At 43.5% G+C, this 72,089-nt stretch overlaps 1 protein-coding gene across 2 annotated transcripts; it reads right to left on the bottom strand.

Annotated features, from left to right (window-relative positions):
* Nucleotides 1-37,800: 37,800 nt before the first annotated feature.
* LOC111157138 (paired like homeodomain 2) lies at nt 37,801-53,643 on the bottom strand. 2 transcript variants are annotated; one of them, XM_022518404.1, is made up of 4 exons: nt 53,598-53,643; nt 52,974-53,111; nt 41,544-41,749; nt 38,492-39,055 (listed from the first exon to the last, which is right to left on the bottom strand). In XM_022518404.1, exons 1-4 carry the CDS (start codon nt 53,641-53,643, stop codon nt 38,492-38,494), a joined length of 954 nt encoding a protein of 317 aa, XP_022374112.1. The 2 variants fall into 2 exon arrangements, with proteins under 2 accessions (XP_022374103.1, XP_022374112.1); XM_022518395.1 differs by lacking the exons at nt 52,974-53,111; nt 53,598-53,643 and adding an exon at nt 42,608-42,815 and having other exon boundaries at nt 37,801-39,055.
* Nucleotides 53,644-72,089: the final 18,446 nt, after the last annotated feature.

The raw sequence follows: 72,089 nt of genomic DNA, 5'->3' as shown, positions 1-72,089 counted from the left end.
AAGCAGCTCCAGACTCCATTATGTGGTGCTATTTTGCTCCCTGAAGGCATTCAGCACTGATGGGCAGGATGAACATGGCTGTGCCCAGCCCTCTAGCCCCAGAACTGAAAATTCCCATTCCACCCCCACACACTTTTCAGTAAGCCCTCCTAGAAGAGCAGTCAATCACTCCCCATTGTTTTTTGTCTCCCCATTGTTCTGTCAGAAACCTGTGGTCACCCTACCTGTGTCTGAGCTTTTTTATCACAGGTGAATGACTAAGTTTCAAAACTTCAAATTTTAGGTATTCTGGCAGCATGGAGCCATGCTGTTCCTCCCAGGGAGGGTCACACCATGCTTCTGCCCTTTGCTGGACCCATTCCAGGAAGGCAGCCATAGGACTGTGCAGTGGTTCGCAGTTCATGGCAACACAGGGCAGAAAGGCAGCACTTCCACACTCCTATGGCTAAGAACAGTGCAGCAGTTAGGCACCATCTTTTCTTCTTGCAACCGAGGGGATCCTCAGACCATGGCGTCCCACCTGGGAGTCTGTTCTTCTCCATTTGAGCACCTTTAAGCCAGGCACATCCTCCACTGTAGCTGACTTCTAAAAGTTCTGACTCCACAGCTCACAGTACTTTGCAGTAACCCCTGTAAGCAGGCTCCCTCCCCGCCACCTTATCCACAGCTATAGCTCCCCCAAATTCAAGTCTCCACACCTCCTACCTTCCAAAAGATGGTCATTTTTCTACTCATTGACCTCCAGTTTTTGTTCTCGCAGAACGCCAACTGATTTCTCAGGTGTTAAAAATAGTTTGATAATTATCTATCTGTATTCAAGGGAGGAAACAAGATTAGGGTACCCGAATCCTCTGCCTTCTTAACTCCACCCTCAGGAATGAAGTTCTGACACATGCTACAATATATATCTTGAAAAAATCATTTAATTGTGCACTTTAAATAGGTGAATTTTATGTATGTATTTATGTCTTAATAAAATGTTTTTAATCATGTAAAGATTGAAAAGAGAAAGAATATTCCCAAACATCCAAAATCAAAATAAAGAGATACTATTTTTTACCTATCAGATTAACCAAAATTGGAGACTGGTAAAATTTACTGTTGATAAGGGGGTGGAGAAATGGCTGGTAGTACTGTGGATAAGAATAGTCTTTTGAATGGGAATTTGCCAACACATTTTACAATTTTAAATATGCTTTTCCTTTGACCCAGCAATCCAATTTTTAGAGATTTATCCTATACATCCTGTACAAAGACATTCTTAGTACACAAGGATGAAAGGATTTTCACCGCTTAACTCCTGAAAATAAAAACATGCATGAAAGTGAAAACAGTCACTAAACTTGTTAAATAAATTATGATGTTTCCATACACTGGAATAAGACAACTGCATTCATATCCACCCATATGTTCTATCTTCTCTCCTATTGTGGGTGAGCTCCTAGCTAAAGCCAATGCACAAGGTTTCATCTTTATTCAACTTCACAAAGCATTGCACTAGTAAATCTCCTTCTCTCTCTCTCACATCATCAGTGTCTTCTTCTCTAGCAGGGTCTTTACATTAGCAAAGAAACATGTTATTATTTTCCCAAAAGTTAGAATACATATCTATTGACCCCATTTCTCTTCCCAGATCTCTCCTATATACAGTAAAATTTCTTTTTTATTTTTTATTTTTTAATTTTTTAAATTTATTTTTATTTTTATTTTTAAGGATTTTACTTATTTGACAGACAGAGATCACAAGCAGGCAGAGAGGCTGGCAGAGAGAGAAGGGGAAGCAGGCTTCCTGCTGAGCAGAGAGCCCGATGTGGGGCTCAATCCCAGGACCCTGGGATCATGACCTGAGCCGAAAGGCAGAGGCTTTAACCCACTAAGCCACCCAGGCGCCCCACAGTAAAATTTCTCTAAAGAGTTGTCTATGCTAGCCATTTTAGAGAATTTAGCAGAAACTGTTGAATTGTAAATGGTTATGCCATTAGACCTAGCAATTCTACTACTAGGGTCCCTTTTAGATAAATCCTTATACATGTTTACCTAGAGATACTATTTTATTTTTTCAACCAATATTATAGAACAGTAGTTATGTCCAAGGACAGTGCCAAAAATCGACAGTTTCTTTTATCAGAGAATAAAAGACAGAAACAAAAGAAAACAAATTTATCTAGGCTCATCTAAAATTTCTCCCTGTGCCCATTCTAGTGGTGCTTTCATCCCCACTATTCCATGGAAATAGCACTTGTTGAGGTCACCTTGCTAAATTCAAAAGTCAATTCTCAATTAAAACAATTCTACAGAAAGCAGAAATAATAGAGTCTAAGTATATAGCTAATTGATATCTGGTTTAATCTGAAGTTAAATTTTAGAATTTCTAGACAAATGAATTGGACCATATTCCTCAGATGATCTCAAGAAACAGCATTTTCTTTTTTTTTTTAAAGATTTTATTTATTTATTTATTTGACAGACAGAAATCACAAGTAGGCAGAGAGGCAGGCAGTGAGAGAGGAGGAAGCAGGCTCCCCGCTGAGCAGAGAGCCTGATGAGGGGCTCGATCCCAGGATCATGACCTGAGCCGAAGGCAGAGACTTTAACCCACTGAGCCACCCAGGCACCCCAGGAAACAGCATTTTCAACAGAGTTTTGATGTGTTATCAAAATAGTAATAAGTCCGAGTACATATTTTTTCTTTTGCTACTTTAATAGTCAGATGAACAGAGGGAGATGTTGACATATTCTTAAGAAACCTGAGAAGCAGCTGTCTGAATAGAAGTCTACTCCAAAAGTAGAACCATTGTGCAAAGGCAAGACTTTCCTAGGTAAATGATTTTGTACCTATCTACTCCATATATAGGCTGATTATTAAGGTCCCAAATTTACAGGATGCAGGATACAACACCAGTTTTTAAGCCTGTAAAAGATTTAAAGAAAATATTGGTAAGCTTCCTCCTCAGCGATCTCCTGTTAGGGAGGGAAAAAAAAAAAAAAAAACAACTCTAGATAAAGTTTCATAAAATCTATCATTTTAATCAATATATCTTTGCAATTAACACTTTAAGGTAAATTGCAGATGTATTATAACTGGAAAGATATATGTCAACATTATAATGAGATTATCCCTGAGTAGTATAACTGATTCCCATGTAAGGAGTTAAAGGTCTAGGTCTAAGGATCAATAAAATCTCAAATAAATGTACGTTCTTCCTAAAAGATGTATCCATAATATAATAATGAAGAATCTATGCTCTGATTTTTCAGGTAAGTCTAAATATGAAGTTTATCAGGAAGAAAACACCAAAAAATTGGACAAAATGCCTGGTAAACTAACAAATGCTTGACTGGTGATAAATAAAGAACTGTGTATTTTCCCGCCTTCCTTTTAAATATAAAGTGGTAGACTATACTCTGGATCCAGGTAGGATTAGTCAATGGTTGTACATAAAGTATCACAGTTTAAACTTTTAAATCAAATGTGCAATCATGAGAGTAGAACAGAGCAACAAGAAGTATATAGACTTAGAGCAATTGGCCTTGATTACAAAGCTGAGAAGAGTCTCATTGGTCAGCTGCTATCAGATCTTCTAGTTGTAGTCACCAAATTCATGCTTTATTTAACTATGCCCCAGTATCTACCCTAAATTCTAGTTCTGCCTGCCATACTTAGATTTTCTTACATGGATATTTTTATTTTCATATTTCATGTTGGTATTGGGGAAGGGAAGGTCTTTATTTCAAGACAAAAAGGAATAAGATACAAGGTGGATGCTTTGATTTCACATGATACCTCACAGATACAGCCATAGGTTTAGTTGTGCCTTGTTTTGTTAACTGCTCATCCTGTAACAGGAAATTACAAATACTACTCAAGGGTGTAGCTCTCCACATAGTAAACTCAAGAATTAAGTAATCTTTGGGTTATTTCGGAGATGTAGAGGAGGAAGACTTGAAGTTTCCCAAAATATTGATGCAAGGGCTCTAAGTGCCTAGGATTCTCTCGCAAGAAGCCTTCCTTGTCTTCCTTACCAAAAGTTAAGAGTGAATTTCTTTCCAATTCCTAATGAGTACTTCACCTTCCAACAGAGTTACCTTCCAACAGAGCAAAAATACTGGCTTTGCTCTGCCCATTACTCACTTCTCCCCTTATATTTAGGAGCAGGAACTGGACGTACATGGATCAATCCTCCCTTTCTTTCCTCTTCCAGGAGTCTACTTGTTTAGAAAGCATATATTCAGATCAATAAAACAAACTTAACAATAAAGGTTCCCTGTGAGGTAGGGAAAACAGATGTGAAATTACCCACGGTGCGGGGACAGAGTGGTGACTCTATCTAATTCTTTGGGTTCGTTACTATTACTGCACACCTCAGCTATGTCCCCCATTCAAGTCTTTATCATAATAACTCCATATTTATCTCCCAGTTGGCTGATAATCCAGCTAGGAGGAAGGAGGTGTACAGTTTATAGATGCACTGAAACTTGATGTCCCAGAGCTCCGCAAAGCTCTATTTGCTTACCCACATCAGTTTACTAGTATTATTTAGAGTTACTCCCAATTTTCCACTATCTGCCTCTGAAATTACATCTTTAAATGTAAAAGTGCAGCTTTCAACTGATATTTTAATAACAGAAGTTGGAACCAGTCAAAAGTTAGGTCAAGCTTCTCCACGGTATCGCTGCCTAGGCATCCATTTTGTTTGGCTAAGGGGACTGCAGGTACCTTAAACTGACACAAATCCCTGCAGCACATGCCCTAGATAACAGCTTGGAGAGTCACACACAAATATAAGTTCTCAATAGGACTTCCCCAACTGCCCTTGTGATCCAAAGTCCCCCCTTCCTCCCAATCTCTCCCCTGTGTTGTCTCTAGATGAGACATCCATGATGCTTACCAAAACCCTGCCCTTTTTGTTTGAATCAACCAGTTAGGCTTTAGCATAGGGAACCCAAAAGCACTCCCCCCATGGACACTAATGAAAACATGTTTCCCAGGTCTTCTGTTGAGCCACAACTCACCATCTAACACCCTGTGCTCCACTTAACAAGGTTAACTTAACAAAGTCATAACAGAACCACTAAAAAATTTTGAGTAGAGAAAAAATATCCTGAAAATAAAGAATTAGAAAAGCTAATTTGATTTTTCTTTATATAAGGTGGATAGAATTAGCAAGAGAATCAAGTACAATTTAGTAGGAAGTTTGAAATGACTAGAACATCAACAAACATTCTTAGCAAAAGCTATGATCTGTCTTCCCTTGGTCATCCACTAATTCACCCCTCAATCCACCACAATATGGTTTCTGCACTGGAAATCATTCTTGCTAAAGTTACCATCCGTGTATCAATTTCTAAGTCCATGGCCATTTTTTATTTCTTATCTAACCTGAGCAATCACTAACAAACAAAATAACAGACCACTCCTTCTATATTAGTTTGCTAAGGCTATCATAACAAAACAAACAAACAAAAACATGTTAAAACAAACTTCAAACTGGGTGGCTTAAACAACAGTAATTTATTGTTTCACAGTTCTGAGGGCTAGAAATCTGAAATCAAGGTGTCTGCAGGGTTGTTTACATCTGAGGGCTAGGGAGGAAGGCCCTGTTCTAAGCCTTTCCCCATGGCTACAAAGGTTATCTTCATGTTCACATGGTACTCTTCCTGTACGTGTGTCTCTGTGTCCAAATTTCGCTTTTTATAAGGGCACTAGTCATCTTGGATTAGGGCCCACCCTAATTATATCATTTTAACTTGTTAACCTCTGTAAAGACCCTACCTCCTGGGGTACCTGGGTGGCTCAGTTGGTTAAGCATCTGCCTTCAGCTCAGGTCATGATCTCATGGTTCTGGGATCAAGCCCTGCATGGGGGAGGGGGGTGTCCTGTGTGGGGGGGGGTCCCCGCTCAGCAGGGAGTCTGCTTGTCCCTCTGCTCTTCCCCCCACTTGTCCTCTGTCTCTTTGTCTCAAATAAATAAATAAATAAATAAAGATCTTAAAAAAAAAAAAGACACTACCTCCAAATATGGTTACATTCTGAGGCCCTAGGGGTTAGGACACTTACCTTTAATATCTTTCTTCTTGTCATTTTCTTTGCTTGGCTTTCTCAGAGCTCTCTCTTACACATTCCTGACACTCCTTCTCTCTTTCTAGTTTTTCATCTTCTAGCTACGCCTTATATATTAGTGTTTCCCAGCATTCTCTACTCCTTCCTCCTGCTTTTTATACCACATGTGACCCCCAGGGCTCCATCCTTGCGTGGCTTTTACTGTCATATACATAGGGATGTCTCCAACATCTATATCCGAAATCCAATCTCTTGCATTTGTCAAAACCCATGAAATTGTATAGCACAAAGAATAAACATTAACAAGTACTAATTAGAAAAGAAATCATTTATGAGGTCTTGGGATCCCAGATCAAGTACAGAATGTGACCAAAGCATTTGACTTATTACAAATTTATGTGCAACCTTACTGAATGGGTAGAAGGAAAGGGGTTGATCTCTGTAGCTGAAAATGAGTGAAGTCTGTAAGACTAAGGGGAGAAGAAGCTATATATGAGCACTGTGCTTTGTTGATAAAGTTGTTTCCCATAGGAGTTCTGGCTAACAATCCCAATACCACTATACACATACAGTATAAAGGAACAAGCAAATGGATGGCAGATGGTAGGGGCCAGGTTTTGCACTACTGGAATGGGAGTTACAGACATGCAAGGGAATATTCCATGTGGTGAAAGATTAGAGTTCAAAGCATCAGTATGAACTCATGTTTAGCTTAATTTAGACACAGATGGTTACAGATAGAGATATTTATAGATATGTGTATATAGAGAGGTCAGTATACACACATTCTTTCCTTGATCTGTCAGCTGCCAAAGACTAGAAGCAATGGCACCCCAGTAGCACTGAGCACATTAGCATCCATATCTTGGTTTCTAAGGTTTATTCTCTAATAAAAGAAACCAGGGCTCCTTGGAATAGCTGATTTTAGGACTAGGGCAAGAAATATACAGGATGAACCTGGAACATCTTACAGTGTCAGAAAACAAGGAAATGCTCAAAAACAAAACAAAAAACCTCATAATCACAGAGGAATGTCAGAGGAACACAGGAGCCAACTGGAAGAGCTCCCAATGACCAAAGATGACTAATTTGATAAATTAAGCCATAATGGATTATAACCAAAGTATAAAAGAAATATCCATGAGTCTACACTGATATGAATAAATGATTAAATAAACTGACAAAGGGGGAAGAGTAAACAAATCTCCTGTGTATAAGTCCATATAATAATGTTGATACTCTGAGCTCAAGGAGGTGGTGCATAGGTTCCTACCTCCTTAAGTGCGGGCTATACACAACGACTTCCTTCCAAAGAGTAGGGAAAGGGAGAGAAAAGGCAACTTTAAAGTGGAGAACTTGACAAACCCCATCTCAGCCAGATGTTCCAAATCAACATCAGTGGTAAGTCACACTGACAGTATATACCCTTGATATGATATGATGAGATGGCACTACACCTCTGTGGTCATCCTCCCAAAGCCCATAATCCCAGTCTAACCGTGAGAAAAACATCAAACTGTAATGAAAGAACATTCTACAAAATACCTGGCCAGTACTCAAAACTGTCAAAAATAATGATATAAGTGTGAATTTATTAAAAAATAATGAAAGTCTGAGAAATTGTTACAACCAAGATGAGACTAAAGACATATAACAATTATATGTAATGTATCTGGGATGGGATCCTGGGACAGAAAAAGGACATTAGATAAGAACTAATGAAATCTGAATGAAGCACGGAATTTAGCTAATGAAAATAAAATTCTCTAAGTATTTATCAAATGTATGAGTGATTGCTTAATAGTACCCTTGTTCTTGCTACACTTCTTCAATAGTGATAAGTTGAAAGAGGATGGGCTTTGGCATCAACCAGACCAGATCTGATCTTGGCTTTACAAACCATTGATAGCTGCTGGATCCCGAACAAGTTACTTTTCATGAAGCCTACTGACTCATTTTAAAAAGGTACTAATGTCTCTTTGTAAGACTGCTGTAAAGATAAAAGTAACTATACATAGTTTTACCTAGCACCGTAATGGGCACGTAGCAAGAGTTCAATAAATATGAAAATTTGTCCCTTTTGCAAATTGAGACCTGGAAGTCAAAAAGGGCAGAACTTGTATATTATGTAGAAGGCTGAATGTTACTTTAAGTCTCAAGTTGCAGATTAATACTTTGCCATCTTACACTTAAGGGGTTGGTATCACTTGTCAGAAATTAAAATATTTTGAATGCAACATGCCTTTGATGAGGGATAAGCCCCGTATCAGCTATTAGGATTTTTCATAAATCTTCACCTTGTACTTACTAGGTATTTGCTTGAGATCTAATTATATTTTGCCTATTTGAAAAGTCCTTTCTGAATATTCCTTATTTTATTAAAAAGAGAGTGGATAAAAGAGAGCAATCATTTAATTCACTGTAATGGTTAATAAGGAAAGCAGTAGACACAATGCATTTTGGTCATGGAATTGTGCCTTAATAAAAGTGAGTTTTCTGAATGCAAAAAGGAAATTCCTAACAGTGACTAAATGCATCCCAGACCACATATTGTGATGAATTACAAAAGCATAAGCCAAAAGTAAGAGTACCTTCATCTTCTCTTTGGATACCAAAACAAACCATCAGACAGAACTGACAGGAACCAAAACTAATAAGGACAGTAATAAATTTTTAGAAAGAAAAGAACTGTCAGTAGGGAAAAAAGACATGAAAATGTGAGTAGTAAAACAATGCAATTTCCAAAGTAATTTCCAGTGTTGAGGGAAAAAAGCTCTTTTCACTAGATTAGTCCTCACATAATAAGAGCAGCCTCTAGTGGCAGGTTAAGGATTTTACAAAGTGACCTTGCAGAAACCAAACTGCCTTTATTTCTTTTACTATTTGCTCTGAACAGAAAAGACACTTCAACCAAGGAACCTGAGGAAGCTCAGAGGCAAGTTTGTTAGTAAATTTTAGCGATTCCATATAATTTCATCCCCACCCTGAGTACTCTTAATAGCAATATTTTGTCGTCTTCTCTATATTCGTAACTTTAAAAACCACCTCAAATTCTTTGTAGACAGAGGTGGGCTATTAACTGAATGAGCTATTATCTGAACCCTGAGATGGGGCAGGATAGCATTTAATGTAAGGAATGAAACCACTGACAAAAACCTGAACAAAAAACAGATAGGTCAGATACACCGAAGTCCAGCTCTCACTTAGTCTTTTCTATTTTTAAAAAAAGATTTTATTTATTTATTTGAGAGCCAGCCAGCAAGAGAGCATGAACAGTGGGGTAGAGGGAGAGGGACAGAGTAGACTCCTTGCTGAGCAGGAAGCCCTCAGGCAGGACCCAATCCCAGGACCCTGAGGCCTTGACCTGAGCTGAAGGCAGAAGCTTCACCGTCTGAGCTACCCAGGCACTCCTTTTCTGTCTCTTTAAATCAGGAGTGACCCAAAGTAGAGATACTCTTGAGAAAGCCTCCTGGGTGGCTTAGGGGGTGAAACCTCTGCCTTCAGCCCAGGTCATGATCTCAGGGTCACGGGATACAGCCCTGCATGGGTCTCCTTGCTCAGCGGGGAGCCCACTTCTCCCGTTTTCCCTCTATTTATGCTCTGTCTCTCTCTCTCTCTCAAATAAATACAACCTTTAAAAAAAAAAAATACTCTTAAGAGGAAGACAGAAATAGCTCTTCGGAAGGAGAAACAATGAACTTTCCTGAAATCTCCTGTCATCTTTTCAAAGTGCGCTCCTCTCTCCGACAGCGCAAGGGAAAGGCTAGGAATGGACCAAATAAATGTTTTCTTCCCTGCGCTTCTGTTTTCCTCGAAACTCGAATCTACTGCTCCAAAGTCTTGGATTCTCACCACTCGTGAAATTAAAAATGAACGAATCAACAGACTTCTTCCTCATCAGTTATTGTTCCAAAGACAAGAGGCATTACCTTTGGATGAAGCTCAACTAGTGGCGCTAGGCTGTGAGGAGAGCTCTGCCGCTCTGAGGTTAGCAACGCTCAACACGGCACGCTGTCTGCAGGAACCGCCGGAAAGCCCACAGAGGGCAGCGCCAGGGCGTTGGGAAAATCGCTGACAGCTGTACCTCGTCGACCTGGGCCCTGCGGGTGAGGCACCAGTCGCTCCACGAGAGAGGCCAAGCACGCAGTTTCACATCTCACCGCAGCCCTCGATGGGTCCTCGGGCCCCACCACGTGGGAACCTGGGACAAGGTCAAGGCCGCAAACCTCGCACGGCTTCCCGCTGTGGGACTACTGCCTCCTGGTTCTCAGCGGCCTCCGACGACGGCCTTCCCCGCTCCCTCCTCTGCTGGGGTCGCGACGTCCGGCCCCACGCGGGCTCCGCGCCTCCGCTGGCGGGAGCCGGAGCCCGGAAGCAGCCTCCACCGCGCCCAGCCCTCTGGGCGGGCCTCCCGCGGCTGCCCTAGGCCTCCCCAGGTCAGGGCGCCGCTCCACCTCGCAACAACTACGGAGAGGCCCAGGTCACCAGGACGAAGCTTCGGGCTTCTCAAAATAAATGGCGTGCTCGGTCGTGGAGAAGAAGGAAGCTTCGGGAAAGGCGAGGAGTTGACAGAAGCCCGGGTCGGGACCTAACTGGGCGTCTGGGACCGGAATCCCTGCCTCAGCCCCCACGCCGGCCGCCACGAGGGGCCGCAGGAGCGCGCCTCGCGTTCGGGGAGGGGCTACTGCTCTTTGGGGAGGGTTGGTGACCCCCGGCCAGGGGAATAGGGAGGGGCAGGGGCCACCGGGGGCGGCGTGAGACCAGTGTTGCACCTTGCTTGGATGTAGTCACGTCCCCATGGAAGTATTGTTAATTGTTACTTCACTCGAGAGAGGGGTGTAGACACAAAATGTTTTAAACCATGGCAAACTCCTAACTCCCATGAGTTCCTCCTGAAATTACTTCAAGGGAGAGTGAATCATAAAACAATATGACCTTCTTTCATTATAATTAATATAATCATTTAATTTTTTAGAGTCACTCTGCTTGTCTTTCACAGGTGCTTCAAGTAAATTAATCTAGTGTATATTTTATTATGTTTTATTTATTAAAATTTCCTACCTCCTCATAGGAGTGCTGCAATGATGAATTAATATTTGCTAAGCACTTGGAAGGTGAAAACCACATAAAACTTAATGGAGTTACTTTTATTGATACAGAAAAACAGTAACTCGATAGGATTGGTAACCCGTGCCATCTGCTATCTGCACTGAAATTACGTTGTAAAAAGGGTTTGCCTAGCCAGGCAGAGAGGTCCAATGCAGATATATATATATATATATATATATATATATATATATATATTTATATTTATATTTATATTTATATTTTGTTGTTGTTGTTCGGTTCCATTTCATCCAAAGCAGAATAATTATCCAAGTAACTCAACTTCCCCCAGAAAATGGAATCCTGCTTTTGAAGAAAAAGTGAGTCCTGACGGATTTTGTTTTGTTCAATTATTATTGTCACATTTAAAGGAATCAGTTGTATAAATGTAGTCACCTGAACAACAACTCAATTTTAATGTCTCCTATCTGTGATTTAAGGTGAAGTATTTTAAGGCAAGGTCTGCATTAATAGATCGTGAATTAAATAATGTTCTTCCTTTCATAGCAGCCCCACTAAGTTACTTTAAGTTAAGGTACTGTAATAGAAATTTAAATAAAACTCCAAAAAGTTTCCAATATTTTTATATCTGTATCACTAGTTGCACAGCATTTCTGACTAGTAGAGAGGAATAAGGTTAATAATGTATAATTTTTCTGAGGTAAATGGTAACCAGAGCAAAGACAAGCATTGTATCTAGAATTACATTTCCATTTAAACTTATTTCCACCAGGCACACTTTTAATTATCAGGACAATTGCTTTAATTCCCCCTCTTTACTTTGCTAATGTCAACAGGGCCATAGCAGTCAAAATAACATGGGTGTTTCAAAAGTAATCTGAAGAGTTTTAGAAGTCAATTGTTTTTCAATGCAGGGTTTTAAAATGTAGTGTTCTAAAATATCCAGCAAGCGGCTCTAATCAGTCATTACAAAGCTTCCCTATATGCAAGCACAGAAAACATTAAAATGTAATATCACAGAAGTAGGCCAGACCACTATCATCAACCTGTAGTCATCATCATTTATATCATTTATTAAATTAAGCAATGCTGCAGCGCCAAAAAGTGAAGTAATATTGTGAATTCACTAGAGGGAGCAATTCTTTTTAGTAAACTAATATTACTTAGCTCTGTATAATCAGTAGTCCTAGAGTAGATCTGGATCCTTAACATAATTTGAGAATTAAAATATGCATAATTCAGAAGAGAGATCCTGGTAAAGATGTACTGTCATTTCAAGGGTTATTTGGAGGTTTTCTTAAAACATCTGAGGAGAAAAGATAATTTGAAAACAGACGAAGTCTGAGGTAGTAATACTCAAGCTGAACATCTATCAGCATCCCCATTTTATTTTAATTTTTACACATTTGTACTTTTAGACAAGAAATTACTGCCTACTAAAATTGGCACAGCATCTTATCCATTATCAGCCATCATAGTAACAAGAGCTAGTTTCCAAGTGTCTGGTATAAATGCAAATAAACTCCAGAGTCAATGAAATAAAGATAACTTATTCTAGTTAGCAACATAAGTGACAGGTGTTTGGACTAATTCACGCTTCTGCTATACATTTTTATATTTTGGCTGTTTGTGACTTAACCTTAATTCATTAGATTTGTATCCTATTTGATATATGTAATACTTGGGATTTTAGCCAGAAAAACATTTTTTAAGCAAAATTAATGTGGAATTAATAAATAGCATTTATACAATTGTGCCTAATTATATTAAGTTTTGATTGCCTATTAAATGTTAATGTTTAATTAATGTCTAATGATATAGATTTGGCCACTGAAGATAAAATAACCTTTAGCTGTTATCTTTGAATTAATGTCATATTTAATAATAGCAAAGATTCTGATTTTTTTAAATGATAGTTTTATTTTATTTGTGAAATATTTCATTCAATACATATTTAGTGAATCTCTAACTCGTACTGAATACTATTAGGATTTGGGGATACAAAGATAAATAAGATTCAAGTTAGCTCACAATTTAGTGATCCTTTTAAAATAAAATGTTCCACAATAATTTCATTATATTTGTTTAAAAAGAAAAAATATATATTTAAGAAGCTAAAGTCTTTTACTGAAAGGAATGGCATTCTTCCTCTTTTTTTTTTCTTTTAAATTTCTGGAAAACCATCACAAAAGCTCAAAGTTTAAAGAAAAGTTTTAGAGAGTCTCCCAATATATATGGCATGTTTAGAATATAAATTGTCGGGGTGCCTGGGTGGCTCAGTGGGTTAAACCTCTGCCTTCGGCTCAGGTCATGATCTCAGAGTCCTGGGATCGAGCCCCACGTCGGGCTGTCTGCTCAGCAGGGAGCCTGCTTCCTCCTCTCTCTCTGCCTGCCTCTCTGCCTACTTGTAATCTGTCAAATAAATAAAATCTTAAAAAAAAAAAAAAGAATATAAATTGTCAATTCTGGCAGCTCCAAGTCAAGTATTTACTACTATTTATTTGTATGTGGATGGGCCAGATTTCCTCCAAACTGCATTCTCTGAACTCTTTTCCTTGAAACACTTCTTCAAAAAATGCAATCTGAATACTTGTGCTGTTGAGTTGATGGATTTAATCTTGTTTCTACTTAAGAATAAAGATAAAAGGGGCGCCTGGGTGGCTCAGTGGGTTGGGCCTCTGCCTTCAGCTCAGGTCATGATCTCAGTGTCCTGGGATCAAGCCCTGCATTGGACTCTCTACTCAGTGGGGAGCCTGCTTCACCCTCTCTCTCTGTCTGCCTCTCTGCCTGCTTGTGATCTCTCTCACTGTCAAATAAATAAATAAAATCTTAAAAAAAAAAAAAGAATAAAGGTAAAAGATAGGTGACCAATGAATTCCTGGTGATGGTCAGTGTTTTCCACACCAACTCTCTCTTCTTACCCATTGCACCATCTAAAATAGTGTATGTTTCTATAGTGTTAAAATGTACTCGGTTAGCCATAGGCTTTTATGAAGTATAATAATGTATCAAAGTGTCTATGAAATTATATTCTAAAATACGAAGATGTATATTTTTTGTTATACTAGTAGCATCATTTCGGTTTTTTTGAAAGATTTAATTAATATTTTGACAGAGAGAGGGATCACAAGTAGGCAAAGAGAGAGGGGGAAGCAGGCTCCCCGTCGAGCAGAGAGCCTGATGTGGGGCTTGATCCCAGGACCCCGAGATCATGACCCAAGCCAAAGGCAGAGGCTTAACCCACTGAGCCACCCAGGTGCCCCTGATAGCATCATTTCAAATATAATCATGCTATTAAGTAAAGTGTAAATATCAGACCCACTAAGGAAGCCATAATTGAAATAGATTAGGGGTAAGGATTACACAAATTGAGAATGGATTAATTTTCTTTGAAGTCAAACACAGAAAACTCACTTTAAACTATGACTTAAAGAAATGGAATATTGAATTTTCATAAATATTCTCTATCTCAATAACAATGAGTTATTTTGTTATAGGCATCTAATTTACAGAGATAGTTGAGAAAACAGGAATCCATTCATTTTACATTTTAAAACTCATTTTCTTTTAAAATTATATGAGGTTAGCTCTCATTATACAAAATAAATACGTAGCAATAAAAAATTATATTCCTATATTCCAAGATATCCTGATCATGTTTTACTCAGTTTATGCTATAATGTTTTCAGAATAAATCTTCAAACATAGTTTAACGGTGGCTTCAAAATTAAAAACCCAACAGCTTTTTTAAGAAGGGAACTAAATATATTAATTTTTCAGTATTTTAAATATTTAATATTGACACACATAAATAGCCATCCAATATGAAGAGTGGATTCTCCTATCATTATCAGAAATATACTTTCTTATAAGTTTTCCAAATTCTAAACCCAGACCAATTCAGTTTTTCAAGAAACTGAATTTAATTGCAGTATGTGTTGAAAATTAGTGTTCTCCCTTTTCCTCAGTAATACCCAAGACTACCTCATTCTACTAATGCAAGGAAAACAAATTTATACCTATTTGGAAAGCCTTGACCCTTCATTTTTTGTGTATCTTCAGCTTATAAATGTTAATCCCAGAGGATCCCAGAGAATGGTGAAGGCTCAGACTAGGGACATATTTTGTAAGAAGTGAAAAAAGCAGCCATTCCCCCTCAGTTATAAAGCAAAGAATTTAAGAACTTTGAACTGCAATCTAAAAATCTTGGCATGCTGACTAACGTTTTGAAAGGCAAGTATCCATGTTTGAATGTTGATGTATTTATGAATACTTTGCCTTATATATTTTTTTACTTAATCTAACTGGTAGTATAAAATAAAAATAATGATGATAGAAAAATAACTTAGGAGGCTTAGGCTGGAGGAGCAGTGATAAGAAAAGACCTTGAACATAAAATTTTTCTCAGACAGCAACTTACAAATGGGTTTTTACATTCTTGGGGAAGTGCTCACTGAGCCTGTGTAACATCAAAAAAAAATGTTTACTTCAGACTTAAGTTTAGCATTTTAATATACATTATTCTAGTGGAAATACGATTACTCTCTTAATGAATTTGAGGATGAAACTGTTCTTTAAAAATATTTCACAATTACCAGTATCTTCATCTTCAAAGCACAATAGATAAGTCAATGTTTGCATAACATTCTTATATGTTGTACATAAATATTTATCCCAACTTATAGATGGTAAAACTGAGAAAGGCTTCTTTAATAACTTCAGAGACAATTGGTAAAATACTATAGTTTTGTTTTCCACATTTCTGCTTTAAAATATTGTTACATTAAACACAATTATCTAATAAGTAAAGTATTACAGACACGTTTTTATAATTGTAAACATTATCATAGCAATAATTCCTAAGATATTTTTAAGGACGAGAACATTAACTCTTCTTCTGTGTATTTTATTTTTATTATTCAAAAAAATAATATAGCTCTTGGGAGACCCCTAAAACTGAATTAAGAATTAAGACTTAAGGGCGCCTGGGTGGCTCAGTTGGTTAAGCCACAGCCTTCATCTGAGGTCATGATCCCGGAGTACCAGGATAGAGTCCCGAATCGGGCTCCCAGCACCATGGGGAGTCTGCTTCTCCCTCTGACTTTCTCCCCTCTCATGCTCTCTCTCTCTCTCTCAAATAAATAAATAAAATCTTTAAAAAAAAAGAATTAAGAGTTAAGAATTCTCCACTTTTTCCCAACTCTATCACCAGCAATTATATGACTCTGATTAGCTGATTAAAAGCTTAACCCTTACATGCATAGCATGTAATGGACTCTCTAGATGAACCTCAGACAATAGATTATGAAATGGTTCCCAGTGGAGGAAATTATTTATGCTTACCTTCTTTGTATTTTATGATATGCAACTTGACTTTAAATCTTATAAATCATTCTTATCTACAGTGTTCTGCTTTAAAATGAGGCCAAAGCTGAGTCTAAATCTTAGCTTCGAAAATACATCAATCTCAGAGAAGTCCTTTTTTTTTTTTAACCTTCACACAAAATAAGGAGAACAAGAGGTATCTTCCCTCTGTAGTTGTCTTTCTGCTTTGTTTCCAGACAGTCATATAATTGAGAAAACAGTAATGACATTCCATGGAACTGCACCGTGCTGTCCACCGTGCTACCTATGATGAAACGTCTGTAAGACTTTGAAGGTTTGTGTAAGGGAATACCGAAAAATCTGCTATTTATTGCAGATGACTAAATAAATGTATTTGAGATCAGATGGGAAAGCTGCCATTTTAAAGCATTTTCCATTTAAAGCCATTTTGCAAAGTTTACCTGACATTTTAGACCAGGATTTTACTGTACTGCATTCTTTATAGTTAGTAATCTAGTCTGTGTTTCCAGTGAGGAAATCATTATTTTTTTAGAGAATTGGAAGCACCAAAGGATGCTTTCATATGCTATTTAAAATCTACCATTCTGGGGCGCCTGGGTAACTCAGTGGGTTAAAGCCTCTGCCTTCGGCTCAGATCATGATCCTAGGGTCCTGGGATTGAGCCCTGGATCAGGCTCTCTGCTCATCGGGAGCCTGCTTACCGCCCCCCCCACCCCCGCCTGCTCCTCTGCCCACTTGTGATCTCTGTCTATCAAATAAATAAGTAAATAAAATCTTAAAAAAATAAAAATAAATAAATAAAATCTACCATTCTATAACTTTTAGCCTTTTGTTCTTCTTGCCTTTGAACAACACAGTATATGCGGGAGATACTCATTACATGTTCCCTGTATTATTACTTTAAACACATGTACAGATTCTATGTCACCTCTAAATCTTCTCAGGGTATCACCACTTGTTCTCATATCCTCTTTATGTTATATTGTGTTGTTTTCACTATCCTGATTGGTCTTTAGTACTCTGTGACTTTTCTTTTTTTTTTTTTTAAGATTTTATTTATTTATTTGACAGAGACAGACACTGTGAGAGCGGGAACACAAGCAGGGGGACTGAGGGAGGGAGAAGCAGGCTTCCCGCTGACCAGGGAGCCCCATGCGGGGCTTGCGTCGGGGCTCAATCCCAGGACCCTGGGATCATGACCCGAGCTGAAGGCAGACGCTTAACAACTGAGCAACCCAGGCACCCCCTCAGTGACTTTCCCAATGGCTTTCAAAGTATGTGACTCAGACTATATACAGTATCTTAAATTGATGTAAGTCTAGAAACGGACGATCACCATAGTTGTTATGGAAACTTTATTTAATGGATGCAGTTGAAAAACATAACATTTTAAAGCAGTCAGTTCATATTACTGCCTCAGGATGAGACTGTAGTTCACTGTATTAGTTACCTGTTGCTGCATAAAAATTACCTCAAAACTTAGCGGCCGAATGGGGCTCCTGGCTGGATCGGTCAATGGAGCATGTGACTCTTGATCTTGGGGTTGCAAATTTGGGCCCCACATTGTGTATAGAGATTACTTAAAAATAAAATCTTAAAAGAGGCGCCTGGGTGGCTCAGTTGGTTAAGCAGCCAACTCCTGGTTTCAGCTCAGGTCATGATTCATGGTTGTGAGATTGAGCCCCATCTTGGGCTCTGTGCTCAGCACAGAGTCTACTTAAGATTCTCCCCATCTCCCTCCACATCCCTTCTTGCCATGTGTGTGTGCTATTGCTCTTAAAAAAATAAAAAAATAAAAATAAATAAAATCTTAAAAAAAAAAACTTAGTGGCTGAAAATAATAACAAACATTTATTATCTTAAATGATTTCTGTGGCTCAGGAATTTGAGAATAATTTAGCTGGGTAGTCCTTGGTTCAGTGTCTCTCATGAGATTATAGTTAAAATCTCAGCTAGGCCTACATCCCCTGAAAATTTGGCTGGGGCTGGAGGATCTACTTCTACCATGGCTCACTTATATGGCAGTGGAGTTCATTATGGCTCAGTTCCTTACCACATGGACCTGTCTTTAGGGCTCCTTGAAGGTCCTCATGACATGACATATTATCTGACTGCTCCAGAAGTGAATGATCCAAGAGACAGCAAGGCAGAAGCTACAATATCTTTTATGTCCTTATCTTGAAAGCTACACATTGCCATTTTCATAATATACTATCGGTTACACAGCTTAACCCAATCCAGTATGGGAGGCATGAATATCAGGAAGCAAGAATTACTTGAGGGCCATGTCACAAACTGATACTAAAATCCATCCTCTGTCCCCTAACAATTAAACTCCCTACCACAGGTAAATTAAACCCTCACCTTCTCAAGGTCACCAAACATTGCATCCCCTTACAACATCATCTCAAAGTCAAGAATCTTCATATCTTAAACCAGGCCCAAAGGTGGATGAAACCACTGGATGGCTCTCTTGAGTCATAACCTTAGATCTTTCCAAGGTCTTAGCAAAGGATTTTACTGCTCTACCCTCAGATTCATTTTCATACCATAATTGCCTGGCGGAGCCTGGATTTGATCTTTGTTCGGAAACCATTTCTTTGTTTTAGCATTGTTTCCTTTTCTAGTTTTGGAAGGCATACATCATCATTTCCACAATATCTTATTAGCTATGTAAGTTAATTTTATTCATTGTGGGAGGGGATTGCAAGAAGATGTCAATTATAAGAGCCTGGAATCATTGGGTTCGTGAAGGCTGGATACTACATCCACTAACATCTTGGATAATTTAATTTTTAGGAAATCCTGTTAAGCCAGCTTCATCCCTTTTGGTATTTATTGATTTTTTTTAATTCTAAAAATCACCCACATTTATCATTAAATTGCCATTGTAGTTTCAATTCTGTATTCCAACCTTTTCAGATCTTTTTGAATTTTTTTGAAGATTTTTTTTTTATTATTTTAGAGAGAGAGAGAGCAGGAGGAGAGAATCTCAGCAGACTTCCTCCCGAGTGTGGAACCTTGACTTGGGCTCAATCCCACGACTCTGAGATCATGACCTGAGCCAAAACCAAGTCAGATGCTTAATTGACTGAACCACCTAGGCACCTGATCTCTTTGAATTTAATTCTATCATATGAACAACTCTGCACAGCTTTGAATTCTTGATAAGTATTAGAGTTATGGAATTTTTTAAAAATACATTTACTGGGGGCACCTGGGTGGTTCAGTTGTTAAGCATCTGTCTTGGGCTCAGGTCATGATTCCAGGGTCCTGGGATCAAGCCCCACACTGGGCTCCCTACTCAGCGAGAAGCTTGCTTCCGCCTCTCTCACTCCCCCTGCTTCTGTTCCCTCTCTCTTTGTGTTTCTCTATCAAAAAGATAAATAAAAGTCCTCTAAAGAATGCATTTATTGGGGGCACCTGGGTGGCTCAGTGGGTTAAAGCCTCTGCCTCTGCCTTCAGCTCAGGTCATTATCCCAGGTCCTGGGATCGAGCCCCGCATCGGGCTTTCTGCTCAGCGGGGAGCCTGCTTCCGCCTCTCTCTGCCTGCCTCTTTGCCTACTTGTGATTTCTGTCTGTCAAATAAATAAATAAAATCTTTTAAAAAATGCATTTATTGATAGAAATGTTGCTAAACATTTGTGTCTCTAGACCAATTTAGATCATTTTGTTGATAAAATAAGTACATATATCTTCACCTACACCATTCTAGAAAAGACACATTAAATTCATTTTCTGTCATATATAAATAGGGGTCCATTTTTCCCATGCACATAAAAAATAAATAGCAGGCAGCTCCAACTTCATCAGGAACTCTAATATATTTCAAAAGATTGGCTAACTAGGCAAAATCCTCAAGAAATGAGTACTGAAGACTACAATGTTTTAAATTCTTTAGTGTGAAAACTTGAAACATAACTTATTTACTAAGGCTTTACACAAAATATCAGCCTTTGGCAAAGTTATGGGGTGGGATAAATTCATTATCCTTTGCTCACTCCTTAAGAATAGAAACAATGTTTTTCTCATTGTTTTCGCCCATTGGACTTAGCAAAACACTTTATGCTCATAGATCCTTAATAAATACTTTTAACTGGCGAATTGGTTGATAAATTATTGACAGATCATGAGTTCCCCCTTCTCAAATTTTTTGGTACCCAATTCCTCTTTGCCAGTGCCAGTTACACTACCGAAGTCTTTCCTTAGTGTTCCAAGATGGGAATCTTTTTCAATCTTCCTCTATTCAATCAAAAGTTGACTATTTTTAATAAGAAAGAAGTTGGACAGTCTAATAACATTTAGGGACCATGGGCAATGCCTGACTCTATATTAGGGCATCTAATGATGTGGATTTTCTGATACAGTTAAACTGACAAATAAGTGAAAAGTTTTGGGCAAGCTTTAGGCTGCCTTACAACCATAATAGGTTACCATCAATTTGCGTTCTCAGTAAGATCAGTCTTGGTTGAACATGTCAGTTGGTGAATTGTCTTCCAGGAAAATCTGGAATCCCTAATATTGGGATTCCAAAACTATATTCCTCACCATGTGTTCCTTGTCATGATTCCTTTTCTCCTTCACCTAACTTAGGAATCAGTTCTTTAGATGAATAGCATCTCTCTATTTCTGCTAGTGGCTCATCATTCAGTCAATCACATAAACTCAAAAATTTTAGGGGTACCTGGGTGGATCAGTTGGTTAAGCTTTGGCTCATGTCATGATCCCAGGACTAAGCCCTGCATGGGGCTCCCTGCTTGACAGGGAGTCTGCTTCTCCTTCCTCCATACCCCAATGTAAACCTTTCAGTTTACCTCTCTTTGTAGTTTGGTTTCACATCCTTGCATTAACCTACCAAAGTATGGCATCTATCCATTCATTATTTTGCTCAAAAACCTCACTCCCATCTACTCAGTGCCTTTATAATTTACTCCAAACTTCTTAGTCTAGTTTCAGTGTCTGCAACATTCTATCCACAATTTAGCTTTCCAGACTTACCTTCCACTACTTTGACACACTGTATTATTCTGTCTGCCAAACTCACCCTACATCTACTGTTAAATCTGTATTGCATTTTCCCCTCTGCCTGAATGTTCTCCCTTCGCTTCCATTAAAACCCTGCCCATTTTTCAAAACCAAAATCAAAAAGTATCTTAGACATGCTTTAATCCTCCCAGCCCAGAAGTAGTCTCACTCTTTTCTGAAAGCCCAGGGTACTTTGTACTACTCCTGAGTTACTTACTGAATTCTGACTTAGGATTCAGTTATATGCTTACATGATTTATCTCTTCTTATATATTTTAAACTTCCTGAGAACATAGGTTATATCATTCCATGTATAGTAGTTAGCACATCTGCTTTACTTAGAGGTGGTTGCTCTTGAATTGGAACCATTATGAAATCAGTTGGGTAAGCATTCTACATTGGATTGCAGTGGTGAATAAGATCACAACGTAGTGTAGTCAAGAGAAAAACCGTTGAAGGTCAAACAATCTCATATTTAAATTTTGTTTTACCAGTTTGTAGTTATGTGATTGGTGGCAAATTAGCTAATCTCATGGCATCTCAATTTCTTCATCTGGAAAATGGGAATGAATGCCTATTTCATAGATTTGATATCATCATTAGTGAGATGTTGGGTATAAAACACTTATTTTAATAAATCATTATTACCTTCCTATATTCTATTGTTCCTAGCATAGTATTTGATAAATTTTTTATTAAATAAATGAATTATATGGTAAACAAAACATATTATGAATTATAATTTAAACATGCATGTATATTTAATAATTAAGAAAAAACATTAGAAGGACATAAAAGAAAGGATAAAAAAGGGAAGAGCAAAGTTGGGAATCAAGATACTACATTTTTTTTAAGTGAGCAAGAAGAAATTTAATTTATGACACAGACCTATAGTCTTAACTCTACAGAATATGCTGGGAATTCCTGACAATTTTCTAATGGGAAAACCCTAATTACCTATTTTTAATTATCACAGTTCGCATCTTAAATTACATATAAAAATGTTTAATACTGCAGTTTATGGGAGGCCCATCCAGGCTCCAGATTCTCAGCCACTGGGGAATTTCTGTGCCAGACCACCCACTACGAAAGTGAAAAGTTGGTACCTTTGCCAGTGTGGAAATTTCTTCAGAAAAGAGCTTTAAACTGTTGTAACCATTTCTCCCAGGAAGAAGGGGGTGGGGGAACACATGAGAAATTACTGGATAAACACGAATTGCCCAGGTTTCAAAGTAATAATCAAAAGTGGAATTAGTGCTTTTAGCACCACAACTCTCCTGAACTTAAGTATGTTTATATGCATTTGGGCTGACTTTTTCAGTCTGTTTCTTTGGAGGACACAAACTTAAATGAATAAAGCTAGAATTTCAAGGCAAGTCACGCTATTTAGTTATAGCTGATTTGGATTTTTGTTCACTTTTTATCATCTTTCTCAAAATGTCTTTAAAAACAAGTCATTCAAATAGTAATACTGTAATAGCATTTGCCTCTTGAAATCTTGTTTCAAGTTTCTTGGGATAACCTTTCATTATGAAAGCAAAAGAAACATCCAAATGGTGGTTAAACATGGAGAAGGTATAGAAGGGTGCACAGGGTAGGCAAAGGGATAACTGGATGATGGGTGCTAAGGAGAGCATTTGTTGTAATGAGCACTGGGTGTTATATGCAATTGATAAATTGCTAAATTCTACCCCTGAAACTAACAGTGCACTATACGTTAGCTAAATTGAATTTGAATTAAAATTTTTTTTAAAAAGGAAGGGTACACAAAATTAGTCTCTGCTCATAACTTTTCCATTTTGGAAAAATTAATATTTGACATCTTTTATCTTAAAGGTATTATCTCATCTATAATTAGGAACAGTCTGAAAATCTACTTTCTTGGACTAATGCAGAACAGATGTTTGTAAAAGTGCCTGAAATATAATAGACCTTCAATAAATATTATTGTGTTGGCAAAAAAGCTTAACAGGAGTGTGTATGTTTGTGTACATAACTCTCCTTTACCCCCTCCATACTTCCCAGGTAGTATTAGCGGAGGACACCGGAAGATGAGATTTTTCTTCTTACAGCAGTGCCTCTGAGGATCTCAAAAGACGATATCATGGTTTCAAAAGCACTTTCTTCTGCTTTTTTCAGGGGAGAAGAGTATTTATGGGGGTGGGAAAAGAGACACTCTATTGAAGCAAGAACTTTTGGCTGTAAGTAACAGAAACCTGATTTTAACTACCTTGAACAAACCAGGAAATAAATATTGACCCAAGTAGCAAAATCTCAGGAAGGCCACAGACCTCAAGGATCACAGAAACAAGGACGCGTGGCTAGGGTCTCTCTCCATCCAACTCTAATCTGGGCTTCTCTCTGAGTCGGCTTCCTGTCTTACTAGAGACTGCAACCTTCTACCCTGGAGAACCTTGCTTTAGAAATCTCTTCATGAAAAGGACTACTTCTCTCTAAAGTCCATTTGAAATTCCCAAAGAGGGACTGAAGGGTCGACCCAGGTCATATCCCTCTTTTTGTGAACAGAAAGACCAATTCTATAAATGGCAGCCTCCACTAGAACAATATAGTTTAAGTAAAGAGAAGAGCATTTCCTCCAAAAAGAAGACACTTCTGTTTCCAGAAGGAGGAGGGTGGTGCTGGGCAGACAAAAGAAATAGTCTTAAAATTATACTTCTAAAAATTCAGAATTTTACTTATTAGATATGAAATAAATTTTACTTATTAGATATGCTTGTTATTTTCTATAAATTTATTTTTCTCTCTCTTAGTGTTTGTCTCACATTTCTTCTATCTCAAATGTTTTTCTTAAACTGAACCACTAAGTCCTGTCTTTTCCCTCCTTCAAATCTGTGCTTAAGATTGACTTCCTTTGAGGGCCCTTACTGCATGGAGCACTGGGTGTGGTGCATAAACAATGAATCTTGGAACACTGAAAAATAAAATTAAATTTAAAAAAAAAGATTCACTTCCTTGACTTCAGGTAAAATGCAGCTAATCAGATAAATTTATCTCTCTTTCCCCCAAATGCTATTAAAATAGCAGGGGTGGGGGTTCCTGGGTGGCTCAGTGGGTTAAAGCCTCTGCCTTCAGCTCAGGTCATGATCCCAGGGTCCTGGGATAGAGTCCCACTTTGGGCTCTCTGCTCAGCGAGGAGACTGTTTCCCCCCCCCACCATCTCTCACTGCCTGCCTCTCTGCCTACTTGTGATCTCTGTCTGTCAAATAAATATATAAAATCTTTTTAAAAATAAAAAAAAAAACCCAGAAAAAAACAAACCAAAAAATGGTAGGGGGGAGGGGAGAGAGAGAGAAAAGAAAGAGAGGGAGAAAAAGAGAATCCTAAGTGCAAAGAATAATGGGGGACACTGCAACAGATGAAAAGTGACAAAAACTTATAGAAGGAAGTAGATACATAGTAGATTAGTTACCTATTGCAATGTAACAAGTTACTCAAAACTTATTTTCTTAAAACAACAAATATTATGTCACCCAGTTTTGAGGGAAGGAATCTGGGAGCAGCTTAGGCTGCGGTCAAGTTGCTGGCCACAGCTGCAGTCATTCAGGGAGCTGGAGAATCCACTTCCAAGCTCACACACATGGCTGTTGGCAGGAGGCTTCGGTTTCTCACTATAAAGAAATACTTGATGCTTGTGAAATACTAACTACAATAAGAGAAAGTGTAATAGTAGAGAAGCTAGCTGATGCCACCTAAATCAAGTAAGCAATGTAACATCAGGAGATACTGTTAGAAGGGACGTTGTGTGCCTAAGAACAGAGCATCGTTTCTGTGTTGTTCCTGAATATCATAGAAGATATGTAATTGGAAGCTAATCACATGAAAATATCACACGCACACCGCAAACTGAAAACCATTCCACAAAATACCTGACCTATAATCTTCAAATGTGTTAAGTTCATGAAAGTGTGTTATGTGTTTTGATGCGGCTATGGGAGCACACAGAAGGGGCCCCTCTATCAAATCAATGCCAAGATGTCAGGGAAGACTTTTCCAGTGTAAGGATATCTAAGCTGTCACTTAGGGTTAGGATAGGAAGGGACAATGGAGGGTGAGGAGAGGCAAGAAAGGAGGAGAGGCAAGAAAGGAGGAAGAAAGAAGTCAATGTACAGAACAAGGAAAAATCATTTCATTATATACCAACTGATGAGTGTGTACACTCTTTAATATTAGCAAGGGTTTGCTCCTTTTCCTATCCAATCTAAAATGTCACATTTCAGGGGCTCAGGTGGTAGAGCATTCAACTCTATCTCAGGGTGTGAGTTCAAGCCCCACGTTGGGGGTAGAGATTACTTCAAAAAAATAAAATAAAAAATAAAATGTCACATTTCAAATTAGCTACTGAGGTTATGCCTATTACTTTAGTCTAAGAAATGTGCCTTGAGACACACGTGAAAGAGTAGAACAAATTTGCCATTGATTGTCTCAGTTACTATAATCATCATTTTTTTTTCAAACACTAATCAATCATCTAATAAACTGACTAGGCAACATTATTTTTAGAGCAGTTTTAATATATTTCCTTTATATGTCTTTCATGAATGGCATTTTCTAATTGTGTCAACAAAATTGATACAGAAGACTAAATTCTTTCACACTGGCCATTTATTTAGTGGTTGAGAGAACAAAGCTCTTGTCAGATTGTGCCTCATTTGAGTCGCATTCTAGACCTGACTCTGCCACCCATTGGCTGGGTAACCTGAAGCAAGTCGCCTCTGAGCATCAGTTTTCTCATCTGTCAAAAACAAACAAACAAACAAACAAAAAACCAAAACAAATGGGACGCCTGGGTGGCTCAGTTGGTTAAGCCGCTACCTTCAGCTCAGATCATGATCCCAGGGTCCTGGGATCGAGTCCCGCATCGGGCTCCTTGCTCAGTGGGAAGCCTGCTTCTCTCTCTGCCTCTGCCTCTGCCCTTAGTTCTGCCTGCTTGTGTTCTCCTGCTCTCTCTCTCTCTCTCTCTCTGACAAATAAATAAATAAAATCTTAAAAACAAACAAGAAAAAAACAGTATCAATTTTATAGGATGGTTGTGAGAACAGATTGAAATATGTGAACATGGGGCGCCTGGGTGGCTCAGTGGGTTAAGCCTCTGCCTTCGACTCAGGTCATGATCTCAGGGTCCTGGGATCGAGTCTCACATCGGGCTTTCCACTCAGCAGAGAGCCTGCTTCCCCCTCTCTCTCTGCCTGCCTCTCTGCCTACTTGTGATTTCTCTCTCTGTGTGACAAATAAATAAACAAAATCTTAAAAAAAAAAAAAGAAATACGTGAACAGCATTTAGCAAAGTGCTTGGCTCATAGAAAGATTCAATACATCAGATCTTTGCATCACCCTATAGTTATGTTTAGAAAAGATAATGCATAAAATCAGGTCTAATAATGGCAAAATATATTTAGAGTGCTGTGAAAAGAATAATGGCCTGTTGTTTCTTGAGTTTGTAGATGATTTTCTAATTGATTACAGTGCCTGAACCAGTCAAACATAATTTGTCTACTATATCTCATCTTGCAATTTCCCAGTCATCTTCCCCTTTGATTTTTTGAATCCCCAGCCTCATCTAAAGGGGCTTCTAAAAAATGGCAAAGCCAGGACGAGTGCTTCTTCCAGTAGAGATGGGATTTTGAAAACCATATAGGCACTGCAAAACTCACCTAATTATAACTCGACCATTTCAGCTCCTGCATATATATACTTGTTCGTATAATTATTCATTTCTTTATTTAACATAATAAAGTAAAACATCTTTTCTGGTATATAACAAGACTGATTAAATGTTCCATACATGTCTCACCAAAAGTAATGTCAATCTTCCCTTTGTTCTGGTGAAATGTGTTTTTGTTTATGACAGCAGCTGGAAAGTGGGAGTGGAGAAGGTAAATGATCTAAGGAATATTTTGCCACCAGTAAATTAATCAAAAATATTTGAAGTTTGGGGCGCCTGGGTGGCTCAGTGGGTTAAAGCCTCTGCCTTCGGCTCAGGTCATAATCTCAGGGTCCTGGGATCGAGCCCCACATCAGGCTCTCTGTTCCACCGGGAGCCTGCTTCCTCCTCTCTCTGCCTCTGCCTGCATCTCTGCCTACTTGGGATCTCTGTCTGTCAAGTAAATAAATAAAATCTTTAAAAAAAATTTGAGGTTTATGGGGCAACAATTAGCACAAGTAGAAATAACCATGGTTTGTTTGGTCTATGACTTTAGTCAAAGTCTGATTGGGTTAGTACTTTTTTGTTGTTCTGAGGTTGACTAACATTTTTAACTTTTCACATGAAATGAAAAAATAATTGTTCATCATTTGTTGTGAAGCACTATATTTTGCTGTTTATTATGAATAGTTAAATTGTTAGGAGTGTAAAATTATGGTGACGATTAGAGGTCTCTTAACTAGTAGAATGGTCCTAGGTTCTGACATTATAAACTTGGAACTTTTGTCATCTACGTGCCCCCATCCTCCAACCACCATGTACATGTCTCTTTTCTGTCTCTCTCACCACACACATTCTCCAAGCTACTAAGAAACATTAAAATGTGTCCAGTACCATATGAACCCTAATCATCACCGTAAAAATGATATGATTCATTATCTTAAAAGTGCTCTGATATTAAAAAAAAGTGATGGCAGTGACATCTGCTATGGAATTCTTTTACATATCTGATTTGTTGAGAGAAAATTAGAAAAACATTAGAATTAATCCGAGATTCAATTCATGCCAATTTGATAGATTTTAATATCTTAGGCCTTTGATTTTTTGTGAACAAGGTTTTTAATTATACCGTTTGATCAATAGGCATTTATTGAACACCTACTACTTAGCAAGTGTGGTTCCAGGCTCCAACAAAAAAAACTTAAAAGAAAATGATCCCAAAATCTTAACTCATGGTAAAACATCCCACATGGTAATTGACAAGGGAGTAATACAGATTAAAAAAAAAATAGTTTTCAGTTATGGGAACACTGAATGCCCAGAAATGAAATTTTAAAGGTAAAAAGGAGAGAATCATGAGGGTAGAAGTATCTCTAAAAGAGATGTTGGAAGAAGTTAGAAAGAAAAAGGAATCAATGAGGGTTGGAAATAGGGCAACTCTTCTGTGGAGGAAGATATCTTTCTACTAAATCCTAATCTGAAAATGCAGGATGACAATGAAGGCGTTTTCTAACCATGAAAGGAACAGAAATCACCATAAAATACTGCTGAGTGAATAACAATAGGATATAGCACAAGAAAAATAAGTAGCTTTGTTTGGAGAGATGCAGAAAGGAATTCATATTAGCACATAAACTCTACACAGGACTGTATCTGGGTTCTTTTAGAATATATAATTTTGACAATATGTGTAAGTGATAGTTTCAGACAAAAGGAACTTCCAAACTGAGAACAGTAAACTGAACTGAGATGTCCCACTTTGGTGGTCATAATACCAAGGGCAACACCGCCTGGGATGAAAAGTTCACTATTCACTGACCCCTCCTGGACATCCTGTTTCCAGCATAGCTTTATTAAAAGAATGTTCACAGTCCCTCTGTTGCTGTGAAAAAGCATATTCCAATGTTGCATGCTTTACTTATCGGTCCTGACACCTTTACTGGTCAGGCAAGCACTCCATATTTATGAATACAAATGGTTTACAAGTAGACTGGATAAAACAACTTTTCATATCTGGAAGAGTAAACACTAGGAAGCCTTAGTTCAAAAGAGGAGACAAAAGGAGGATAATCCAGGAGCAGCCAAAATTCTGGGGAGAGCCTCCTGAGGTGAAGGGCCCACGGCAAAGGAAGAAATGGGATGGCGGGAAATGAAGGGAAGGTAAAGAAGAGGGATGCAGAGAGAGACATAACTTTCTCCCATCCATGAAGTTGTGTTGGCGACAGCTCTTTCAAACCCCTCCGTTCTCAACAAGGCATTGCACGTGACTACTGAGTCCAGCAGAGTCTTGGCTTGGCAGCTGCTCCAGCCTCTATGGCCTCATCTTCTCTCCACCTCCACGGTGGCATCTCACCCAGATTCCTTTCTTGTCAAACTTGTTTCCAATCACCCAAGCCCTCTAGTCTATGACCTCTTGGTCAAACTGTCTGTTACCCAGGACGCAAATAGGTTGAGAGTGTCAGATAACATGGTAATTTTGTGGGGGGGAGAAGACAGAGTGAGCACTGCAATACCCTTTATCTTATCCCTTTCCCCAGCTACCTGCATCTTTAATAGTAAAGGCCCTTTCCCCACCTGTGTTTCTCCGAGTCTCTAAGTCACTGCAGGGCAACTGAGTGTGACTCATGTCTCTTTTTATTTATTTGCTTTGATGTGTTCATTCCCTCTGGGGAGCTGACTGGTAGAACATTTGAGTCAATTCTATTTTTCCAAGGGAAGTGGGGTAACACAAAGTTGGGTGATGACAAAAGTGGGTTGTATTGCTCTATAGTAATCACATAAAAATACTGTGTGCTCTGAACTTAGGGCACTGACGCTACTTGAAGTGATGAATATTCTGTAACCACATCTTACCCTCAAAGTCCTTTCTCCTAGAACTGATTAATATTCAACTATTACAAATACATGGAATTCGCCACATGCCTGATACCTGCTAAGGCTCTGGAACCTTGTTCCCTGAATGTCCCTGCTGCCCTCCTCTACCTCCCACCAGAAATTCTCACAATCACTGTACAGGCTGCAAACACACTAGAGAAGTGGTTTCTGAAGAAGCTATGACATGACCGTGAGAGTAATGGAACGCTGCACAGCTCACGCCAGGTGCATAAGCCACACCAGATGCAAAAGTCACTTTCTCACAGCCCTGAGTACAAAGATTTGGGTGAAGGTTCTCAGTAAAAATTATGCTGCTTCGGGGTGCCTGGGTGGCTCAGTGGGTTAAGCCTCTGCCTTGGGCTCAGGTCATGATGTCAGGGTCCTGGGATCCAGCCCTGCATAGGGCTCTCTGCTCAGCAGGGAGCCTGCTTTCCCCTCACTCTCTGCCTGCCTCTCTGCCTACTTGTGATATCTCTCCCTACCCCCGTCAAATAAATAAATAAAATCTTTTTTTAAAAAATTATGCTGCTTCAATGAGCAGGTCATAGATAGAGTCCAAAGTGGGGAGTCAGGGTGTTGCCCGGTCAATAAATCTTTACTAGGAGGTTATTATGGGCCAAGCACTCTGTTTTGAGTAAAGCAACTATTGTGGATAGAAATAAGCCAATCTACCTTAGAAGTAGGAGAATTACTCTGCAGGTTGGTTGGCAGCTCCTGAAAGTTTTATATAACATTACATCGTTCTCTTGCTAGCACCTTCTTTATCTCTTTCCTTGAATAGGGGAGAGGGGAAGGGAGAGGTTCGACAAAGGGTGTGAGAGATTTGGAAACAGAATGATCTTTCTATTCAGGGATTTGCTGAACACCACGACATGCTAATGTTTCCAGGTAAGGGCATAAGAATTCAGGAGGTGCACTAATCTTGAATTCTTTCCCAGTAGTTACCTTTTCATAAATTCTGTATATTTGACGGGGCAAGTGGGTCTAGCCAGTACTTACGTTTAAAGAAATAAATAAGTCAGAGTGGGAAACAGGTTGGGCCCAGGAGAGGGGAGTCGGGGTGGGACCTGAGCTTCGGATTTCCGTAGGACCATGCGTAAGGGTTCAGCCCGGGGGGGAGGAGCAGCCCCCACCCCTGCTCCTTGCACCGCCCACCTTGCGCCTCCACTCAGGCTCCAGCCTGACTTGCAGAGGGCTCCCGCTCCACTCACGTCCCACCCAGCCCTACCTCCCAGGGTCCCTCCAGTGCGCCAGGGCTGGTGGTGGATTCCCGGAGTCGACCCCGTCAGCTTGGGTTCTTGACCATGTAGGCAGTCTCTCCTAGAACTTCAGCTACTCTCGCTAATTTTAAGATACGAAAGGCTGTTCCAGGACTTTCTGTGTACCTCAAGTGTGAAAGGAAAGGAAATTCGCTTGCGTTTGAAAGCTCAAACATCAGGTTACTCAAGGAGATCGGCTGGTTCGATAACCCCTATTTCCCCCGCCTCCACTTAACCTCACGGGCCGGCAGGCGAATGATCTCTAGGAAGTGGATGCCAGAAGGGTCTGTGCATTGGGCCGGGGACATTGCCAGGGCAGCTCTTGGCGCAGAGCTCGCTATAGGTCCTCTCTCCCAGGATCGGATAGATGATTCATTTTTATATGTAACGTTTTACTCCACTCTATAGCTCTGGCTAGTTAATGTTCAACCCCAGGGTTTCGAGAGGCAGCTCTAGGGAGGCAGGCAGGGAGGGATGACCCATTCAAAGTATATGGCCGCTCGGGAATGAAGGCACAGAAGCCCGAGAGAGGGTGAGGAGGGTTGTGGCGGGGAGTCGGGGGGTGGGGCGGGGCGCTGCTCTGGCCTGGGCCTCCCTGGGCCGACTCCGAGGCTGCGGAGAAACCAAGCTGTCCGCGGCCCGGGCGGGCAGGCGCCCCTGAGGCACAGCCAACAGGCAAAGCTCAGCCTGGGCCTCGACCGCCCACGACGCCGCAGCCTGAGCCGAGAGCGGCGCGTGCTGGGGGCGACGAGAGCGCGGGGGCGGGTGCTTCGCCCCGGAGCGACCTGGGGGCGGCTCTGTGCTGCCCCAGAGACCCGGTGGCGATGCTAGCCTGGCGCTTCGGCTCCGAGACCCCGGAGGGAGGTGGGCGTGCGGCGGCAGCTGAGGATTAGGTTCGGGTGTTGTTGTCCCGAGGGACGTGCAAACACTAGTGCGGGGACACGAAAGGGGTCCTCGGAGGTGCGTGGGTTGCCTTCTGGGCCGCCACTTCTCCGGGCGCCTCTGAAAATAGCGTCAGGGTAATGCGAAGCAGCACGTCTTGCCACCGCCCTTCTCCCTTGTTGCCCGGCCAAAAAAAATGAACATTAAGATAAAGCAGCTGTTCTGGTCAGTAGAAGGAGGTAGGACAGGATTGTGCCCCAGCCACAGTTCAGTGAGGCCCAAGGCGAGGCAAGTTCAGGTGGAACGGCGGCACCCTGGGTCCTTCTAAGAGTTGAGCCGCGTGGCTCCCGCAGAACCGCTGGGTCCAGAAGATCCTGGTCAGATGTCCAGACTGCGGTCCCCTAGAGCTGGGAAGTTGAGAAGGCGGGGGTTGGGGGGATGCTGCAAGGGAAAAGGAGGTTCCGGGCTGGGGAAGGGAGCTTCACGCTGCTGAGCAGCAGCCTAGAATTCGCAGGCGGGACTTTTTCTTTTTCTTTCTTTCCCCTTTTTCTTTCTTTCTTTCTCTCTCTCTTTTTTCTGTCGAAGAAATAAACAAGACCCTGCCTCATCAGATAAGACTGGGTCCTACGATTTCAAGGACTTTAAGTGAGGGCTGGAGGCGCTGAGGTTAGCAGAATAATGTGAATGAACATTGCCTGAGGCCCGCAGAAGGGTTTTATTTTACTTTCTTTTGTTTGATACTATATTATTTTCTAACAAAGTGACCTGTCATCTGTAGCGTTGGGCTCCTGCAGGCAAAGCCCCTTCCTTGGCACTGGGAATGGCCTGCAGGGTCTCTGCCTCTGTCCACATCAGCGACCCCACCCCGTGCCAGCACACTGCCGCGTGAAATCACACACGCCCGTCGTCAACCAAACGCAGGCAGCCGCCTTAGGTGAAGCCAGAGAAGGCCTGGCTAGTCCATCCCTGACGACAGAGAAAGATACCATGAAGCTTCTACTGGGTGCAGCAACCCTCCCCAGATACCCAGAGAAGCAGAGTTGAGGGGGCTATTGACGCAAGCAGAATGGGGAAAGAGTCCAAGAATTGGGTTGTCACTAGTCTGGGATCCAAGTCCCATTTAACATGCTGCCTCACTGCCTTCTCGGGGACAGCTGAGACGGTTCTAGGTCTCACCTTCACGGAGTGAAGATAAATGTTCCTGCCCGGGATTGCGTGGGAGGGGTCCAGCCCGGCTGCAAACTGTCGATGAAGACAGGAAGGCTTTGCTACTTCTGGACAGAGGAAGCATTGGTAGAGAGTCTAAGGAAACCACCTCAGACAAGCCTTAGCCCTGGTATATGAGGTCCCAGCGTAAGCCGACCATTTTCTAAGTTGATAGAACAGGGGGGAAAAAAACCCACCAAAAAACAAAAAGCCAAAGCAAACCAAGAACAAGCAAAAAAGCTTTGGTGTTGATAAAGAAAACAGGAGAGGGGGAAGATACGGGGAAAAGAGACAGGGCAAAGTGGAGGGAGGGAAGCACCTTAAACATTTTTGCAGGAAGAACGGGAGAACTAGGTCTGGAAAGATCCATCAAAGTCAAAGGGCGCAGACACATACTCTGTTCAGTGAGGGCCCAATGAGTCTCAACTTAGCCCTCCAGAGAGAAGGAAAAAAAAATGCAGTCCCTCACACAGCTCTCAGAAATTAACATCTTTACCACACATTTATTAAGTTTTTAAATATTTCTAAAAAGAAATTTATATAGTTCTTTTAGTCATTTTTTGACTGAGGAATTTAAGCTTCAACTATCTCCTGTTTTCCAGTTGCCACTGAACTGTTAATATATTGTTACAAAAGAAATAGCAATGATTTTTTAACGCAATTAAGTAGAATTAAATACAACTTTGATGGTACCTTTTATGTTTTCCAGGCCTTCTCTATTCTTCAAAATCTAAAATCAACATTTACATAAAATACATAAAATACTCAGCAAGAAATGAATGAAGTTATACATCCCAAGCACAATAAATTCTGGATTCTATCTTTTCAGATAGACTGTCAACAACTAGAAGGCCTCTCTTCGTGGGGGGCGGGGAAGAGGGGTTTGGGAAGCAGAGTGACAAATAAACTTTTAAGATTAGAGTAAAATTTCTCTGGTTTCTCTGCTAAAACCTGAAAAGGAAAATCAGGTTTCTATGTAACACATTCTTCTTCTTCTTTTTTAAAAATCTCTTCTTCAATTGTCACTTTCTCAAGTTCAGTGAAAATGCAATTGTCAGATTAGGGACGCTGGGGGAGGAAGGGTAGTCTTAAAATATTTCTTCTGAAAATCTGCTATAAGAAACTTCTCCCGTTTATTTCTCCTCCCTTCATCAGCCACGTTTCTTAGTTCCCCATGTGCTTAGTTAACTGCTGCTTGCGGGGGGGGGGGGGGGGGGGCGCGCTGGGGCGGGTGTTAATAAATCAATCAATAGAGACTATATTCATAAAGGCCTCTGATCTGATTACACCCCCTCTTTTTTGGGTCCCTCTCTAAAAAATTTACCTCGGCGAGCCAGGGACTCCCAGCGTAGCCCGCGTCGACGGAGAGCTTCGGGCGGGAGGCTGGGGAGCCCCGGCGACGGCGGCGAAGGCGCCCGTGGATTACGATGTGGATTGCAGGGCAGACCTTTGTTTGGTCACATTCGCGACGCCGGGCGGGGGCGGGGGGGGGAAGCGGTGGGCGGGGGGCGCAGCAGTTTCTCCTCCTTCGACACCGAGCCAGGTTTTTATAGACTTGCCTTAAAAAGAGTTCGCTGCTCTTCTCAGGGTTAATTTATGGGGCTTTCGAGGAATACTAGGACTTTTAAGATGCTCTTCATTTTTTCCCCATTATTTTTGTTGTTGTTACACTCCTAAAGGCACTCCCGGGTTTCAGCACCTCACAGGACAAGGGTGGGGGGTGGAAGAAAGAGCAGGGCCGGGAAGCGAAGGGGAGGATTTGTCTCCTAATCAAACCGCCCACATGGCTCAGGTTGCCCAACATCGTTTTTAAAATTAAATTTCTAGCCAAGTTAAGGGCAGTAAAACTCAGATTTAGGAACTGCGAGGAAATTGAGACAAACGTGGGCCACATACACCTTTTCCCAGGTCTCCACCAATTTGAATTCTCTATTAGGGGAATGAAGAGTTTGAGGACTTAAGAGTTTTAAAAGTTTAAAAACCAGGGACAGGCGAAAGAAAGGATTAGAGTAACAGGGGGGGGGGGGCGGGGGGGGGGGGGGGGGTGGGGAGAAAGCCCTTAGACCGCACATTGTGCGGGATTCCTGGTCCAGCACCCCCGCCCCAGCCTCTGGGCACGCAGAAGTGGGGGGCAGAGCACTGAGGCCTAGCCTAGGCTCCTGGGGGCCCGACCTCCGGCTCGCCATCTTTGATCCCAGGCGGGGGAGGTTGGTGTCCATGCTATAGATTACCTTAAAGGTTCCTTTAAGCACTTTAATACACAACTAGCTCAGAAATCATTAAGAGACCTAGAGAAGGAGAAAAAAATACCCTCACACTCACCGGTAATAAGTGTTGACATGCAGCAAAAATCGATTGAGTGGAACCGAGGTGGTGGCAGTAGCGATGGCTGAAGGGGGGACCCGCGTGGGAGCGGGAGGGGCGAGAGGACCGACTCCACTGGCTCGGGAGGGAATTAGGCTTTTCTCGCTTGAAAGGAAAAAGAGGGGCGGAAAAGGGTCGGGGGCCAAGCGAGGATGGGTATGGGGAACAAGGGGGCTGAAGAGGGTAATTCTTCCTTCTGGAAGTCCAGGGAAAGGAGCTGAGGTGGGAAAAAGGGCTTCTCATCAGTCCCGAGTCTCCGCCCCCAGCCCGCACCACTCAAGTTGGGGATGAGACAACTCTTCCCAAACCTCGACTTCCATTTTTGTTTTCTGCAGATTGATTGATTGCCTCGAAATAGACTTCTATTCCAGCCAGCAAACTAGGCCGAGGTCCGCCTCCCGGAGCCAGCTCTCCCAAGTCACTCTTAGACCTGCAGGAGACGCAAATCCTCCCAGCAGGTCTCATTAGCGTTTCCAGCCCCCATCCCCAAATCCCCTCTCCCAGTCCCCTCCCTCCCCTCCCCTGCCGCCCCTCCCCCCATACCAGGCGGAGCTCGGGGAGGCCCGGACCGCTGGGCTCCGCGGCTCCAGAAGCCAAAGTCCGCCCGTGGGGACCGTTTTCCTCTCCACTGCTCTCAAGTGAACAACAAGGACGGAGGTGACCCTCGGCCAAAGGACTTTTATCCGCCCCCCACTGCCGCGTGATCCCTCCGTAGGTTAGAGGCAGAGCTTAAAAAAGAAAGAAAGAAAGTTAATGTGCATTGAGCACTGATCTTAAATCGGGGACATTATCTGCGATCTCTTTAAGTGGCAGCGCAGTCCCATGCAGAACAAAGACTCAGTGTTTGAGCCTCAAAAGCTTATAGGTAAGGTTTCAGCCAGATAAAAGTAACCTAAGCGCAAAAACACAGGTTTTCTCGGCTCCAGAAAACTGGTGGCTACTTTTCGCTCCCTATTCCCCAGGGTGTGTTTGTCCTTGCCCACTGCGGGGAGGAGGGTGACCAGAATAGCAAAGGACCTCAGAATTTATCCTTCACCCCCCCTCCCCCAGCGCCTCGGTAATGAATTCCTTCGGACTAAGTCGTATTTGCTACGATTTGTTACGAAATCAAATTTCACATTAAAAAAAAAAAAGCTGAAAACCACCAACAAAGGAAGAGCGGGTGCTTAAAGTTCTTTTAAACACTCACACCGACCTCATTCCCCGTTTAGATGTCAGAGGATGGGAGGGAGGGCCAGGGCTGTAATTCATCTTGATTTGCTTCATTGTCCCGCAGTTTGCAAACCATAATCCTGTATAATTTCAGGAACAAGCAGGTTTAGAATTAATGGGTCAATATTATTTAAAACAAAACACGGGGATCATGACCTTTGCCTCAACTACATATTGCTCTACAAGACTCAGGAAACTCCACTCTAACCTCTCAACCCCTGGGCTCTTTGGGAAACTGAAGGGCTGTAGTTATTAGAAATGGTCTTTGTTTCTTTTAATGTCTCGAAAGGATTTGGAAATAGAATGCAATATAACATGAAGAATCTCTCTACTTAAGCCTGAAAGATAAATATTTTGGAGGCCTAAATATTTTGAACTGGAGGTGTTTCCTTGTAAATTTATTATAGATGTATGCCTCTCGAGAGGAATGTATATAAACTGTACATGTATACATACACACATAATTCTCCAGAACAATTTACTGGATATGGAGACCCCCCCCAAAGAAGTCATTCCAAGCTGACATACTTTCTAAATTTCTCTCTCCTTTCTTCTCTCTATATTATTTGCTAGCAATAATGGAATCCTCTGGGTTTAAGCCAAAGAAATATCTGGGAGACAAGACCAGACTTTGCAGCCTTTTTTCCCCCCTGGGAGTGGCTTTTCTTATTTTCTTTTTAGTTTCTGATGAATGACTATAATCTATTTCTACCAAATTTAAATAAGTCCTCCTGCTGCCTTGTGTGTTTAACTAGGCAGGCAAAGGGAACTGGTTTGTTTAGGAAGCAGTGACTGAGAAACCCTGGCCAGGCGACAGAGGAGGGCAGAAAGAATCCAGACCAATTTGTATGTAGTATATTTTACTCCCATGAAATAAAACACATTTTTCATATTTGCTGAAAAGTAAAACAATAATATTGTACGAAATGTTATACACAGGGTAGGTTGTACATAGCAGTTTCAGAAACATCATTGCATCCACCAGAGAAACTATTCTAAAACTGATATTCACACATTTTTTTATAATAATAATATGTTAGAAACATACAGTGTGGCATTTAGTATATACATTCCTTTGCTCACAAGCGAAAAACCCTAATCGCTTCTGTATAACATGCTTTATTTTAAAGCCTAACCTTTAAAAACACTGTTGTGATAGTACTAACAACTGCTTTTTATAAAATTAATTTGACATTTCGATATATATACATCCTTTCAGTCATTTTAATGTTAACAATGCTAAACTTAAAAAATAACAAGCTTATAGTAATGTTAAAATGTCATATCCAGTCAAACATTTGTGTGTGTCCTTGCAACTGTTGGAAATACTTTGAGTGAAAGATGTCAGACATTGAGGAAATTCCTTTGAAATCAAAGGAGCTCTCTTTAAGTCAGTGGTTTCCTTTTCTCTTTATATCTTCTCTTTCTCTCCCTTTCTTGAGTGCCCACGACCTTCTCGCGTAACTCCCAGTCTTTCAAGGGCAGAGCTGCCCCAGCCGGCACGGTCCTAGGATCCGGGTGCCGTGGGCGAGGCTCACACCGGCCGGTCCACCGCATACTGGCAAGCACTCAGGTTGGACGCCGGGTTCTGCACGCTGGCGTAGCCGAAGCTGGAGTGCTGCTTTGCTTTCAGTCTCAGGCTGGCCAGGCTCGAGTTACACGTGTCCCTGTAAACGTACGGAGGAGTCGGCGGCGCGTAAGGACAGGCGGGTGTCGGCACCGCGGAATTCAGCGAGGGGCTGCTCAGGTTGTTCAAGTTATTCAGGCTATTGAGGCTGGAGCCCGGGACGCCGGTCACAGCTGAGGGCACCATGCTGGACGACATGCTCATGGAGGAGATGGAATTGGGTGGGGAGAACATGCTCTGCGATGACAGGGGGTTGACGTTCATAGAGTTGAAGAAAGGGAAGCTCTTGGTGGACAGAGAGGCTGACGTGAGACCCTTGGCGGCCCAGTTGTTGTAGGAATAGCCCGGGTACATGTCGTCGTAGGGCTGCATAAGGCCGTTGAACTGCGGCCCAAAGCCATTCTTGCACAGCTCGGCCTGCTGGTTCCGCTCCCGTTTTCTCCATTTGGCCCGGCGATTTTTGAACCAAACCTGAGGGTGGAGGGTAAGGGGGCAAACAGATGCCACAGAGCGGATTAGTAAAACCTCGATCCCAGAAAGCACCAGAGGCCACCACCTCTGAAAGACAGAGACACACACGTATGTGCGCGTGCACGCACGCACACATCCCGGCCCCCCAAATTCTCCCCAACCGCCTACTGCCTCTGGGGCCCCAGCTGCCTAAGCCCTGTCCAAGCAAGAGAAGCCTGGCGGGGTGAGGCCAGAGAGCACAGGCTCTGAGCGGCACCACAAACCCCAGTCCAACACCTGGCAGCCTGTGGGCGGCTTGTTCACTAACCCAGGCCCTCTTCAGGATCCAAAAACACTTACTGTAAAATAAATGCAGGGCAGCGGGGTTTTCCGCACAACCCTTAACCAGCGGCCTTGCAAACTTGCTTTCCTTCCAAAGCCACAGACACAGTGAAGAGGACAAGGAGATCCTGGGCACCAGAGGCCCAGGCTCTCTTTCACACAGCTCCTCCCTCCTGTCTCAGAACTCCCCTGCCGCCCCCCACTGCACAGAACGTGCTTTCACAACTGGCGCCAGGCCTTGACCCCCATCCTTGCCTAGCAAAAAAAAGGTATCAAAAAGCAAAAGATCACCTTCCCTACGGCCTCATATACTCCTCGAGCTTGGCTGGCAAATCTCTGGGAACCCAAAGTGGGCCGCTCAGTAGCCTCTCCCTCCCTTTGCCCACTCCAGGCCAGGCTCCTGCGCCCGGTGGTGCTCCTGCTGGGCCCAGACCTTTTGCTCCGCTTTGCAAGCAGCCCCCTAACCCGGTCAGCCCCCACCCGCGTCCGGTGGCCCCGACGCAACCCTTCTCTCAATCCACATCGGGCCCGCCCGTCGCCACAGACTGCGGCTTTTGTGTATTGGAGCGAGGCCTGGCCCCAGATTTCAGAGCTGACACCGGTGATGTTTCACATTACACATCTCAGTCGGGCCCAGCCGCCTAATCCTCTTTTTCCCCCCTTCTTCCTTTCATTCTCAATTTCCTTTTTATCCCCCTTCCTCTTTGCACCCGCCTGCTATAAAAAAGCACGCTTCACTCCTACTTGAAGGGACACACAGCGGGCCTGGATGGAGGCAGCCAGAGGGAGCGACAGCCCAGCATGGTAGTGACAGGGAACCTGGGAGGGATTGCAGAAAAATCGGAGGGGGTGGAGGAAAGAGGTCTTTTCCGAAGGATTCCAGAGAACCTACTGATTGTGTTTTTATCTTCGTTACTTGCAATTTCCACCCTAGGCCGTCTAAACTTTGCCCAGGCAAGAAGAGTACGTGCAAGTCCCATTCCCCTGATGCGCAGGAGAGCTAATGAAAGACTGACCTTGTGCAAAACCACGCGGCTGGAGAGCCAGAGTTCTAGCTCTGAGCAGTTAAACTAAAACCATTTTCAACTTCATCCCAGCTGTTATCCACCAGCATAGCCTCATATCCTACACAAATGCCACCCAGAGAGTGCCTTCGTTCCCTCTGCTTTGGGAAAACATTTTGGTCTTTATTTTTTTTTTCGTTATTGTTGTATAGTGTTTTCTTCTTTCTTCTCTGCTCTAACTGGAGGCTCTATTTTTCTATCCAGAGCTTTTTTTTTTTTCTCCCTTAACAGCAAAGCCTCTGAATCCTGCTATGTGTGTTTCTGCTTCCAGAATCCTAACACGTTTGGAGTTACCCACTGACCAGCATAAACCAGGATGTTGTTACTGGGTAATTTATTTAAGTTCACTTTTGCCAATCCATAAAGTACAGATTTGCTACAAAGGTAAGCCACCCCCACCTTTAAGGAAAAAAAAAAACTATTATCATTGGTAAGAAGGATATGAGTAACAATCTCCTAAGAAAAGATAAATAAACCAAACAGAAAAGTCTTTCTTCTTTTCTTCCTAAGAGGACTAACAGGATGGTAGGTGGTGTATCAAAACTGCTTCCGTAGATCACAAAGACTAAGGGATAGGGTGTGGGAAAGAACTGAATGGCCAAAAACCCTCAAAGACTATGTAAGGAGGATGAGCCGAGTAGAGAGAGAGAAGTCAGGGGTTGGGCTGCCCGCGTTTAAGTTTCCCAAGGAGGACCAAACCTTGCATGTCTCTGGCGGGTATTTCTTGTTAAAAGCGCACAGGTCGGAGCCTGTTCTCGCCTCCCCGCCTGGGAGGGATTTTATTAGCGCTCATCTGGCGACTGCAAGCCGGGAACACAATGCCCTGCACAGGGGAATGCCACGCGGCCCAGTTCGGGAGGGCTCGGGGTGGCGGCGCAGTGAGCGGGTGCCACTCCGGGCGCCAGCGCCAGGCCTACCGCGCGTCTCGTAAGGGGGAGCAGTAAGCTCCCCACGAGCCTCCGAGAGGCCTTCTGCCTCTGCAAAGGCACACCACCCGCGCCCGCCGGGGGACGCCGCCTTCCACACTCCCTCAGGGTCTACGCGGCCGGCATCTCTACAATGGCTTCCTTCCCAGCCTTCCCAGGCTCCGCGAGGGGTCCTACCCGAACTCGGGCTTCCGTAAGGTTGGTCCACACGGCGATTTCCTCGCGCGTGGACATGTCCGGGTAGCGGTTCCGCTGGAAAGTGGCCTCCAGTTCCTGCAGCTGCTGGCTGGTGAAGTGAGTGCGCTGCCGCCGTTGCCGCTTCTTCTTGGACGGGTCTTCGGTGCCCACGTCCTCATTCTTTCCCGGCTGGCTCTTATCTTTCTCTGAAAACGAAACACACAAAGGTTCCCGTCAACATGTCCACCTGCTACCCGCGAACTCCGGCTGGACCGGGCGGCAGAGGCCGGGGGAGAAATGAGCTGCCATGCAGGGGAGGAGTGTGTGCGTGGCCTCTCCGGGCCGCGGGGAGCGCTGCGACTGTAGGGTGTGCAGACGTGAGTGTGGGTGTGAGCGCCCCATCTCCTCCCCTCCCCCAGCGCCGCACGTTTTATTTACATGTTTATCTCAGAGCAAAGGCACCTTCATTTTTATAGCCTCTGCTTTCAAGTATATTTACACGCCTCTGCGCAGACACAGCAAATCTCCCCGGACACCCGCACGCGCGCCTTTTACAGAGCTCCCTCAGATCTCTATGCGGTTTCGGAAGGCCAGTAAAGGTATATTTGGGGATTCGGCCACCCACCCAAGTTCTTCTACGCTTTAGAAATATCGCTTCTTCTGCGGCGTAATTTCGGAAATACTTTTCTAACAGGCGCAGCTTCTCGGGAGCTGAAAGCCGAGAGAACAGGGACCGGGTTGGGAGGTTGGGGGACGGCCTCTGACCGTCTTCGAGTGGAGATGCTGGGATTTTTGTGACCCAGGAAACCTCGGGAGGCCAGGATGGGAATAGGGAAGAGTAGGAGAATGGCTCGCGTCGTTCGCGCCACCTCGGGCGGTCGAAGAGGAGAGAAAGGAACGCGGGGCCAAAAGAATCCTGGCTCCGGAAGTTCTGCGGGAAGCAAACTAAACGACCACTCCCACCACGCCTCCCCCAGGAGGGGCCGACTTCCTTGGGGGCGAGAAGGGCCGAGTGGCAAGGGGCGGCTGGACCCGAGTATCTGCGGGGCCGCGCGGCGCCTTACCTGCGGCCTCGGGGCTGGAGGTGTCAGAGATGGTGTGCACCTCCAGCCTGTGCTTGGAAGAGTCCAGGGAGCGGGTCTGACCGGGAGCCAGGACTGAAGCCATGGCCAGTCGCTGGGGATGGTGACAGGAGGAAGACGAGGAGGTGGCCAACAGCTTGGTCCCTACTGCTCGGTGCTCCAAGTGCAGCGGGCCTTTCATGCAGTTCATGGACGAAGGAGCGCGCCGCCCTACGAGTCCCGGGTTGCCGCCCGGCCGAAACCCCGTGGCCGCCGCCGCCTGCTCCGCTTTGCGCTCTAGGCGCGGAGTTTCCCCGCTGTGGCCGCCGCGGGCCAAGCCAGGGATCACAACCCCCGCTGAGTCTTTGAACCAAGCCGCCCCCGTCTCCTTCAGAAGGCTCTAGCGAAAGGGTCCGGCAGCGGAAAGTCAGCGGGCAAACGGAGACATGGGGATGTGGGTAGGAGGGCACAGCTCGGAGCGTCTTTGGGCAGCAGGCTTCCAAGCTCCAAAGCAAAACCAGAGTGGGCAAAGACCCCTTTCTTCCTTCCCTCCCTCCCCGAAGTACCCCTCCAATAAGGAAAGCTAACGGCGTTCGCGATCTGCCCGCCCCCCGCGCGGCAGCCCTGACAGCGAAGTGTCAAGAGTGACAGGGACAGGTAGCTGATATTAGATCCCCGGCAGCGGCTGCGGCAGCGGCTGCGGCAGCGGCGCGGGCCTCTGGGCGCACCCTCCGCTGCGCGCACACGCACACCCCCTCGGGCCGTCGAGCCCGAGCACGGACTCGCAGCAGCTCAACTCCCGGCACCTAGGCGAGCGACGGACCAGCTCTGCGGCTCCGAGCTTCCCTGTTGGCCTAACATCTTAAAACCAGAGGCGGGCTTCCTGGTGTCCAGACGTCACTTTGCCGAGGCCCTCCCAACCCTCCCCGCCTCCGCCTCCGCCTCCGCCTCCGCCTCCTCCTCCTCCCAGACTCTTCACCCAGCGGGAGTGACGTGGCTCCGCACCAATCAAGAGACCCCGAGCCACGGCGGAGGGGCAACCCTGTCTGCACCTATCAGCTGTGTGGGGCCGGGCTAATACCTCACTGCGCCCACCAAGTCTACACCGGCCGGCTCCCGGGAATTCGGCTCTGACCCCGGCCGAAGCGCTTTTAGTTCAGTCGAGGAGGTAGAGAGGCGAGGCTGGGAGTAAAAGGCTCTGGAGAAAGAAGCGGAAAGGTCGAGGGCTGAAAGGTACAAAGATCAACAAGCCTCCCCACCCCTTTCTTTTGTATCTCGCTACATCCAAGTCCAATTGAGAGATGTTTTTCTCTTCCTGGGTGGAAAGGAGACATCCTACTTAAACCCAGAATATTTAAAAAACAGCAACAAATCACCTCTCCGAGCTTAAATTTTCCAAACAGCCTGTCAAGTGAATGCTGCGCTAATCTGAAGAAGCTTTGCTTTAATTGCAAAGAAGACAAAGCCCTGAGAAGGCAGGCTAATAAATTAGAAATCGAGAAGCAAATGGATCCGTCAAAAGAAAATTACCTTGACTTTAAACAAACAACTGTTTGGTGGTTCACTCTGGATTTATACAAGAATAAAAAGTCGCCTCAGATCCCGTTTTCTGTAATGGTTATTAGTCCCCAGACAGAAAATACACAACAGAATAGAAACCCTAACCCAGCATTTTCAAAATGCTGAAAGCTTATCCATTCTATTTAGCGTTGATTAAGACACATATCCTAGATCTTTCAAATTCCTTGTACACTGTATTAAGCTTGTCCTAACCCTAGAGAGAGCCCGCTTTAAATTCGACTCTCTTGTTTACTTTATTATCAATCAGATTCAAATCCATAAAGCCTGCAGAATCAACAACCTTGAGCTAATTATATATAAAATATGCTTTAATGAATTTCTATACAATTAAGAATGTTGCCAAATAACCAATTTCAAGGATAACTCCTAAGTCATTTTCTTTTTCTAGGGAACTCAAGGCTGTTGAATCTTTAAAGTCCAAGCAGGCAGAGGCAGTGGGGTAGGGGCGAAGGGCAAAAGCCTAGGAGAGCACTCAGCTAGGAAAAGCAAATTCTTATTCAATTATTTTTAAAAAAGGAAAAAAAAACCCCCACACCTTTGGGGACATCCAACTCTTTACAATACTGTTTCCAAAAAACTTAAATTTCCAAATAAATTAAAGAAATACGAATGTATTGTTCAAAATAATTTTTGGAAGTTCTTTTGTCCTCTGCTTAGGTCATCAAGAGAGCAAAAACTAATCTCCTTTGGATTTTTGCACTGGTGATTGCTTTATTGTGGAGTTAGTGTTATCATCCCTGAATGTGTATTTGTTTGACATTACAGTCAATGATTTGTAACACCAGTATGAGGTATCTTCAGAAAACTCCCTCCTTGTCCTTGTTCACAGGATTGGGAAACGTATGCAGTCTGGGGCAGAGTGGATGAAACAGACTACGAACACGTTTGGAACCTATGTGTCTCTCCTTTGCCTGGCTCTCCCTGCCAAACCCTATCTGCAACTCCTTACCCCGTTTTAAACATGCTTGAGAGCCATCCAGAGAACCGAATGAGAATTGTTCTTCAGTCTCTCCCCAGAAGAATCATCCCACTTTAAGAAAAATATAGCTGCAAGGAGGAATTTTCTTTATAGTAAGGTTTAAATCGGCATTTCTGGTTTTAACCTTTTATTCCAGTTCACCCCATTTCAAGCATACACACACCTGCTCAGTTCAGAACACATCCCCATGTGACAGGTCTGCATTAGCTAAGGCTCATACATCCAGCTATATTAGGTCCTGCAATCTTATCACTAAATTATACATATTACACCAGCAGCCTGTTGGTAAAGAAGGTTAAATTAATTTACATTCTGCTCATTATCTGGTGCTTAAATGACGCATTTTATCCCAGAGATTTGGCGGAGAATCTCCTCAGACCCCACAGCGTTTCACCGAAGACAATGCTCTTACATTTGTAGTGGTTTTTAATCTGATAAGACTCTAATTTGCTTAAGTCTTTTAAATAAGGGTTTTAAATGTTTCTAGCCATTTTCTTATTGAATTTCCTCTGATTCCCCCAAGATCATAAAGTATATGTGTAAAGTAAATATTTCCTCCCATTGCACTGCCAGCCGATGACCTATAACTAAGTCAATATGAATCCAGCTCTTTTCTGCCCAATGTGTTTACTAATCATATTCCAGTTTCTTCTTTTTAAACCTCAGCATAGCTGCGATCCCCAAAATACCAAACCCATAAGGCTTCATTTCATGAGGAAACTCCATTGCATGAAAGAACGAAAAACTCCCCACCATAATGAGCATACTTTCTTTCTTAGTATTGGTTTCTTTGAGAGTCAAACCCCGGAGTTGCAATTTTTGGTGGAGGCTCTTGGTGTTTCTCAAAACTCCTTACTCAGGAGAGCTGAGAAGCTCCACAGAGCAATATTGATATTGAAGCTCATCTCTCATTAAATCTACAGAATTTTAAATTCTGTGGCTCTGTTGACTAACAGAACTCACATCATGGGCAAATACACATATGAAAGACCTAGTCTCCAAATCAGCTTCCAAAGTGGTTGAAAAACTCAAGGGCAAGGACAGCTCCTCATAGTACCAAATTGTGGGAGATATTGGAAGTACTGGTGATCTCCAGGCAGCCTAAAAGCCTAAAGAGTTGAAGAATCTTAAATTGTATCTATCCATTGCAAAGTCAAGTAGAAAATAAAGACAATTATCTGGAGATCTCTGGTTAAAGTAAGAACATAACCATATCTAACAATCAATCAATCATCTATCTAGATATGCACATACATAATATATAATGCCTCCCGCCAACCATCGACTTAGCTGGAAAGACATTTCTTTGCAGTTTTCCAGAGTTTCAACTCTCTCCGGATGTCCTAATCACTTCACACTTGGCGAGTCTGGCTGACTCCCTTCTCAGGCCCAACAGAATCCATTCCATGGATGGTGGGAATACGCCAACATGAAACGTCTAGGTGGCAAAAACCAACTAGGAGGAAACCAAGTAACACTTTTCGATGGGAACAGTGGTGGTGGTGGTGGGCAACTTTGGAGACTTAATCTACAAAAAACTTGTGAGTGCACAGATGTTGGTAGTACAGACAAGGAAGGGGTTGAAAGTAATCCTTTGTATTTTGCAGGTTGAGCACTACCCTTGCTCCCCCACGCACCCATTCTTCTTTGACTGGTTCTAGAAATTTCTAAGATTTCCTAGACTCCGTCACAGAAATTTCCAATCCAGAAAAAAAATCAGGATGCTCAGTTCAGGGAAACTGGAGGTGCTGCTGTAAGGCCTCCATGGAAGGAAGCCCAGTGCAGGTTTGAGTTTTCAAATCAAAAGACATTCAAGAATTCTCAGTTGGGTTTTCTTGCTTATTCTTTCAAGGCAAGACCCTTGAGGAGGGAAATGTGTGACACAGGGTCAGGCGTGTTTTGAGCTGCTGGTATTTGCCACCGATTACCAGTCTTAAGGTCTTATTTAATTTCACACTCTTTAGTGGTAGTTGTGCAAAGCCTGGTTGGCCCTTGCGGCAAAATTGGTTGGACTGCGGGGCCAAACTCTGGTGCAGTGGCCCAAGTATGGACTGATATCCAACCAATTGAGCCACAACTTTTGGGAAAAAAAATCTGTCCTCAAAGCTCACATGCGAGATGGCTCAATTAGGTGTCTCCTTTGGGTGTTAGATCATATAGCGGTGGGGGTCTTGCTCTGGTTCAGACCAGCTCAAGGCCTTGGCCTGCCCAGAGTCAGGTCAGAGTCCCGTGAAGGGCATGATTGTGTGTGAGTGCGCATGTGGTGTAAGGCACAGAGGTCAGATGGAGACCTTGCCCTCTGCCCAAGAAGTGGCCTTTCCTCCCCTCCTACTTCTGCCTGCCCTTTCTTCACACACAAATAGAGCTGGAAAGACCCTTTAGTTGCACCTCTGCCCCACCCGCTCCAGCCACAAAGTGGAAACACCCAGAAATTAAAAACTTTACCGTTACTGATCCCCCTCCCCAGACCATTCTCTAAATGGATTAAAAAAGTGCTGGTTTGTGAAAAGGGGCAGATTCTTTTCTGAATCATAAATCTGTGCATGTACTGAGCAACACCCACATTCTCTGGGTCCCTGCAAACGGCATCCATATATTTTTAGTCTCACACACTCAGTCACTTAAGGTTTGGAGTAACTGGCTGGGGGTGCTTGGGGTGGCAGGGGGAGGTACCCCCACAATGGCGCCTGAAGAGAAAAGCAGGGATTAGTCGAGGCAGGGTGGGTGGGGGGCATGCCTCTGAAACCATGAAACCCACGTGCTATATGCCTTTTCACATTAGTTTGTTAACTCTGCAGCTTTATTAGGCCATCATTTAATCTTAGAAAACAGCTAGCTGTGTAAAAGTCAAATAAAGGGAAGGGTATAAATTTGTGTAAGCCGAAGGGGAAAGATAGGGTTAGATGGGGGACAGAGAGAGAGAGAGAGAGAGAGAGCGGTAAAAGAAAATGAGATAGACATTAACATCCAGGTCCAGAGAGGAGAACTGGCGAGGGACTGGCTAAAGTCACTTTTAAAAACCGGATTAAAACGCACCTCTTTTTCTCTTTTCTGTGTTTCTCCCCTCTAGCTCTTGTCCGTCTCCTTTTTCTATTTCTCTTGCTCTCCCTTCTTTCTGTCTTCCCTCTCCCAGACATGCTGGTAGCTAACATTCAGCATTAGTTGTCATGGTGACCATAAATCACATAAATCCAAAAATACCCACCTATAATCTGAGATGAAGCTTTTATTTCCCTAGCGAAATAATATTTTAAAAGCTGTCAGCTGACAAAAAAAAAAAAAAAAAGGAACCCACCTCATCGTAGTAACCCAAGTAATATATTACTTCTAAAGGTTTAAATTAAAATGTCAGCCTCTTAAAAACATGCTGCGAGAATTTTGGGCACTCTTCCTGTCAGATTCTTACAATGAAGTTGATTCCACCACTCCTGATCACTCTTTAACACACATACACCATTTTGCTGCTCATTTTCTTTCTATTAATTTCTTTCCTCCCCTCCCACCTATCTTAGTCTGTGCAGACTCTGCCTTAGCTTGTAAAAGAAAGGAGTCTCCACCTGGATCAGAAAGAGGTTGAATCCTCTGCCTGAGCCTTTTGAGGACCTCCTGTGTTCGTCCTTTCATCAATCACTTCCCCAAAGGAAAGATGGGGTTTGGGGGAAGAAAAGGTTATCGTCAGGATCCAAATGGGGGTGACTCCGTAGAGGAACTGAGAAGAAAGAAATGCAGAGAGGGGGACTAGGGGTGTGGGGGCAGGGGCAGACAGAGTGGTGAACTGACCTGGACGACCAGTTTCTGCGGTTAAGTCTAGCCTAGGAAAGGTACCTATATTCTCTCACTCCTGCCTTTTTCCTCCTAAGAGCAAACTTTCCTATTTGGAGACCCCGGTGGGGGAGGGGGGTGATGGCCACAGTTGGGCCTTTTGTCTTCTACCTTGGGCTTGTTGTCTTTTGCCGATCTTTGGATTACAGGGTATTCGCCTAGATGAAGAGCCATTAATTACCCATTCAGTCAATATTAGGAAGACGACAAAGCTTTTTACATAGGATTAAGAAGACATCAGATTGTTCCATTAGTATATTCCTGCTCACGAATAAGCTTTCGTTATACATTTCCTTTTCCCTCCCGAGTCGCTCTAACAACTGCTACATATATTAACAGCGGGCGGTGAGAAATAACAGCCCAACCAGCCTCGAGAAAAACTTTGAGCGCGCCTGGTGTCGGTAGCAAGGAACACGACGACCTGTAAAGCCTACCTCCGCAGGCGGGGATCCGCAGGGACTGACTACATATTGCACAACTGGTACAATTTCCCCCGACGGGGAAAAAACCCACAAAACGCAGAGGCAGCGTCTACCAATAAGCTAGAGTTGGCGGGGGGTGGGGTGGGGGGGGGCGGTAGTAAAGAAAATGGAAATCTCTTCTCCTTAACCCTGTTCCCCTCTCTGGTCGCTTCTGCCTCAGACTTCATGCCCCTTCTGCTTGCCCCTGTCGCTTGCTCGGGCCTCACCTCTAAGAGCCCTGGACCCTCTGAACATCCCCCTTCTTTCAGACCACGCTCCGGCCCAGGGCACTGCAGCCTGTCCCACCATTTCGCGTTTCTCTAGAGATGATCCGGATTGCGCTCTCGCTTGGATCCTTGTTAGCATGAAAGCGGCTTCACGATGGCGAAGGGAAACCGGCTTATTTGCTTTCAGGGGGTACATTAGGAATCCAAGTAGTATGTGCTCGGCAAACATTTGCTGACTGAATGAATGCAGGCTTTGCGGCCGCCGAGGCGGCGGGGGTTAGCCCGGGTCCTCTGAAGAAGACTGGGATCTAGCTGCTTGCTGAGTGTGTGTGTGTGCAGCTGGGGGCGCCCCAAGGGGCCTTGGAATCCCCCTCCCAAGGGAAGGAGGTCTGAACACACCAGAGACTTGGGTGAGACTCTTGGCAGCATCCACTGAGCCAAAGCTATTTAAAAATTAATGGCGTCTCTTGGGGAAGGCCCGGCCGAGGTACCCGCCCACGTATGGTCGCGGAAGCTGGGCGCCGGGACCTTGGGGCGGCAGCTCTGTCCGATTTCAGCCCGCAAGCCAGAGCCACCGCCCCGAAACTTTAAGGGTTACTGACAGGGGAGGATCACTCCCTCCCCTTCCTGCAAGTCAAGAGCACTTTTCGACTTCAGCAAGGAGGCTTCTTTCCACCCAAAGCAAGAAGTCAAGGATCTCCGTTCCTTGACTCCTAGGGGACGTTCTCAGCGGACTCCCACCCCTTCTTTCTGGGGGTACAGTTTAACTTGCCAACTCTCCTTCCCTCCACCTGGGTGCCTAGCCATTCCTCTTTCAACCCTCTCTCCACCCCCTGGCCTTAAGGGTCTCCAGCAGACCTCATGCCTCCTCTAGTTTCAGGGTTCCAGCCAGGCTGTGGGTCAGCCCAATGGCTATCAAGGGGATGAGGGTTCCCTTGGGAAGGAAGGCAGAGCTGGAGCCTTCCAGAGGTTAACCTTGTCTTAACCTTAGAGACCGTTTTCAGTCTTCAACGAGGGAGGACACACTGGTTTTGGGGGTTGAGGAGAGGGTTGTGCCAATATAAAGTGTCATGATTCCTTTTGAAAACCGCCTGTCATTGCAAACATTTTTTTCTTTTTGAAAGCAAAAAACAAAACAAAACAAAACTTATAAAAAAATAAAGGAGAAAACTTTTTTCTTTTAAAAGCAGGTTGTGTCCAGGAGTTTGCATATCACATAAGTTAAACTTAACCTGTATTCAGTAGAGGGGACTCTGACAACCTCCTTGTGAGGCACTGTAGTTTTGGCTATTCGTGTGTGACTTTTTTTTTTTTTTTTTTTTTTTTTGGTCTACCACATCCCTAAAAGCCAATAAAATCAAGTTTTTCGGCATTTCTCCCTATCACATGCCTCTTCTTAATTAATGGTATTAAACATGTTTAGGCAGCAATTTCCCTCTTTGGTCCAAAAGGCAGAAAACAGATTGTTGCCAGTGTAGAGCCTTTCATTTGCACTAAAATAATCCTGGCCTGAAAGTAATGGTTAAGAAAACAATCGTTCACTATTTCTAGTTCTTTATTTACCTGCTAATTATCAAAAGTGGATGCCCAGTGGCCCGAGTGGGAACTGTGACAGAAGCAGAAAAGAGCAGCTTTCCGCAGCTTCTTGCCCACCTAGGTGGCCCCCCTATTCCATTTCAAGCCTCTCCTCCAACAGGCCCTACCTCCCTAGTTTAGATGGAGACCATCTGTCCTCAGAAACCATGCCTGGGCTCTAGAAGCCCTGGGTTGGGGTGGGGATAGAAGACATTCTGTATCATTCCCGCTCCCATTGCATCGGAAAACATCAGTCTCAGCTTGGGGGCTGCCAGCCCACCCTATGCAAAGTGAAATTGGGGAGCTCCCCCAGTCTGGCCAGAGCCAGGACTGAACCTGCACAAAATATTTCCCTGAGGGGAGACATTGCTGTTCTTGATTTTTAACCATATCCCAAACATACTTCGGTCTAATAATTTATTTTTACGACCGATTATCAAACAGAGGAAGAATTTAACACAATCTTAATGACAGAAATCACCCGATGTTATCTCTGCATGGCCCCATTTAACCCCATGGGGTTAATCTCGGACAAGTGAGCGTTTAACTGGCCCAGCAGGAGGACTCCCGATTTTGTGGTGTCGGGAGTGCTCTGCTCCAGACCACTTTAGAAGTTTTATTTAGACAAATGATAATTTTCTCAGATTTACTGGGAAGCCCAAATGCAGGGCCTTTGTTTTCTTCTTAGTAATATGGTTTGTTTACTTGGCGGGGGGTCCCAATTCGCCCCTCTCCGGCACACATTACATTTGTATCCTTACACTTTAATCCGGAAAGAGGGGGTTAGGGGCTGAGGGTGATGGGGAGCTTTATCTCCTCACACTATCAAAGGTCAACAACTCCCTAAGGCTAGGCACTTATTATTATAGTAACCTGGAAAATCCGGAGAATAGCAGAACAGTTAAGTTTAAGTTTCTCATGAATTCTAAGGGAAAGCTTGTCCCCTCATCCACACACACACACACACACACACACCTAAAGGGTAAGTTTCAGTCCAGCAAAGGTCTGTGCAGTGGGTTGGAGACGTTTTAACTTTTACACAAGCCTGCAGACTTTGAGCAGCAGTGTCCCTTGACTCGTCCACAATGAAACCAGCTAATTCAGCAACGACACCACCAAGACCCGAGGCCTCGCAACCTGCACAACAGGTAAGTTCGCGTCGACAGGGGCACACACTTCAGCACACCCTTGACTGCTGCGCACAGTCTCTGCCCTCAGGCTCAACGGGGCTCCAGTGAGCTCTTCCACCCCTCGGCCAGGCGAATCTTTGCCAACACAAGCCTCCGGTGCTTGCCTTCCGCGGTAAACCCCGCACCCACAAGCCTGGGCGGGGCTCGGCTAAGAGCCGCAGGGGCGGGGTGGACCCTTGGTGGTGCTGCACGCAGTGGGACATGGCCGGCGACAGAGGTCGCTGTTGGACTACTTTTCCGCGCCAGCTCGAGGCACAGAAGTAGGTTGGGGTGTGGGCAGGAGATCAGGCCGCAAGGAGAGAGCGAGAAAGAGCAAGAGGGAGAGGTGTTGGGTCTCAGGAGTGCAGTCTAATTTTGGGAAAGGAATTAACGTCCCTGGGACGGCTATTTCCCGTCCCACCCAGAGTCCAAGTGTCTAAGTCAAGGAGCAGGCACGCCAAGTCTGGCGGCCTCGCCTGCGTGCGCCTTACCCGAAGCCTAGAGGCCCGGAGGCGGGTGCCCTGCGCGCGGCCTGCGCTTCGCTCCCGGCCTTACCAGTGGCGCCGGGATGCTGCCGCGGGAAGAGCTTGCTGCTGGCTGCCTCTTTCCGGCTCTCGGGAGAGTCTGTGAACTCGACCTTTTTGATTTCGGAGTCTTTGGAGAAGAGGCATTCAACGGCCGCCGGCTGCACGCCTGGGCCACGCGCGCCCGCCCCACAAGCGGGTAGAGAGACGCCCGGGACCGCCGCGGAAAGAAGCGGGGTTGTGGGGAGGTGGGGCAGGAGCAGGACGAAGAAGAGAAAGAGGGACAAAGAGCAAAGACCCAGTTAGAGGAAAGGGCAGAGGGCACTCCCGTCTCCCGGACCCTCTGGCAACCCGGCGCAGGGTAGCGTACTGTTTTCCGCGCCTCCCTGGGGCTTCCAGCGGCTCCCTCCGGGAGAAGTAGGCCCCGGGCGTCGGGACGCGGCGAGCGGCTCCCTCCCTATCCGCAGCGGCCCCTCACCCCCATACTCCGGGAGAGGCCACCGGCGTCCCGGTTCTGATTCCCTTTCTGTCCCGGCCTGCCCCTCCTGGAAGAGCCCCTAGCCGCTGCCTCGCCAAGCGGCCAGTGCCCTCTCGCCGCCCTCGCGCGATGCGGTCTCCCGTCGGGGGTGCCCGGGGCAGGAGGAGCGACTCTTACCTAATTGCACACACGCCGACACTAGTTTGCGGCAGTTGGTCTCCATTCCCCGTTATCTGCAAAATAAAGGAGGAGGGCGGTGAGAAGCGGCGGTCGCCAAGCGTGCCGGGCTCCGTGGAGCGAGGCTACCTGTGGGGCGGACAACCTCAAATTCGCTGTTAAGTGCCCACTCGGTGCTGGGTTTCAGGCGTGTTTCTCTGATCTGACAGCCTCTGGCTGCCCAGCCTCAGCCCTACCCTAGCCCCTGGCCCAGGACATCTGGACGGACCTGAGGGGGACCTCGCCCTCCAGAGTTTCAGTGAATGGGCCCAGGCCCTCTTGAGGGATAAATCCATCGTGTTCTGGGGGACTTTGGCTGTGGAGCTACTTACAAGATGTTTGTATCAGGCCTTAAGAGCCCTTCTGAACACGGGGCGAAACTTAGATAAAAATTTGGGGGTGAGTGAAGAGGACTTGCCCCTTGAGGAAGTTGTGTGGAAGGCCACCTTTAAGCACGGCGCTTTCCGTGAACCTTTGTAGAACCTCAGCGTCAACTTGTAACTGTCCTATACAACAGGCTGTCCTCGATTTTCTGTAATTCTGAAATGAACGGGACTCTAAGGTTCTTTGCCTAGGGTGCTCCAGGAGCCAGCTGGCTTCGGGCCTCTCATCCGTCAGGAGCCACTTTTCCATATTTAGCCACACTTTTCCCTGGAGATACTTACCCGGCCATTTATTTACCCTAAAGTAAGATTTAAGATCGCAGAGGAGGGAAACGGTGGTGGACTGAGTGAGACAGAGGGGAACAGGGCAAAAGTCCGGAGGGTTTTCTTTCCACCAAGGACGTAGAAATAACTCGTAGAGAACGGCTCCCCCGATTCTCCCCGGAGAACCAAATCTTTTTCAAATTTCCAACCACAGCGCAGCGAGCCAAGCCTTTAACGCGCGCCCCCTTGCCCGCCACAGGCAAACCGGGAGAGGTGGGTGGCGAGATACCCTGTCGGGGTGGGTAGAAGAGCCGCGGCTGCTTTAAAGACCGAAGAAAAGAAAGAAGGTCTCGGGCTCCCCAGGCCCTTCGGATCTCGGCGTCTGCCTCTCTTCAAACTAACCAGGGTACGCCGGCGGCGGGAGGGCCCCCTTCGCTCGGGTCCGGGGCTAAGGGTAGGAGCGGGCGTTGCCCCTTTGGCCCAAGTGCTGAGGCGGGGCAGGGAGCTGCGGGTCTGGCTCTAGTCTGGGTCGTATTTCCCGGCTCCTCGGCCTCTCTTGGAACGAGCCGGGCCTCGGGGGCCTCTGGCCAAGGTCGTGGCTTAGAGGAGGGGCTGCCCAGCGCGGCGGCGTGGGGATCCAGGGGTTCCCCGCACCCGCTATCTGGGACGTGGGCGGGGGCTCTGCGGATCCTTGCAGGCCCGGGGGCCCAGAAGTAGCAGTTTGGCGGCTCCAGATTTAGTGATTCTGCAGTAAAATCACAGGATTAGTCCCTGATTGAGATGTCTGTTCGTGAGATATTACAAAATTCATTATCACAGCTTTCTACTAACTCGATATGAAGTAACACAGATGGGATTTTATTAGTCCAGACTTCAAATGTTTACTTATGATAATTTCAGGGGAAATTTGCATGTCATCATCAATTCGATAATCTTTTTTTTTTTTTTTTTAACATCTGAACTGGCTGCATTATTAACGGGTAGCCGAAGCATTGCAGATGGTAACTGCAAATCGTTTTTATTTATTTTTTTTAAAGGAATGAAATATACAAAAGAAAAAGATGGGGTCGCTCAGTGTAAAGTCAGTCAATTATTACACATTCTCCCCCCACTCCCAAGCTTCAGTGCTGAAGACCAAACAAAGCAATACAAAACAAATCTTCAAGAACTCTGTTCTAAGGACTGAAAAGAAGGTCAAGACGTGTTCCTTAGCTCACTCCTAAGTGTCCTTGTGACTTGGGGATTTATTTTGCAGTCAAAATGAGCCATGAGACCTGCATTATTTATTTATTTATTTTGCTTCATGTAATTACCAGGCCTACTAGATGAATTGAATCTGACTAACTAGGGAAGATAATTTTTAAAAATAACCTCCAATTCCCGCTTGCTGATCCTTAAACCTGCCCTGTCAAGGAAGACAAGTCTTACTAGACAAATTTGGCTGTAGGATTTAGGGACTGGCTTCCACCGCTAATCTCACAAATTAAGTTGCACAACTTTTTTTGATGGGAAGTTGTTCTCACCCCAAAAGTTCATGTCCTGGTTTTAATGTTTGTGTCAAGCAATCTTGTTTTGGCCAAGTTGAGTTTTCTATTGTGAGTGTGCTAAAAAGCACCATATAGTTAACGAAGCACACTGAGGACACTGGTCAAGGCAGGCAGTAAAGCCATAAGAAATAAAACAATTTTCTTAAAAATAATTTCTGATTGTTGTAAGTAGAAGTTGCAGGATAAAATACAGTTCTAATAATTCCAAATCCTTTCACAATTCTCCCCTTTCCATTTATTTTGTTACCCCATAACAAAATCTTTAATGGAAAGTTTAAAAATAAACAGCACAAGAACATATGTTTTAAATGAACTAAATTGGTGAGATTAGCCAGTAAATTAATTTGCAGTGGGTAATCATTTAAGGAAATTAAAATACTGCTTAACACAGTTCTGTATTTTACCAGTTTAAGCCTTCTTTTAAACCAATTAATATTGATGCTTTAGGAACACTTGAAGACAAACATGCTCAACTTGAGGAACAAAGCACCTGAATAATTTAAGTGGAGTTTTGCTGAGGTAAAGTAAAACATTCCATAAATGAAGTAGCTATTTAATTTTTAGGGAATGTTTGATTATTAAAATCTTGTATGCTTATTTTATGTTACACCAATAAATATCTTCAATCTATTTTACTTATGTGCTTTGTTTCCTTGACATAATTTGTATTTGAATTTTAGATAAATTTCTCCCCAAATTATATTAAAACCATGTTTAATTCTTATTACTGGCCAAAAAGTGCATGGGAATCTCTTTAAATCAGATAATTTTTTTCACACAAATATTTTAGAATGTATGAGTGACTGTTTTATTTTAATTCATAATAGTAAAAGTTTTTTTTTCATTTAGTTTACTTTAGTAAGACATAATACTCACCCACAAAAAATAGTAAATAACATATTACCCTATGATTTCTAAATTACTTAGGAAAGTAAAGTCACTGAATTGGAATTAAAAGAGAACCGTATGTCCCAGCTTTAGAAACATAATTTTTTTCTTACTCGACACTTGGAAAAATAGTCCTCTCTTCTTTACCATTTAAAACCTATCTCCTCAAGTGCAAGATTGGAGTTGACTGGTGATGAATTTAAAGGATTTATAATCCGAAGTAATTGTGTGAGCTTGGCATCCAGGCCTGGCTTCCAGGTAATTCGCTTGGGCCTGAGAGGTCACTAACTGCCAGTTAAGATGGAATCTTTTTTCCAATTGGTAACAATGGGAAGGGGGCTAATCTTCCAGTAGCTGAAACTTTGTACCCGGCCCTTTATCTTGAGAATGCTAATCCTCAGCCTGAGGATTTGTCCCCGCAGTGTTGGCACCGAGATTTAAGGGATGATACTTCGTTTTAAATGCCAGCCGTGGTCTTGCTCCCCACTCGATTTCGGCAACCCCATAGATTGTAGTGTCAGCGACTGGGGACAAGAGGAACGGGGCTTTGCAAGGTCTGTTTGCCAACTGAGTTACCTCGGGGGGTGGGGGGAAGGCAGCCCCAAGAACCACAAATCACCTACGGTGAAGATTCTCCAAAGTGGAACAAATTTCCGAACTCGCATTATCTCACACCCCTGCAGAAGAGACGGCCTCCACTTACCGGCTACCGGGAGAGAGCTGCTGTCTCAGCGTCCCACCGCTTCCCGGGGAGATTTCCAGCGAGCCGAGGCGCAGGCTGCACCGCAAGCGCCTGAAAACCGAGCTCGAGAGGACTGCGGGGCTCCCGAGGGTGCCAAGTTCCGAGGGAGTCCACGGGTGCGCGGTGGCCGCAGGAATCTAGCCGTCACTGGCAGTTTCTTTCTGCTCCTCTCCAGCTTTCTTGCTGTCTCGCACTCTCTCTACCCTCCCTCGCTCTCATCCCTCTCTCTTCCCTCAGCTCGGTCTCCGTGTGGGGAGTGACGTGACGTCAGCAGAGATTCCACCAAACTCCACTGCACAGTGGCGGGCGGGCGGGCAGCCGAGCCCGGCAGCGCGGCGGGCGTTCAAGGAGCGAGCAAAGCGTTCGGGCGAGCGCGGGGGGGGGGGGGGGGGGGGCAGGGGCGAAGAGAAGCGAGCCAGGGTAGGGGGGGGAGGCCGCCAGGCCGGAGAGTCGGGAGCCAGAGGAAAAGCCCCGAGAGCGAAAGAGGGGCAGGGAGCCGGGCAGGGCTCTGAGACAGGAGCAGAGGAGCAGCAGGCACAAGCAATCCCACTGTGGAAAGGAGGACAGGAGGGGAGGATGGGATGGAGGAAAAAGGAATCTGCGCGGGACCGGGATCTCAAAGAATCCCAGGGGGAGGACTGGGGCGTCCGGGAGACGGGAAGGTACTCCTGGGGAGCAAACCAGGACGGAGAAGAAGGAAGGGACAGGGAAAGTGGCCCAAGAAATGGAACAAAGGACAGAGTGCATGTGCGTGGGTTTGTTTGGGGCGAGGCATGTGGGGTGTGAGTATGAGAGTGCCTGTATGTGACCTTCTTGCAGGCCTGCAGGATTGAGAGAAGAGGTCACGGAAACGAGGGACGGCGGAGTGGGGGTGGTGGGGACCTAAGGGGCGCACAGGAGGCTGGAGCGAAAGTAGGCGGAGTGGGGGTGAGAGAGGATGACTGAAGAGAAATCTGGAAAAGTGGGGCGAGCGGGGGGAGGGTGGGGAAGAGGGTCGGGAGGGCGACAGCCGGGGGCGAGCGAGACTAGTTAACCAAAGAAGGCCGAGATGCCTGGCCCAGCACTGCCTGCCCGGACACCGCGCCCGAGGTCAAGGCGGGTGGACCAAGCACGCTGTCCCTGCGCAGGTGGGAACGGTCGCGCACTGACCAGCGTACACGAAAGGATTGCGCTGGGCAAGGCTTGGGAGCTCATAGAGTCTAGAATTTCCTCTGCTGTACCTACACTCAACAAGTTCACCCCGGGTCACGGATATCTCATTTTTTAAAATGACGAGGTTAAGGTTCCTGGCGAGCATGGTATTAAATTGCAAAGGATGGTGGTGGGGGTGGGAAGGGAAGCTACCTTCAAACCCACATTTGCTCCTGAAAATCGAAGAGCACGTGAAGTTAGAGGAGTCATTTTCATTCGAAAAGTGTGCCTTACTTCTAAACCCTGGTTTTCCGATTTCTTCACCGGAGCAAGGGCGTGTAGTTTGGTAGCCAGCAGGATATTTTTGCTCTGTCCTGCCTTCGGGTATAAGGACTATAAATATGATTCGTCTGGAAGGCTAGGTGTGAAGCCTTCTGCCAGGCATACTAGACAACGTTCTTTCAATTTCAAGGCCATCCTGTTAATGTACGTTTTTGGAAAGCCGCGGAAAGCAGTCATAGCCTCCGGTTTGGTTTTCCCATCAATATTAATTTCTGCATAGGAACAACACTCTCCCAGGCCCGCCATTAAAGAGCCCTCTCCTTTGGTCTTCAATGGAGAATAAAGTTCCCTCTAAAAGTTGTATTGCTCTTCCTAAACCAGTATACCAGTTCTCTCAATTTTAGGAAAATAAAATGACTTGTTGGGAGAACCTGTGAGAAATACATGCATTACAAAAAACATGGTGTTTAAAATAACCCAGGTCACCACATAGGTGCTGGGCTTTCCCTACATTTGGGGGCTGTCTGGAACATGTTATGTGTTTTCTCGAATTACTCCGTGTTTTGAATTCATTTGAGTTAGCAGTAAAAACAGGCAAACAAACTTGCTCAATTTGTTTTGAGTGCTAAATCCCTTCACTTTGAAATAGCTAACAGTCGACAGATGGACTCATTTTATGGAAAGGGTTAGCCTCTTCAGCCACGAAGAAAACTAACTGAGAGATCCACATTTTAAAGCCATTTCTAACCTCCACCTAACATCTATGAAAACTCGAACTTTCTCTCTTAACCCATTGGAAATTCAAGACAGTTATGTTTAAGGGAGAGAAAAGAGGGGGGGGGGAATTCCCAAGTTTTTATTTTTATTTCCCCTCTGTTCCTGAGAATTGTTATTTCTGGTTTTTGAAATCGTGCTGAATCAAGACAATCAAATTTCTTCAACAAGTCCCACAACTGAAATCTAAAGTCACAGCAAACCAGAGAATGTAGTCAGAGAAAGACATTTTCATCTCTATCCATCATCGAATTTTGCTGTCTCCCCATCCCCTGAGTATTGGGTTAATGCCTTCCCCCCCCTTTTTTCTTTTCATTTTATAGAGATTAAGAGACGCTCATAGCAGAACGACCTCCTTTCATCTGGTGGCGAGAGGAATCTCATGGAAAAGTGGGAAAAGAGTGAGAAAATCAGAGACAGGAAGATTCAGAGACTCGCGGAGAGACACGGGAAAGAGAAAGGGGCAGCGCTGGAGAGACGCGCAGATAAGCGCGTGCAACCCCCTCCCCCTTTCAAGATTCAGAGGTTTGCAAACCCGGGCAGGGATGAAGAGGCTGGTGGAAGCTCATGTTCCCCTCACCCCACCTTCTGTCTGGAGTCTCGTCCGCCAGGGGCTGGTTAACCCCAGTCCCGGCCGCCTCAGACATCGCGCTGAGCTTTTGGGTCTTCGCCTCGCCCAGCGCCAGTGCAGCTGAAGTGAGCAGCTGGTGGGAAATGCTAATGGCTCCTGGAGAAATAGAAGATACAGAATGATTCTCATTCCCTCCTCGAGTGTGTGGAAGGAGCTGGACATACGTTTCACGCTCCTAATCCTTCTTTTACATTTTTAGTCATACTCCTATTAAACAACTAATTAATGCCCAGAACCACTAGGGAATACATTAGGCATGCAGCGGAGAGGCAGGGTGCTGAGGGGCTACAAACCACCGAGCTGATTTAAGACATGGATTTCAGGTTTTTCCCTCGTCAGAGCAGAAATGGAAGAGTGGGCCGTGGCGATTGTATTTAGATTCCGATTACTTCAAATTAGAAGGGGGTGGAGGGATGGTCCAAGCAAAGCAAGCAATTCCCTGCCCTGCAGATGTAAACAAGATTGTAGCATCAAAGGTACCAGCTCCTTAAGGGCCAGATCGCTTGGGCTGGGAGCCTGGGGGTGGGGAGACACTGACCTTATGTATCTGTGAATTTCAAGGATGTTACACTTTTACATAAACAACTCCGTGGATCTTCTGGTAATCCCCAGTGAGACTCACTGTTCTAGAATATCTCAAATTTTTGTTTTCCCCGGAAGAATACATTCTCTTTATGTTTCCAAAATTTTAAGGTATGTCTAAAGATAATAACCTTCCAATAAGCCAGTGCACTGGATCATTTCCCACAGTCGTTTTTTTTCTGTCTTTTTGGTTATCTAATTTAATGTGTGGGAGGACACAGGGAATTAAACATAACCCCCTCCCCCCATCAGCATAAGAAGAGCGGTGCTGGCTAAATGGGTTCAGAGAATTAGTGAGATTCTAAGTTATACCCCTCCCTCTAATATTTTGAAGCAGGTGACAACTGTTAGAACAAGAATCAAGTTGTGGAGCTCGGGGAGGACATACAATTTTGTGATTAAAGCGGGGCAAACCCGAGAACGAATGTGGAGTGATCTCCACCAACTCACTCTCACCCAAAAGTCAGCATTTGGGAAAGGTACAGTATTATTTTAGAGCCCGCCATGACGAGGTGCGTGCTATCATTTACTTTCTTCACTCTGGATTATGATCTCAACCCTGGCAAGCAATTTCCCCAGCTCCTTATCTGACAACAAGCTGAGTATGTAAATACCAATGGTTAGAGGTGTTTAACTGCCTCAAACATTATTGATTTGTTGGCTGTTCTAAAATTTCCCCCTAGTCCAGGTCCGGTTTCCGAATTGTCCATTCGGGCGCTTTGATCCGTATCCTCGATGCTACCATACAGGCATTTTTTTTTTTTTAATTTTTTTTTTTTTAAGGCATTAAGATGAACCAATTGATTTGCATATAAATTAAAATTATTGTGCGTTGCCTATTCCGGTGTTTTATAATCATTTCGAAATTAGTACTTAACCACTCGAGCTAAAAGAATATATAAATGTCTGTATTGACTCACTAATGAATTACCTAATTAAAACGTCCCGGGGATGTTGGGCTCTGGAAAGATTGTTAAATCGAGACATACTCGGGGAGGGATGAATATTGGAAGGGTAAGAGAGCGGAGTCTGGAACTCAGAACGGAGTTTCCTGTGATTCCGAGCATTAATTTTGAAGCATTGGTTCTTTCCTGTTGTTAATGATTTTGTGCTTGCTTGTAAATAAATGAAGGAGCAGGAGCGCTCTGGTGGCGGCGGTCGCTCAGGCCCTTTGCTCTGCAGAGACCGTTGGGCTATAAGCCCGCAGCGTTAAATCTCTGGAGAAGCTGGGCCAGGCCCGGAGGTGTGCGGTCCCCGATACTCTGGCCAGTCTTTACCTCTCCTCCTGCCTCGCCGGCCGACCGACAAACTGCGGCCGCGCTCTCTCAGCGCGGGCGGGGAGCGGGAACTAGAGCCGACATTTAATAGATATGCTAACTGAGCACTTACCTTCGTCCTGAGAATAGGAATAAAAGGTAGCTCTTCTTAAGAGAGGCGGTGCAAAGGCACGCTAGGAGTTCAGAAACGGCTGGCGGCGGGAAATCTGTAGCCTGGGGGCTCGCCAACAACCCCTTTCATTTCAAGCACTTATTGATTTGCTGTTGTCATCTTTGGCGACGCAGAAGGACACTTGAAAGAATTTCTGATGGGGCTCTGATCTGAGAAAGGAGGTGACCTGCCCAGGCTCTCACCAAATTCTTAATTACCACATCAACTGCTTTTTTTTATCCCCCACCCCACCTCCTTCCCCCATGGCAACTGAGTTTGCTTATTCTTAACTTTTTAATTATTCAGAAACTTCCTTCCCTCTCATTGGCTTCCCTTTTGTAGCGATTTTCTATTCCTATCTTCCCCCACCCCCTTCCACGGTTAAGGTCTGTATATTGATCCCTCTGACCTTTGGCACATCTGGGCCTTCCGAAATCTCTCAGTCTTTTTAGATTTGAGGATGGAAGACTCCCCCCTCTCCACAGTGTGCACACACTCAGAAATACGAAGACTTACACAGACTGCCCTCCAACCCAGGGGATCTAACAGATGTTCCCTTTTCAGTTGTCTCTTGAAATCTGAAATGCCTGCCTGATTTTTAACTTGGATACCCACTCTCTTGCCCATTCCATTTGCAAAGCAGTTTGAAAATGTGTGCAGCTGGGCCCACAGCATCTCTACCTGCATTCTTTACCAAACTGGGAATCAAGAGAAACTAATGTAGTGGATATAGATTGCATCAGGATTCAGAATCCCCAATTTCAGGATTTCTCAATCAGCCCTGGCCGTAGTCTGCACTGAGTCATCGCAAGTGGGAGGCCCACAGGTAATGCCACAGTAAAAAGCAGAATAATTTCAGGATCATTTCATTCAAATGCAAATTATGTCTCAGGGTTTGGTTTGTAACTGCCTAGTTTTAGTACAAGCAGAATGAGGCAGGAAAGGATGTGTCAACATGGTTATTGGCATTAGGGAGGGTAAATACCTTGGGATCATCAGTGAAAAGAAGACCCCCAATGTCTACAGTGGTTTAGCTTCATTTATAATAGTGGGAATTAAGACACAAACTACTCTATTTCATGTAGTTTGACCAATCTGAGTTTCCATTAAAAGTAGCTATACAGAGGGGCACCTGGATGGCTCAGTCGTTGGACGCCTGCCTTCGGCTCAGGTCATGGTCTCAGGGTCCTGGGATCAAGCCCCATATTGGGCTCCCTGCCAGCGGGAAGCCTGCTTCTCCCTCTCCCACTCCCACTGCTTGTGTTTCCTCTCTCACTGTGTCTCTTTCTGTCAAATAAATAAAATCTTTTTTAAAAAAGTAGCTCTACAGAATTTAATTTCTGATGGCAACTTCAGAAAATAAAGCCACAGAGACACCCTGAACTGGGTAAACCCCTTAAGCTGACAGTTCCCGTAAGTTCAGGAGTATAGTATTGGTTCTGTTTTGGTTTTGGATAAACTGTGAGGGTTTGCAAGTCTTTACCATACTCGACATCATTGTCTACATTGTTATAGGAAAAGCTCAACTTTCTTTTATTTTTTAAAATATTTTATTTATTTATTTGACAGACAGAGATCACAAGTCAACAGGCAGACAGAGAGGAGGAAGCAAGCTCCCTGCTGAGCAGAGAGCCCGACGTGGGGCTTGATCCCAGGACCCTGAGACCATGACCTGAGCCAAAGTCAGAGGCTTTAACCCACTGAGCACCCCAAAAGTTCAACTTTCTGAGCTGATTTCAAAGTGGTCTTTCTGCAGGCATAATCTTGATTTTCAAATAACAAAAACAATTTAGTTTAATATACACAGCTCCCAATTTTCATTTCAGAACTTCCATTTTGATTGTTACAAGTAATAATTTGTAGTACTATATCTGTTCCCTTTACTTTTGGGGGAAATGGGTTGGGTTTCATCATCACCACCACCTCAAACAACAAAGTCGAAAAGATACATGTTTCCTTGTCTCATAACTGGTGCTTGAAATGCTTGACTCCACATCATCCCATAAATGTACCTGGTAAACTTTCTTGGAATTCCTAGCAAGAGTTTGCAGCAACTGGCACAGCTTCTCTCACAGAAAGTATTCTCTTTGATGGGCTCTCATTTGTGGAGGAATGGACTTTAGAGCAAGGAAGGAGGGAGGAGATGTTGGAAGTTGCTGCTGAAACAAGCCAGAGTGGGTGAACTGACTGATGCTGTGGTCAGATCTCCCATCCTGGGTGTCTCCTTAATTAAAGCCTGCCTCCCCCACTGTGGGATCCCAAAACACTTGAAGGATGTGTCGATTCTCCCCCTGTGGTCTTCACCGTGTGGTTTTATATAGAAAGTCTCTGGTTCAATGATGTTTTGTAGTTGCAGGTCTCTTACTTATTATCATAATCTCAGTGTTTAGGTTTTGGTGTATTTAGGTGAATTCCGCTCTGTGTAGCACACAGAAGAGATGGGCCAAGAGAGGACCCGTCAACATTCAGATTCAGATGTGTTTAAATGGCTCTGACTGTGTTAAAAGTCTGGCCATGCTTGGAGCTCTCCCAGCTTTCTACTCTAAACTTCATGTGGACCATGAGGGAAAGCCTCTGGCTAATGAGGTATGATGAAGTCTGGGTTTAAGATATAATAGAATTTGTATCGGGGACAAAGTAAAGACAGGAAACTTGGTATGCACATTATGGATCTACATTAGTAATAATGGTAATAACGAATATCTGTAGGGTGCTTTGTTTAGCGATTATGCTAAACAGTTTTGTATTGATCATCATGTTTATTCCTTACATCAACGTTATAAGGTAGGCACTGTCATTTTACAAATAGGGGCAGTAAGATTTGGGGTGATTATGTCACTGGCCCATGGTCACCTAGCTTTTAACCACTGGAGTGCAGAGTGAGTAGGAAATTACTTCAGATCACATAGACGTTAAGTGGCACAGTGGGAATTTGAATCTAGATCTATCTCCGAAGTGCCAAATGTTAATTAGCATGCTGAATGGATGGCGACCATAACTGGAGGGTTAGAATCCCCTGGGGGAAAGAAATAGAGAACTTCCATGTGGAACATTTGAAAACATAAAAGGAAAATGCAAAGATAAGAAAAGCAAATATATTACATGGGAGACGGAGAAAGTCAGAAATGTTTTCTGTGCTAGAGAGGAGGGAAAGAGAAATGATTGAATTAAAGAGAACAGAAAAACCAATCTCTACTATTTGTCCTGTGCAGGTCATTCTAGGAAAGAGAAAGATAAGTTCAGGGATATTTCTGAACAGTAGGAATATTAGTGCTCAGATTGTCAGGTTGACCTAAGCCTAGTATACGATCTCAGATATCTGGTTTACAAGAACTCTTTCCTATATATTCCAAGGGAGAAAAAAATGTCAAAATTGAAGTTTGAGTAGTTTTATCCTAAAACCAAAGAGAGATGCAAGTAAGGACTGAGTAATAGGGACATCCACATTGCAAGAACATGCACATGGAGTGGGGCAGGGAAATGTAGAAAAACCTGTTAGGAATCTGGTTATTGGTGCCAAACCATGCCAAACTCAAGGGAGAAATGAGATTTTACCTATCATTACCTACCTACCTATCATTACATTACTTGCCTACCTGTCCAGTTTGCACCCTAATACCTTTATTACTGCAGTAAAATCATTTGAAATTTTAAGGAAGTTGACTCCCTGTGCTGAAGAAGAAACCTTGGGCAGATGGGAGTCAGGAGACAAATGAGGGGGAAAGGTAATGATCTCAAGGACACAGTCATCTGTGGGCACCAGTGCAGGTCCATATACTAGTTGTGTGGCAGAATGTGAGCCATGAGAGAAGGCCAGTGAGCCATCTACAAGGTCCATTTCATCACAGCAGACTGCATACTGGCCTACAAGGTTGTTCCCAATTCAAGTTTGTTCCATTATCAAAAATGACTTAAAATGGGCTCATAGTAACCTTTTCCAGAAGGGATAGGTGTAAGTAAATGTAAGTGTATATGTGTGGCTTCCCAATTTTAAGAAGCACAGGAGAAGAAGAAATGGTAGACGAGTACAGTTTCCTGTTTCCCGGTGAAAATTCTCTCATTCCTTTGAGCCGTGTGTAAAGGAAGGTGATGTGAGGAGTGGTTCATCTAATGAAAACCGGTAGCTGAGTTTATTTTAAAGGGGATCCCCACCTGTGCTGTCACAGAAATCCAGACTATCCCTTGCAAATTCTATGATAGAGTTTGAGGGCAAGCATAGTCTTATTTTCCATTTCTATCTTGTGGGTCTCTTAGTCAGCATTTTTCTAAATGGGCAAGAGAAATTAGGATCCGTAGACAGCAAGAACTGGGAAGGATCTAGAGGGTGACCTCCTCAGCTTACATTTGAAATTACTCCCAGAAATATAGCCAGTCACCCTTTTCAGCAAAGGACCTCCTAAGGTCCCTTCACAATGCATTCTGAGGCTTGATCGTCGTATATACACTGCATCTCTATTTTTTTAAAGTTTTTAATTTTTTATTAACATATAATGTATTATTGGCCCCAGGGGTACAAGTCTGTGAACTGCCAGGTTTACACACTTCACAGCACTCACCATAGCACATACCTTCCCCACTGTCCATAACCCCAACCCCTCTCCCTACCACACTGCATCTCTATTGACTGAACTCCAGTTACTGAAGAAAATCATGTCCTATCAAAAAGCTGAATTAATAGAGGGCATTTCTCCCAGAGTCTTTCAAATATTTCCTATGTGTTTTACCGTCAAAAAAACCCCACAAAACTACATGAAATATTATTAGCCTCACTTAACCGATGGAAAATAGTGTCCTAGAGACTTTTAGAGACTGATCCTCAGTTATGCAGCATGACCTTGTGAGAACTAAATTGAAGATAAGGTCCGAGAACTCTACGTTCAAGGCTTTCCTAGCAGACCGGTCACTTCTTGGGGCTAGTTATTATCTTTCCATCTGAGTAAAGTGCACGTTTGATTGTAACTCTCTCTGTCCTTCTGTTTGTCTGCCTGTGAGTAGTTTATCTTTTAATCCATCAGTTTATCTCCTTGCTAGTTTTCTAATACACCATAAGTTAACCAATGTTGATAAAATTTCACCCTTCCCATGAAAGCTACTTGAGCAGGTTGAAAGCTATTTGAGCTGGTTGAGACGGTTGTCATATTTTTCAAATATTACATGTAACTAACACGGCTGCTACTGTTCAAATGCCATGATTTCATACTTATCTGGAAATTGTACGCATACCACACCTTCTGTCTCAAGGGTGCTGCCTCCGCTCATTAGCGCTTCTGATATTTACACTGTCTCTTGGGAGGATGGTGATCATTTTGTCTCTGTCACTCGTGAGGTTATAAAAACTGCCTTTCTGCTCAGCAGTGTGTTTTCTCACAGGTGTGTTCAGTACGTTTCCCGAAGTCTGATTTCAAGAAACTGAAATCACTGATTCACTGAAAGATGTTTATATGTCCTGAAAGAACATGTTGGAGTAATCCCGGAGCAAGTATGATTTTCCATCATTGTCCTTATCTGCGTGTAAATGTCTATCTCCTTTCAAATCCACGTAGTCCAACATTTTTTGCTGGACTACGTGAAAAAGTTCTCTTTCCTGAATCTAATGGATGAATCAGAAACAATAGGATTATTATTCTTTTTTTTTTTTTTGACGTTTGCTTTCCTCCGTTTGCTCTTCTCATTCTCCCCTGAAATAACAACTTTATTTTCTAAGAGATGTATTTATGGAGAACATTTTGTACTCTTTTTTTAAGTTAAATTTTTAAAAATTTATTTATTTGACACAGAGAGAGAGAGAGAGAGAGAACAAGCAGTGGGAGCAGCAGGCAGAGGGAGAAGCAGGCCCCCCACTGAGCAGGAAGCCTGATGTGGGGCTAGATCCCAGGACCATGGGGTCATAACTGGAGCTAAAGGCAGATGCCCAACTGGCTGAGCCACCCAGGCATCCCAACATTTTGTATTCTTTTCCTCTCCCATTGGAGAGCAGCTGCTAATTGTAGGCATTAAAGCTGTATCCTGTAGTTCTTTATCCTGTTTGCTACAGTTGACAACTCATCCCTTTTTTCCAAAAGCATTAATGTCATTCTACTGGTTTCTGATTTACAAAAATCAAATAGGATTTGCAAAAGTCAGTAAGAAAGAAAATAATGCTTTTTATCTTGAAATACTGTCTTCTTATGTGTTAAAAGGGCACAGACAAATCATAAATGCTTTCCTTATTCTCTACCTTTGCCAAGTGCACATGAATGTGTTGAATAGAGGGGAAAAATAATCAAGAAAGGAAAAGGAATGACAGAACTAAAATGAGAAGAAAAAGGCAGACTCAAGGTCTAGAATTGTGGTTCAACCAGATGATTCAGTTAATTTAGTAGATTTACCTTGCGGTAGTTTGTGAAGCAGAGTTCTGGGTGATAAAAACAATATTTCTAGATCTTCAATGAGCATAAACTGAATTAAAAAAAAAGACTAACCAAATCTTTTAATTATATGCAAATGATCACAGAAAAAGGAAAGAAAAGAGGGATGGTTACGCTGATGTGGTAGGATGCAGGGCTGGGGAAGATGAGAGAGTAGGGAGCAGAATGGTTTGCAGATCGACTTTAGAAGACTGTTCTTTGAAGCTTTTGTTCTCCAGATTGAATTTAAAGAATATTATATTTTTAAATTGAAAATTTACTTTTAACCACAGGTGAAGTTAACTTCTCACCTCCCCAATCATTTTGTTATAATGATTTATATTGTAAGAAATGTTGTGATTTAGCTTTAATGTTGCTATCTTAGTTTTTTCCTTTAAACATATCTTTAGGAAGTTTGGAAAAACTGGGCAATAACATTATCTCCAGGACCCTCCAAGGATTATTTCATTGAAAAACTCTAAACCAGTCAGTGAGCTTGTCCTGACCAGAGTCAAATCCTGACTCCTAGGATTTGAAGGAATGCAAGGATGAGGATTTAAATCAGGTTCAAGGCTGCTCTCACTTTGCTTTACCACCAAACCAGCAACCGGGACTCTCCCACAGGTAAGGACATTTGTGAGAGTTCCTCAAAAGAGGCTACATCCTAGAAGTTCCAAGTTTGGTGGTCATACAACTCACGTAGACTGAGGAGCCTGCTAGGATGGAGGAACTGGAGCCACAGTGCTGGAGTAGAAACAACAGAGCCCTCCAATTATCCCTCTATTACCGCGTAATAAAGTCCTTGCTGCCCCCCAGGAACCTACTTCTATATTCTATTTATTACTGAGTCATTGGCCTCTGCCAACCTGCCTATGACCTATAGATAGTGAAAGACAAAGACATGATATGTGGAGTTGAAGAATAGGGAGAAACAACAAAAAACAACATTTCTTTGTGAATTGCAAACATTTAATAATCTCTAAGATGATGAATTACTGATTTGGATAAATTTCATTGATTTTAATTGATTTCATATGTCTGACTGCCTACCAGATATCTGAAAACTATGGCATTGATGTGAATCTAGACCTTCAAAACAACTGATAACCAAGGGGACTATGATATAATAGTTACCAATTTTTTTTTTTTTTAACTCTTCGGTGTTAGTTGATAAACATTACAGTTGAGCTGAAAAATATCCCATTGTTTTGGAAGTCATTGATTGTGGTTTTCATTTTTATTTTGAACAATGGATTTTTTTGAGGGTTTTATTCTTGTCAGATTTTTATTCTTTATATTTGAGTTCATACCTATTTTAAAAAAGCTTATAACAAGTCATCATAAGCTAAATCAGAGCTACTTACTTAGAAGTAAAATGATTAAGCTTTATGATACTGTTTTGTTTCATTTAATTTTCCACCCTTTTTAATTAAGAAAGACAGTTTAAAAGAGTCATGTAATTATGAATATATTCTCTCCATCTATATTGTTTTCCAGATATAGAGAAATTAATATTGTATTTCAATATTCCCAGTAGGAGGTCCATGTAAAGCATTATGATTTTAGATAGGTCACCCTGTATAAATGTGTGGATAAATATTTATGCACATATATACATATTCTATATACCAACATTTCCTGTAAGTTCTATCTGCTTATAATTTTGACAACCAAAACAAATAAAGAATAGGATAAATAATAACCTCTCCAACTTATATAGAGAACTGAAACGTAAATCCTTTAAATACTTCTAATTTATTTACCAAAGATGTTTTCTCATTCCCTAGTGAGCTCGGGAAGACCTTAAGCTCTGGCACCAAGTTTAACAGCACACTAAATTCGCTATAGGATAATACTTAAAACGTAAAAACACCGCTTTATATTTTTACGAAGCATGCTCTGAACTGTTGATGAATTGTTAAGAATAAGCAATTCAGTTCAGACTCTCCCTGCCTCTCCTACCCCTAATCTCCTCATTCATGGAGGTGATTTTCCTATAATAGTAATAGCTAGTTAGAATATATTTAATAAAGGATTGACTCTTAATTTAAATAAGAGCAAAGTCCCCATGGTAAGATTCTTAGTAAGGGTTATGAAGGAGCTTTTTATTTTTTCTCCCCAAGAATACCTTGGCATGGTTACACATAATTAAAAAAGTATATGGCTTTATCTGAAGCTGACTCTTCTTTGGAATAATGTTGGTAAGAGTTAATGAAAACCTCCTTGCCTCAGACCAATTAAAAAAAATAAGTGACATAGTCTTAGTAGCATAAAATAACGCACTGAAATATTTTTAGATGACATATCCTGTGCCAGTTCTAATCACTAGATTGTTTTGGCCCTGGGAAGGTAAAAATAATCCCTTTTCATTCATCATAGTACTTGATGTCAGAAGGACTGGCTAATTATGTTACTGTATTGAAACTGTATTGAAAATACAACAAATTTAGAATTTATGAATTTTTTTTTCCTTATGAATACAGTGTTCCATATAAACATTAACTGGTCTGAATTATATTCAGTATCTTTTGCCACTTGCTTTTTAAATGTATTTATATGGGGCGTCCAGGTGGCTCAGTTGTTAGGCTTCTGCCTTCGGCTCAGGTCATGATCTCAGGGTCCTGGGATTGAGCCCTGCATTGGGCTTCCTGCTTGGCAGGAAGCCTGCTTCTCCTTCTTCCACTCTTCCTTCTTGTGTTCCCCCTCTCACTGTGTCTCTCTCTGTCAAATAAATAAATAAAATCTTTAAAAAAATAAGTGTATTTATATGAAAAGAAACAAGAAATCTGATTTATTAGCCTCTTGGATAAGAGCTGTGGGGAAGGTTTGGGCATTAAAAAACTTACCAGATATTAACACAACCTAAGTTTCTTTCAGAAAACTTTCATTATACATCTTGATATCTTGGGGGAAAAGGAAATGGTTGCAATAAGCAAACATGGGGAAGGTGAATGTGACAAGGTATAGGCTTCTTATTCTTATGAATATGTACTGTCATTATTTTATTTAAATCATAACAGATTAGAATGAGTTTCTAGCTCTCAGCCTGACTTTGTAAGCAAGAGGGGAATCTATGTGCTACTGCATTTAGTCCTTGTGTGCGGTTGTAAAATATCAAACGGAGAGTCCTCTTTTGGGTCAGCGAGGGGCCGAGTTTCATTTCAGAGGACTTCAGAATCTGCTTCTCTGCTCCCACACCCTGAGCTGTCACCTTCTTGCTCACATCCAAACATTCCTCAGTTAAAGACAAAATAACTGGAAGTCTGCTACAGGTAGCATTTTGGTATAATTTCAGATCGTCCAATAAACATGGATAAATGACAAATTCCTTGCCTGGAAGGGTTACCATGAAGAGGGAAAAGACAAGTACAGGCAAGCAGGTGAAAGTGAACTTCAAACACTTTACAGCTTTGTT

Source organism: Enhydra lutris, unplaced genomic scaffold (assembly GCF_002288905.1).
Source record: "Enhydra lutris kenyoni isolate GAN:26980312 unplaced genomic scaffold, ASM228890v2 scaffoldscaffold3, whole genome shotgun sequence".
NCBI classification, from domain to species: domain Eukaryota; kingdom Metazoa; phylum Chordata; class Mammalia; order Carnivora; family Mustelidae; genus Enhydra; species Enhydra lutris.
This window is presented reverse-complemented; position numbering and strand designations above follow the sequence as displayed.

Coding starts and splice junctions, on each gene's coding strand:
- LOC111157138 (XM_022518395.1), bottom strand. CDS start 42,815: ATGAACTGCATGAAAGGCCCGCTGCACTTGGAGCACCGAGCAGTAGGG. Junction 41,750..42,607: donor CTCCAGCCCCGAGGCCGCAG/GTAAGGCGCCGC, acceptor TTTCGTTTTCAG/AGAAAGATAAGAGCCAGCCG. Junction 39,056..41,543: donor TTACGGAAGCCCGAGTTCGG/GTAGGACCCCTC, acceptor CTCCACCCTCAG/GTTTGGTTCAAAAATCGCCG.